General features: G+C 37.0%; 3 protein-coding genes across 5 annotated transcripts; 2 read left to right on the top strand and 1 right to left on the bottom strand.

Moving 5' to 3' along the window:
• The first annotated feature begins 31,676 nt into the window (after positions 1 to 31,676).
• On the top strand, positions 31,677 to 39,251 carry si:ch211-142k18.1. Of its 2 annotated transcripts, none has more exons than XM_044106357.1 (3): positions 31,677 to 31,889; positions 36,543 to 37,069; positions 37,951 to 39,251. In XM_044106357.1, the coding sequence occupies exons 2-3, from the start codon at positions 36,549 to 36,551 to the stop codon at positions 38,084 to 38,086; spliced, it is 657 nt and encodes a 218-aa protein (XP_043962292.1). In that variant the 5' UTR covers positions 31,677 to 31,889; positions 36,543 to 36,548; the 3' UTR covers positions 38,087 to 39,251. The 2 variants fall into 2 exon arrangements, with proteins under 2 accessions (XP_043962292.1, XP_043962294.1); XM_044106359.1 differs by having other exon boundaries at positions 31,702 to 31,893.
• A 410-nt stretch (positions 39,252 to 39,661) lies between these two features.
• chrna2b (cholinergic receptor, nicotinic, alpha 2b (neuronal)) lies at positions 39,662 to 47,427 on the top strand. Its single transcript, XM_044106356.1, has 6 exons — positions 39,662 to 40,107; positions 42,898 to 43,049; positions 43,610 to 43,654; positions 43,800 to 43,909; positions 44,613 to 45,765; positions 46,539 to 47,427. The coding sequence occupies exons 1-6, from the start codon at positions 40,041 to 40,043 to the stop codon at positions 46,662 to 46,664; spliced, it is 1,653 nt and encodes a 550-aa protein (XP_043962291.1). The 5' UTR covers positions 39,662 to 40,040; the 3' UTR covers positions 46,665 to 47,427.
• A 122-nt stretch (positions 47,428 to 47,549) lies between these two features.
• On the bottom strand, positions 47,550 to 65,247 carry ptk2bb (protein tyrosine kinase 2 beta, b). Of its 2 annotated transcripts, XM_044106355.1 has the most exons (31): positions 65,117 to 65,247; positions 58,176 to 58,411; positions 57,739 to 57,917; positions 57,541 to 57,628; positions 57,034 to 57,113; positions 56,779 to 56,841; positions 55,830 to 55,884; positions 55,572 to 55,712; positions 55,404 to 55,478; positions 55,075 to 55,176; positions 54,830 to 54,947; positions 54,695 to 54,737; positions 54,574 to 54,605; positions 54,414 to 54,458; positions 54,223 to 54,320; positions 54,069 to 54,150; positions 53,881 to 53,981; positions 53,645 to 53,760; positions 51,931 to 52,031; positions 51,718 to 51,807; positions 51,363 to 51,567; positions 50,405 to 50,513; positions 50,131 to 50,190; positions 49,928 to 50,050; positions 49,689 to 49,841; positions 49,413 to 49,448; positions 48,830 to 48,854; positions 48,714 to 48,748; positions 48,476 to 48,610; positions 48,259 to 48,339; positions 47,550 to 48,118 (listed from the first exon to the last, which is right to left on the bottom strand). In XM_044106355.1, the coding sequence occupies exons 2-31, from the start codon at positions 58,374 to 58,376 to the stop codon at positions 47,900 to 47,902; spliced, it is 2,991 nt and encodes a 996-aa protein (XP_043962290.1). In that variant the 5' UTR covers positions 58,377 to 58,411; positions 65,117 to 65,247; the 3' UTR covers positions 47,550 to 47,899. The 2 variants fall into 2 exon arrangements, with proteins under 2 accessions (XP_043962290.1, XP_043962289.1); XM_044106354.1 differs by having other exon boundaries at positions 49,413 to 49,841.
• Positions 65,248 to 72,089: the final 6,842 nt, after the last annotated feature.

Below are 72,089 nucleotides of genomic sequence, written 5' to 3'. Positions count from 1 at the left end.
TTTGGGGTCAGCTAAATATAGCAGATTATGCAGCATCCTCCTGATGTTTGTCCTTTGCAAGGAAAAATCTTGGCAGAGATTTGGGGTATATCTACAAACATAGATGGATCACTGATGGAAATGGATCTATTTGGTCAACAGTTGTGTTGGAGAAATGGTTAAAGATACTTGAGCATCCTTTTTCACTTCAGGAAAACATCTAGAGTTGATGTCACACTCATATCATTCTCTGTATGCTAGAATCGAAAAACCTTTTTGAGTGGTTCTGTATTAATGACACATATGTGAAGTACATGACATCATTTTGTTGTCCAAGTGTCATGACATTTGACATTTTCAGAAAATTGGCTAAAATTAATGTCAGTTTAAGGGTCATATTTCATTGGAAGCATAAACTAATAATGCTTGAACATTATTCACTCAGGACAGTGCATGTATATACACCATTAATGTGCAAACAAATGTATAGCAGTGTGCAACACAGATTTAAATATAATGGGTGTCCCATGCAAGTTTCTTCAAATCACAGAACAGTTCTACTTCTAGAGGCCCATGTTACATTATTCAATATAGTGAAAATTAACAATTTTACATTAACTGAATATTCTTCATTGAACTACAAAAAATAGTCCCTTTTCCTCCTAATATTATTTGCCAACAAAGTAAGAGAGAATTTTTAAAAAATGTAAAAGAATACAAAATAAACAAAGTAAGATAATGTTATGTATGTGGTTTAATTTCACACTTAAAAGTAATGTGGCTTTTTATTTTCATATTTTCATTTTATATAGTCACAGTAGTACATAATTTAAAAGGTAAAGAAATGTCTTATTTTTATGCACCACCAGCAGCCTCCTTTTGAAGCTTCTCCATTTTGCTACAGAGGACAATTTTCACACTCTCAGCTATGATTTACTCCAAAAAAACTGGCTCATTTTCAACACTGAAGCAAATAAATTGCATTATATTTGTTTTTACAGCTCTGCTGGAGCTAATAAAAAATCTCCCCCTCTTTCCCCCTGCAATTTAATTAAAGTATGTTCTGGACTTGTCAAGACTAATACTTCATGTCTCTCATGGTGGCCTTAGTAATATTTAATCGCTGCTGTCTTTTCAAAACAAACACTTGAGATAAGACAGCCAGAGGTTCAGTAGGTTAAATGCTAATCACTTTAAACTGCAACAGACTATGAATGGAAGATATCTCACAAGAGATTCAGCTTCTGTCATCTAGTAAATGTTACTCACTGGATAAAAGCACTGTATTGTTTCATCAGATCCATTATTAGAAGCAATATCTTGCTCTGGCAGAAGTGGACGGCACTTTCAAACTGCGTAATAATCAGAAGTGGTGCGAGTGAGCTTCGGTTTCTGAAGCACCTTCCATAATCAGTCATCGTCTCCTGAAAGGAGAAAGGTGTGACCTCTTACTATCCTCAACTTCAAACTCTTTGTTTGATCACAAAAGGAGCGTGCTACAACAATCAGTGTCTGACATGCCCACCTATTCCATCTTGGATTTATTTATATCCCCCCTCATGACAACGATTATGCATGGCCTAAAGGTAGACACGCTCTTATGATGAAAGTTGATGAGGTTTATCATTTCACTTTGTGATGTGAAGCTTCCTGCCTGCAGGACCCGATCAAAGCCAAGGCCTGTAAGACCAATTAGAGTATCTTGTGAAAACACTGAGCGGAGATCAAAGAGGGAGCTTCCTTACACGACAGCCAAAGGGATAAAAAAAATAAAATAAAATAACAGGATCCCATTAAGAGTATGCGCACATCCACTAAGAGATCCATTATTAGTATTGCTAGATGCTCCTGGTTAGGAGCAGGACTGCATTTTGCTTTTGTATTTTTTTTTCTGCAGAAATGTAAAAAGGCTTTTTTCTGTTAATATTTCTATATAATACATGGTAGCACAGGGATAGGAGCAACACATCCATCGCTGACAGCACTCTCTTTAAAAGATCCAGCAGATCCAGCCAAACGACTGTGCTATTGTTATTACACCACATTTAGTCCAGGCACACATCAATTGATGGATAGAGAAAGGTTGTACTGTGGGAGAGGACAATGGCGGATGAGACCAAAACACACAAAAAAAGGAGCAAAATGAATTAGGGAGAGATGTTCTGCCTTGAAGCAAACAAACACAGCAGTCAATTACATCAGGTGGGAACAAAAGATAAATGGAAAAATGATCATATGGGACTCATTTTGTTCAGACCTCTTTGGCTTCTTTTTTCCCCTATTTGTATGGAGTATAGAAGTGATGATACAGCACAGCAATTCAAATTTGGAAAGGATTCTCTTTAGCTGACAGGTAAGACCCAAATTATTCAGACCTCTGGCAGAATTAGATCAACCAAGTTGTTTTCTGATTTAAAATGGTACAAGCATATCCAAAAACACAAGATAAGGTGCAAGTGATAAATAAATAACTTGTCCAATTCTTTTGTACATTTTAATAAAAATTCAATGTCCAAAACTATTCATCCCTTCTCAACAATCAGTGGACAAAGTTGTCATCGGTTATTATACTAACCAAATTGTTCTGAAAAATGTTGATAAGCTTTTCACAAGTCTTCACTGTTATCATTGGTCATCCACCAAACAGGAAGGCCTTCGTTTAGCACACACTCTAAAGGATTCATGCTATGTGTGAGATTCTGAAAAACGCTCCCAGTTATTATGTTCCCACCACCATGATTGACTGGTGATGTTCTTGAAGTGTTCTGAAAAGCTACATTATGATCTGACCACAAAATAACAAAAATCAGAAGTCTTCTTCATTGCCCAAACAAAAATCTTTCAAGGGTAGGGGGGATTTGGTATGCATAATATGAGTGGTTTCTTCTTTGGTCTGTATGGAGTCCAGCAGTCTGCAGTGGGACATTCTGCCTTGAGATGTTACCACAGGCATGACCTACATTTTTCAGGAAAGCCTTATCAGTGATGCTTGGATTCTCTTTTACCTGTTGGCCCCAAGCAACATCGACAGTACCAGTGTTACTTCCTACCAGGTCCTGTGAGGTTTTATGCGGGGTGGAAAGTCTTCAATTTTTAATAACACTTTGTACAGTAGCCACCGGAACTTAAAGACATTTAAATATGTTTTGTAGGCATTTTTTGGATGTGAGCTGCTACAACATTTTGTTTTCACTGTGACCTGCCACAAACCAGCCAAGAGTTGCCCATTTACACCTGTTGAGTTCATCAAAACAGTTGTCCTCAAATAATATGGATAACAATACGTTCAAACATGATGTGGAAAAAAAAAAGTTTGTTGACATGTATAGCGACTTCCAGTTATTTCAGTCTTGTTTGGTATGGCATGGTATGGAAAAAAATAAATAAATAACCATGGCAGTTAGAAAATAAGCAGATAAACAGATGGTAATTACTATAATAGCTGTGTCTCTCTCTGATGCAGCTCAGTGATGCTTTAAAACTAACATCTGCCGCCGTCATTAAGATGTACACATGAGTGACAGAAAGAAAAAATAAGACAGCCGAGTCAGAGTATTTACAGAAATTGAGTATGGGTCAAAATCTACAATAAAAAAAAAAAAAAAAGTCCAAGTACAGAATTGACCAACGTCAGCAGAAGGCGTGTATTCAGCACACAATTTATAAAACATTGTGTGCTACAAAAGAATTGACACAGCTAGAAGATTTTGCCTATGGGAGACTCAAGAAGGAAATTTTAATTTATCTGGCCTGAACTGATGAACTCTTTCACTATAAGATGTTGTTTTAGAAATCTGGATTTTTGACTTTTGGACATACGTACACTTTTAGTGTAGATCCAATGTTTCCTAAATGAGATCCCTGGTGTGTAATGTAGGAGGATACAGGGACTGCTGCAGAAACACAAGCATTGGACAAACAGATAAATTTGTTGAGGTGAAAACGTTTTGTTGTTAAGTAGCCAAAATTAAAATGCACATTGCAATTTAGGTATCCCTGGTACAGTTCTGTTTATTCTGAAAAAAAGTTAATATGAGTGAACTGTTATGTTGACATAACAATTGTATTTTTATGGTGATTTTCATGGCTCTCAGGCAAAATACAACAATAATGCCTTTTGAAATCCAAACTCCTGCTGGAAAAGTTGAAACCACCCCGACCAACCTTTCCTTAACAGTAAGCAATTAAAAAAAGTTAAAGTGAAAAGACACCAATAGTGCCAGGAGAAGCTACATCTGGTGTGAAAGTCATATGCTAAACAATATTGCCACTGCATTTATTCTTTCAAAACCCATAGCTTAAGTCTTTTGTAGAAAAACATTGAGGTGCATTAGAGGGTAAGAGTAAGACCAGATTCTTGGGATCTTGTCTATTCTGCTATTCGCTCAATCACAAAGTCTGTCTGATGTAAGGTTTGTCATCTATACGCACCCAGTCCTCTGAGAATATAAGGGGATGTCTGCTTTCAACCCAGATTGCTGCACATTATCACCCCCTAAATGGGTGTACTGAAATTGGTTAGTCTCTGAGTGTGATGGGGTTATCTGGCTGAGCCATAACGTAACAATAAGGGAACTGTTTGTCTGTGAGGTCTGAGCTCTAACAATCACTGACACGAAGAGGCATGCCAGAGAAGGTGCAAGCTGCATACTTTTCTTTCTTTGGAACAAAATGACAACATCATGAAGATTTATTTCTTTTTAGGAGGCTTTCTGTTCTAAAATTATGAATATTTCAATTGCTTATGCAGAGAGGATTGAAGGTTTGGTTGCTTAAGAAGGCTAAAATAATCATCTCTGCAACATCTCTGTTTTATTGGGGAGTAGCTACTTAAGACAAAATGGGAAACAATTTCACTAATCTTCAAATTGCAGCTAAAGGTTTAAAGTAAACCCTTTATATATAATCTACGCTCATGTAGATTATATAGTCACAGCTCTGAGGGATAATTTGTAATTTTTTGTATACGGCGCACAAACCAGATCCCTTTTTATTCAAACCACTAATTAACTGAGCCAAATTATGGAGAATCACATTTTTCTTTTTTTTTTACTGATGAGCGCTTTGGTACTGAGCAGATTAATTACTTCAGTGCCCTATATATATTCAGTGCTACATTTTTAGAGTATGTGCACTGTGACTCAACTTGTCTTCTATATAATGCCTTTATTACAATGCTTCCTCATTCCATTGTTTCAAAATTAAACCCAAGACAGAAATATTTAGCAGCTCCAGTGAAACCAAAAATAGGCTCTGTGTATGTGAGATCAAACAGTGAGTGAGAGTCTGCTTCAAATAATGACCACTCAGTGTGAAGAGCTCTGGCAGAGCCCTTGACACGTCCAGACTGCTAGCACATCAACTGGCATGAAACGCGTCCGCCACACTTAACTCACTGCAGCCGCCACAGTCAGACCACTGCCAATCAGCCTGAGAGGTCAGAGAAGCCCATGAAATGTGAACCTGCTCAAGTTTCACCCATAGACAGTAATTAATAATGAGATCCCAGAGGAAATGCATTCCTCCATCAGTTTATGATGGACTTGTCGTCAAATGGCTGTGACCAATCATCCAAGGAGCCTAATTACCATCGAGGGAAAACAACCACTTGTTTTGCTCTGTACAGCGCAGAAGCTCCTGAAATTCAAAAGAGGAGCCGTTAGATCTGAAGTTTACGCATTATTTTGTGTCACATAATCTGAGAGGAGTCAGATTGTTTAAAGGTGGGGAGATAGATTAGGCCTTGAGATAGCATTGACAATAGTCTTTTATGTAGCTTTTGGAAGACAGCAACCCTAACTTAATGTTTTGCACATATGCAGCTCTGGAAAGAATTATGAGACCACTTCACTGAACCCTATTGAAAACCTCATGGATATTCCACCAAATATTGATTTTTGAACTCTTTCTTTATAAAAAAAAAATATTTCTAAATGAATATGAACTTGTTTTCTTTGCATTATTATTTGCATTAAAAGACGCAATGAAAGCATTGCGTCTTTTTCATTATTTTGACCATTTCTTATTTTCTCCAGATAAATATTACATTTTTGCTTGTAATTCAGAGACATGTTGACAGTGGTTCACTGAACAAAAGAACAATGTTCATTTTAAGCAACCATATACCTATAATGAGTAACATAAGATAACTGATAATCTTACAGTGGTCTCTCAGTTTTTCCAGAGCTGTATATGTTTTGTTTGGCATTTCTCTCTTTTTTTTCCTACACACTGTCCATTTCTTGTTCGCTTTGGATATCCCATTGGTTGTTTTTTTTTTTTTGGGGTTGTGTAGAACTGGGTCTTTAAGTATTTATGTCTTGCTATAATTTCAATAAAAAAAACAAAAAACCGTTTTAATAATAAATCATTGCTTTTCATGGCTCTGTAAATTAAATGGAACAAATTATTCTGAATGAAAACGATCCACCCAAGAAAATGTTTATGCAGCACTGCACTCAGCAAAATAATTTAACTTTATCCCCTGTAACCCTTGCTTTCATAAACCAGGCGAATTCCAACACTTTTTCCACACTTTGATAATCTCAGAGGACAGGTGCCTCAGCTGTGCAATGGAAGTACTAAATTTAGGTAATCTATTCCTTATTCCACTTGTATCAAGGCGTCCATAAAACAGTCACCTCCTATAAACACCTCGTCTATCAATGAGAGTGAGCGGAAGTCAAGTTTTTCACTCTCCGTATATCACTTTTTTTTACAACCGTATCTTAAAACATTACGTTAACAATGAAAAAAGATCAGCTGTATTGTTTGTTAAACATGCTGCCCTCCCTGCAACAAAACATTGCGTTTGCTAGAATAATCTAAGATGATTAAGCTAAATTTGTGAGGATTTATCACCAAGAAAACAATGTTAAAATGAACAAACTGGGAAGCAAATTACAAAAAATGAGGAAGCAATATATCTGCAATCATCATAAGAGATACAGAAGTAATATACAATATATCTTCAAAGACAGAATCTGGAAATGACATATTGCATAGGGCCTCATCAGTTTTCGTAAATACAAATTTCAAAGAGTGTTGTGTTTTTTATATGTTTGGTCTGAGTAAACTCTTGCTTACATGCATATTGAGCAACCTGATCAGATTACTGTTGTTTTCTCCACCAGCAGGATGTTGGGTACCGTCATTATTTATGGATTATAAAAATTTGACTTCCTGTACCTATTCCACACTAGTAACGACTTTCCTCTGGGTTGCAATATATTTCACTTTAGGTAAATAGAGTGATTACCTACTTCAGGATGTACTCTGTATCAAATTATTTATTGGGGAGAATATTAACAAGTCTCAAGTGCCTTTGAGACACGACTAACTTCCTCCTTTCTCAACAAACAATAAAGACAAACCTTAGAGCTAATAATGAGGGGGAAGTAGTACCTTTGTCCCAGTGGATCTACATGGACTGAATTTTATTTTTATATGTAGACATTTTGAAAAGAATCTGTTTGCCAAATCTTTATTTGTGTTTGCAGAACATGGTCTCTTGTTTTCTACAACCTCGTTGTAATTTAGATCAAAGAGAAAAACGATAACAGACATTACAACAAGGGAATTTCACTTTGGGAATTTTGCTACTCTTTTTGTTTTGTTATACTTCAAGGCATCTTCTGTGCTTGCTCAGTAAAGCTTCATTAAATCCTTGTCTAAACCTTTCATTTTATTTCTTGCTACAAAAGATACAGTTCATAAAGCTGTGGTCCCAATTGTTTATTCATTGAGCAAAAATGGCAAATATTTGCTCCATTCATATTTTACCATATGAATCCGAAATCTTTTTACTGTATATAATTTGTGCATTAAGGCGTCATTCAGTCATGTATGAAAATGATTGTATTCAGTATCAACAAATGAATGGACTCCATTAAGGCATATTAAATATTAAAAAGTTCCAAGGTGATAATATATGTTAATTTAAACCGTCCTACAGCTTTAAATATTTGTTAGAGTCAGCCACTGCATTAAGACTTTTGTCCTGTATTTTATTTCCTCTAAAGCCAGAGCATCAAACTCATCTTCATTTCAGGCCACATCAAAATCATGAATGTCTTCAAAGAGTCGATTGCACTGGATTTCATTAAAGATATCTGCAAAACTTCAAAAGGTATGAATTCTTTTGCTAGTCATCATAACTTTTTTTTTTTTAACAACAAGCAATTTAAATCTCTGAATATGTGTGTGTTTGTTTAAATTATTCTGCGTGGGACTTGACTTCCCTCCATCCTTACAATAAGAAAAGAGCTGGACAGAAAACTAATACAAGGACAAAGCAAGGAGAGTAGTGTAACCTCAGTTTGCCATTAAATTGGAATGTGAAGCAACGATGACAGAGCAAAAATGGGGAATTTAAACTATACGTCTCAGCTCTGCCTGTCATCCAATCAAGGACCTTGGTTGCTTGAGAGGCAGCCTCATTTGGCGATCCCCTTTTCAATTCAAGCACAGCCTATGCTTTCAGATGCAGCCAACTGGGTTGTCACTTTGAATATGTTTATTTATTGTCATCTCTAGAAGAGTGCAGGAACAGGAAGACAGCTGGTTTAAATTGATTGTGTGATACAAATACATTCAGAAACAGAGCAGGAACAAGGCATTGTTGAAGAGTAGCAACTCCATGTTCTGGTGCGTGTGTATATGATTTATGTTTTGATTCATTTTGATGCTTATAAATTGCATTTTAAATTGCAGTCTCAACCCCAACAGTATGAAACATGGCCTCTGTGTTCAAATAATATAATATTATTTTGGTACTGAATTAAAATATTTAGTTTTTTGTATTTAATTCAAGATTCACATGAATGAGTTCATTCATGAACACATGAATGGCAAATCTAATATTCTGCACTTCAGCTGTCTTTGCATTCAATGAATGCTTCTTGAAATTAAATAATGTTGAACATCCTTTCACAATTAAGTAATTGGGCTGCATACAGATATAAACAGATCAGATTTGACTGATAAAATTACATTTAAGCATACAACTTTTATCTTGAAAGTTCTATTTGTGTGACCTTAATTATTGAAGACTGTTAAGCCGGTTGTATCACAAAAGATTAATCTAAAATTGAACTTTTCTATATATAAAAAGCTGTTGATCAAAATGTGAAACTGAACTGTGAAACTCGTGATTGATTGTACACAGAAGACTTTGCTTATTTCACAGTGTCACCTCAGCCCACTTAATAAACTTCAGGAACAATTGCCATGACAAATGACTCAGCATGGTGTCTCCCGCTTGGGTGTGTGTGTAGGCGTGTGGGCGTGTTTGTGTGTGTGTTTCTAGTGTAGTGAAATGCATAAAGAAATCGGGACGAAGGAAGTACATATTGATGACTTGCTTTAATATGTGTGCAACTAGAGCAACATTTGCTATAGTTGCACACATTTGCTCTCATCTGCATGAGAGCAAGTGTTGCTCTCATGCAACTAGAGCAAATGCTGCTCTAGTTGCACACAGCCTGCTAAGTTAGCGTAGCTGGAGGCTGTTATTGATCACCTCCTGTAGTTACTGACTGGAAATGACAAGTCCAGAGCTGTCAGTGTGTTGAGACAAACTCAGAGAAACCACAGCAATGAATAACATGAGGTACATTAAACATTTTTACACCCCTACTTCCTCTCAATAAAATGCTAATACTCACCTTATTTCCATTTTTAAATCTTTGAACAAAAATCCCACAAGATGAACGAATGGATTAGCTAAATTTCTGACTACGTCTTTCAATTTCTGCTTTAAGCATTAACATTAAGTTTTAATGCTTAGTGTTAGCTTTTACACTAAACATTAAATTTCCCGTTTTTACTCGCCTCCTTTTAATACCAGTTTTGTTTGAACTGATTTAAACAAATAATATTAATAGCTTGGAAAGAGAATGGCAATTAGAAAGCAATTGTAATTGGTGATTTATTAGATAAACATACAAAATCCAAGTTCATCTTTAGTGTTTTATGACACTTAACAATCTGAAAAGCATAAAAGGAACCATAAATTGTAATGTTTTGATTCTGTTAATATGTGATCCAGAAACATTCTAAGGTGAAAATCTACTTTCTTCAACAAAATTCAAGCTGTGAGGTAATAAAATGATCAGAAAATGTATTCTAGAAGGCGTAATTTTTTCTTATAATTATGTTTTAATGCAATTTACAGAACACAGAGCTTTCATCTCCCTATCTATCCATCATCAAAGCGTTCAAGGGAAAGAGTACAAAGACTGTGGTTACTCAGCTGAAGACAGCTTGACTCTGAAGTTCTTGTAGACCTGCTACAGTGGGTGGTTTTTGATATGAGTCACATGGGCAGTTGCCCAGGGTGGGATTAGAAGCAGGAAGTGGGATGGGATCACCACTATGAAGTAAATTGACATGACTTTCTTTTATGCTCAGACCAAAGTTTCCTTTGGTTTTATGTATGTACAAGCACCAGCATTGTACATATATGGTGTATGTGCAATGTAAATGCACCATGTATGTATCCTCTGCCGTAGGTATCCTCTGCTGGCTGTGAGGTATAGAAGGTTCAGGCTCTGTTTTCTATTAATCTCACTTTGCTGACATCTGTCTGTCTGTTTACATTGCATATGCCTCTAGTTTTTACTCACGTATTGGCAGTATTTTTCAGAACCACAGATTTTCATTTTTACTTACTGTTATTCATTTTTTTAATGTTGCTGAAATGCTAACATCAAAGCAAAACAGCTAACATAATATACCTAAGCTTCAAATAACTGTTCATCCATCTTCATTGTACTTCTTTTTCAATTAAGAGTGATATGTTTTCAACAGACTTTTAGAGAAAGATTTTGTGATCTGTAGTGTTGAGAAGAAATAATGTTCGCACCAACAGATGATGACTGGCTCATGTGAGGGTTAGAAGGTTGTTCATTTATCTTTGATGTTGCCACCCTTCCAGGTCAAAGGTCATCAACATGTTAACTGTGATCTTTCAAATACCGGCACGTCTTTGCACAACAACGAAAGACAGAGAACATATGTCTGCATTGTTTTCTCCACATTATAGAGATGATCTCTATTGCTTCAACATGCCTACTAATTATCCCTGTTCCAAAAATTCACAAAAAAGTAGCATTAGCAAAATATATCAATGATTATTATTCCAAATGCAACAAAGACGTGGTCAGCAGGACTGTAGTCTGGACTTTTTCTTGAATTTTATAGTGAAATAAAATGCGATGACAGCCTGGTCTTAACCCACAGCCCTGGGCTGTAGAGTCATAAGCAACACCTGGGTTGACTGCTGAAGAGACGAAAGGCTGAAGCCTGACCTTGGGGCTCCACAGACTCTTCGGTTCATGTGACCCTGGCTTTACTGATGTGACAGATTATTTGTGTGCAGACCGCGATGTTCCCAGGACAACCCATGACACCCGTGATGGTTGATGTTTGCAAAGCAATGACCTTTGCATCTCACAATGCTACTCCTGTGTAATAAAATATCTCCCTTAAAACATGAAACGATCACTTTAAAGTGTTCTAAAGGAAATGTTCAGAGAGTAATAAATTGACCTCTGCCATTTTTTTTCCGTCTTTTTGTGGCTGTATCACAGCACAGTCATTGATTGTCCTGTAATATACAACTCTTCTGGTTAAGCCATTGATTACTGTCTCAGCAGAAATGTGGGTGCAGGATAAAAAATGGTGTCATCAACATATTAATTACTTCATCCTAAATGACCCTTTTCTTGTTGGGAGCATTTAGTCACATCATAGTTACTCCTCACTCACACTGCTGACACTAACGGCAAACAGCAGCTGGTCTTGAATTAATTATTGTTTTGTCTTTTATAAGATTACACTAACAGGTTTGAGGAAGATGAGGATTATCCGTCACATTCATCCTTGTTGAAAATTTTTACATTTAGCCAAATAACAGCCAAAAACATCAATGTATTTATAGTTTTATGTGAGAAATCAACACTTTCAGTTCCCCTGACAGCATTACAAACAAAAAGACAGCAAAGCATCTCTTGCTTGTAAGAAATGCAAAGGGCTGCAGCATTTTGCACAGCTATTTAATCTGAGGCATTTTTGATGTGTTGTAATTAACTCACAGACTGACCGTATGTGAAGGGAAAAAAAACAAAACAGCTGACCAACATAAAACCTGTCTGGCATCTGTGATGATTAAGAAGAACTGTAATTATTTTCTGGTTGACCTCCACTTGACTGAAGCTGTCTGCATGTCTGATAGAGGTTGTTCTGAAACATAACAGATTCCTCTAGTCTATATGACAGTAATAAACATAACAAGGAGGTTGGCTGAATTATTTAGCAGTACTTCTGCACCAAGTGATGAGGAAGGGCAGACTGTACATCAATCGTGTCTGTGCCTGAATCTGAAAATGTGCTTTGGTCCAACATCAAGATGTCCGACAGATAAAAGTTGGGAGCATTCACATCAGGAATGGCCATGTATATAAATAATTTGGAAGTGTGAGAAATAATTGACATGTCAGTGATGAGCTAGTGCCTCATCCTCTTCCACTCCTCTGAAGTTAGGAGATTTATGACGCAGTGAGACGGACGTTTACAGATTTGCCCTACTGCACATATTATACAGGGGATGGCAGCTCTCTAGATGCAAAGAAATTTGGTAAATATCCACTACAATGACGAGGAAAATTAAAATATGCTTCAGAAAAATATAATTTGAATTTATATCTGGTTTTCTGTTTTAAAAATGTTGCCTGTTGGCACACTTTAGATTTTAAATCTCACTTTTTTTACAGGTTGTGTGGAACCAGTGGCCAGTATTTATTAGTGGCAGGACAGGAAAAAGGGTAGGGAGAGGAAGGTATGACAAACAGTCAATGGCCCTGGGCCAGGAATCAAACGTGGGACAAGTGCATTGAGGAATGTAGGTTCTGCAAATAGTGCTCCTGTTTTACCAATAAGCCATGTGCCCCCCCAAAGCTTGATTCTTTGACCTCTTCACCAATAAAGCTAGCAGATGTTTTAATTATATGAGTATAAAGTGTCCTTTTTACTTCTGAGTAGATGAGTACTTTTTGGCAGAGAAAAATGTGTCGACTCTCTGTCCTTGTTTAAAAGACAAAACAAATTAGCTGTAAACTAACAATGTCAGACAAATGCATTTACCCTGCCAGTTTGTACTCTGTCAAAAGTTTTTAACCTTGAAGTTCAGCAAAACACAACAGTACATAAACTAATGCTTTAACTCTTGACTATGTGGCACACACTGCTATGAGCTTAATTTTTTCATCTGTGTAACTTTCTGAGGACAGAGTTGTAAATCGGTATCTGTGATCATTGCATCGGTCTGTTGCATTTATGGAAGATAAATTAAAATATGAATATTTGAACATGGTGTGGTTTGTGGAAGAAGGAGGAGAAATCAAGTGAGAAGACAAATAATAAAAGGGAAGGGAAAAAGAAAACAACCAAGAAATACTTGCAAGAGTCAAGGTATAAAAGGACAGAGAGAACGAAAAAGAACAAAAAGCAAGACAAGGAAGAAAAGGCAGCACAGTTTTTTAACACAAGCATTCAGCGCTCTTGAAACTTTTCCCTTTCCACTTCTGATTCATGTCGGTCAGACCCAATCAACTGAAAGTCACTGATGTGACCCGATGAAATGTCACTCAGCCATATGTCTCCGTGTAGAAAAGTCCCATCTATTCTTGACCAAAGCTGTTAGCTTGTCCCGTTTATTGTTCAGCACTCTAATGTCGTCAGAAAAATTAAGCTTTTTTCTCCTCTTCCCTGTCACACTTTGTTGTGTGGACCAAGTTCCTCCTTTTCTGATTTCTTTGCTTTCCCTCAGCTGATTTCTGTGGGGATACTCGCTAAAGTGAGCGTCCTCAGAATGCCGACTTTTTCAGCATGTCGACATGAGTCTGAAAAAACTGCTGGGTTGTTAAAAATTTAAAGAACTTTAAAAAGGACTCAAACTTGAATCTTTAATTAGCAAATGAAAATTTACTTTGAGTACAACGTTTTGTTTATCTAATTAAAGAAATCATATTTTGAGATACAGCAAGATTCTGCTTTTGGTGAATTGACAATATATTCACTAAGATATTTATTTGCTTGGATTCCTTCTAAACTGCATGTCTCTGAATTTACAAGCTGTACTTGTTGATTATATATTTTTTCCAGGGTTTTGTTATCAACATGAGAGACATAATAGATCCACATCATTTTCAGTCTCATGATCTATAACAAAGATGTCTGAAAGTGTATTTCTTACCTCCCAATTAAACCTTATTTGCCTTGCAATTAAACAAGCAATGAGATTCAATAGTAGTTTTTTTTTTTTTTTTTTTTTTTTTTTTTCCAGATTAGGATTTCTTAATTGATCAAGAAAAATTAGATCTCGATTAAGGATGAAAAGAAAACCTACCACTAACAACATAATAAACATAATCAAAAATTAATTGTAGCATTAATTTCACTAATATCTAGCTTCTAATGATTCAATTAGGTAACAATAAGCACAGTAACAATATTCTGCTTTCTTAACTACTTACAACAGCTAACAGGAAAGTTTTTTGTTTGCTATAATCTAAACTGATTAATCTGTAAATTTTAATTCTTATAATTTTGAGTACCAACAACTAATGTTAAATTTAGAGAAATAATTTTTGAAGAGAAAGGAGGAAGTAAAAAATTGTTTTATCACCTGACTTTATCCATCATTTTATTGCATCAGAACCATCAGTAGAAGAGAAAAAGATCAGAACTTGTGGATCAGATTCAGTGTTTTTCCTTCCTTAGACTCACATTTGTCTTTGCTCCGGAGTTTGATCACCTAAAGCCCTCTCTTGTCTGGAGGGATAATCCACTTTTACTACAACAGTGCTTTTGTCTGTCTGGACGATTATTCCAAGCTCGGATTACTGTCGGTGCTGGTTCAGTTCTTTGGAAATTTCAAGTGCTTACTTACATGGGATTGAGGAAACTTGGGAGATAAGGAAGATGCCAGCAACTTTGGAGAGAAAAAGTCAGTCATGTCAAACCGAACCATCTATGAGAAAAATGGATTCTACTATTATTATGTCTGGATTTATGGCATGTTCTATAACAATCAGTCCTTGTATATAAGCCATTTTATGCCTGAGGCTTCTTTCACATTAAAACTTTCCAACATGCAGTCATTGTATCAAATAAAGACACATTTCTACATAAAAAAATTCCAACAATAACCCATATTTAAATTTATATTAAGTTCCACTTATAATCAATCTGGGTTGATTGATTATATCATGATGGGTTTTAGAATTTATCAAATCTAACCCGGCAGTCCAAGAAGGAGTAAGCAACATTTCCTGAATAGCAGAATTTCCTACAATAAGTCACAAATGTCCTAAACTAATTGACTGAATTATAGATATCAAGAGCAGCCATGTGCAAAGTGATGGGAAAACTCAAATTGTGAATCATGCCAGCTGAGAAAAATGTATTCATGTCAAACTTAAAGATGGTGGAGATAGCTTTTTTTTTTTTTTTTTTTTTTTTACTTTGCACTGTTTATGACTTAGCAGTAAATGAAATAGGTGGTGGCTGGAGTAATTGACATGTCACATATGAGATAGGACCTCATCCTGTTTCTCTCTCTCTCCAAGCTAAGAAATTTATAGTGCAGTCATGCAGGAATATTTGAGAGGTCTGCTGTTGTCTGCCATCCGGTGTTGGCTCTACTCTGACCAAAGATAATATGCTCCAAAGAGAATGTCCCATAGAGAATGTAATACAACCACAATGTTGTCAGTTTAATGTGAGCAAATTGAAATTTTATTTAAAAAGCTTCTCTGAAGATGTTGGTTTAAAAGCAACCAATCATGCCACCATTGCAGTATCTTTAAGCCTTTCAGTTGCTGTAGGTTTCCAGAAGTGTCTGTCCTCTTTAATTACAGTCATTTTAATTAGATGGGCACATTTCTGGTGAGCAGGTATCTGCTGACATAATGTCCTTGTTTGAAATGCAAAACAAATTCATTAACACTATAGCAGGATGGATGTGAGTGAGCAAGAATTCTGCACTCTGTAAAGTAAAAAGTCAATGTGATGAAAGCTTTTTTAACCTTCAGATCTGACAAACATGGCATTAAGAATTATCAGAAAACTCCTCAGTCTCCACAGCAGCCATAAAGTCAAATGTGGTAATGTCATCTAGCCGTACGACTGGAAAATACGGCCCTTTTTTAACTATCCTGAAATTTATACTGCAATAAATGCATCCTAATGATACATAAAAAAGAAGACCATCATAAGGAGTTAATGTCAAAGAAAACCAAATTACTTGAAAGTTTTTAATACTAGATGTGTCATTAACAGAATATAAATTATACACAACAGCCTTGATTTCAGCAACAGCAGCACAGCTTCTATGCAAAACAAAAAAACTTACTGTATAAGTCATTTGATGAACATAGGCAGGTGGGACCACCTTTTGGCAGCCTGGTAGGCTGAAAGTGAGTGTCAGGGTGGAAAGAGATAAGCAATGAACATAGACAAATAACTGTTGCTGTTCAACTAACTGAAATGTCTGAGGCTATTTTCAAACTATTTAAAGTCCTTAACTGTGCCGGGAGAAATGTTAAGTGGAATTCATTTCAAACCATTCATAATAGAGTGAATTTTGTAGCAAATCTACCTCAAAGTGCACTTCTCTTAGAACTTAACTAACCACAAGACCTCTGGAGAAATATGCTTGGCAAAGATGAGACTAAGTAGAGATCTTGTCAGTGATGACCATCACTATGTGTGGCAAAAACCGAAGGCAGAAAATGACCCTAGTTTATGGAGCAATTCAGCTTTTCCTCTTTATAGTGGGCCTAAAGCACCACTGCTGTTCCCATGTATCACAGAGCATCTTAATGTTTCAATGGAATATGCAATATTACCTCTGTGTGCAACAAACAAACCTCTATGTATATTCCAACACTCTGATGAGCAGTAATCATGTCCATGAGGCATTTTTATGAGTGTGCATGAATCATGTTTACATTGTTCAAATAGTGTTTAAACAACTATATCTTAGTGTGATAAATTGTAGTTGTCATTTAGGGTTAGCCATCCAGGCATTTATTTCTACTTTTGTCTTAATATATTACATTTCTCTTCCTGGGGCCTAAATATAGGGATATGAACCTTTGGTCTCAAAACACAGTTTGCAATATGCCAAAATGAGATACTGTTCAAAAATGGCACATTTTCAATTTGGCTCCATTTAATAATATCATTTAACTTCTTATTTTTCTCCTGAGTGGTCATTATTTACATGGAAACTGTGTTAGTAATGGAAAAGACACCCTGCTAATAGGAAACAGTTCTTGCCATTTTCCAGCACACTGCTGGAGGTCAGTTTAGACTGGCTAGGTTTATAACAATCATCAACTACATAATTTCTTGGGTATTTCTAATTCGCACTGACATTACTAAAAACGTATTGTTTTCACACTTCATATGACCTGACCAATAGTCTATAACTTATTTAAAGTTCTGTCCAACTTTTCTGCCTCAGGCATTTTGTTGATTGGTTATTTCACTGTTTTGCAGCCACACAATTAACTTAGTTTTACACCTATAAGATATGAAGTTACAGATGAATAAAAAGCTAGTCCATAGAATGTTTAATTTTATTGTAGCATCATTCATACTTTCTACAAACTTGTGCTGACAAAGCAAAGCTTGTATTGATGTTTGAATAAAACAAGCTACATAAATAATACATATTTCAGAATTGAAATTGGATTCCTGTTCATGGTTAGATGATTAACCTTGAGCTTCGTTTTGTATTTCACCTGATTGCAACAGTGACTTCTTTATGTACAAACAGGAAAATACAAGTATTCTGGATAATGGTGCCATATGCATTAGAGAAGGCATAGCTTTTTTGTGCTTGCATGTCTGATATTATGTGCTTCATAAATGTTTGCCAGCTTTCATTTATGGAGAAAGCTGGCAAACATATTTTTCTAAAATGTGCCACTATACTGCTGGTTTTCTGCTGTTAAAAGTGAGAATGTGTAGACCCTAGAGAGTGTAACATATATAAAATTGTAGCACATGCTCCTGATCAAGATTTTAAGACTTTGGAAACATTTAGACGCATTCATGTTTCTGGTGGCTCATGATCATGTTTTAAGAAAAGCTTCAAACTGCAAAAATAGTAATGAGAAGCTAAACAAAAAAGTTGGCAAATTATGTGAAAAAACTGAGGCAAAGACAAAATGTGACAAATCAGTACATAGATTTACCTTTGGCAACATTTACTTAAATAGTGTGGGTAAAGGTAGAGTAGGTTGGAGTATTTCCATAAACATTCAATCTGATTAACACTTTTTAGAAACTTTTATCCTAAATTTTCTGCCTGAAACTTTAAGTGTACAATTTCCTCTGGTTTTGGATGCTGTGCAACTGAAATAAAATTGTTTTATTTTCTTTAACTCAGAGCATCTAATTAACATCTCAAAAGTTGAAGCATTGCCTCAAATACGTCTTTAAATCCAAGATGAATTGGGAAGGAGGTGTCACAGATCCAGAGCAGAAACATTTTCAAACCATTTCCTCCATCATGATGGGAAATGTGAGATATTTGGAAAGAAATTGGGTGAACTCCAAGCCCTAACAAGGACCTATCCAGAGTATCGAGAATGCAGCATTGTGTTTCACTGAGACATGACAGCAGGATCATATTCTTGACTCATATGTCTGTGAAAATGCTTTCAGATTTGTACTTGCTGCTCTTTGAGTTTGGTGAGCTGCACAGCTTCCCTGCATGGAAAGTTTCAGTGTAAGAATTATGCTTGTTCCTCCAAAACAGAACAAAACAAAACATGTTTAAAACACAACAATTTCAGAGGACATTATTAAGTTGTGGATCCGATTGACACAAATATTCCCCAAAACAAATATAGATGTTTTCCAGTACAGCAAAGATGAGGAGATATTTTTGATGAAATACAAACCCTAAAAAATTGTTAAAACTGAGTTTTTTACACTTGAATGTTTAATTCAGTTTTTATAGCATGTTGAGACAGATTATGAAGAATTTCTTATTGTTTACAAGATCTGTGGGACCTGCATCACAATGCCTATAATTCCCCTTCCAAAGCTTAGAGAGTTGTGACAGTAGTGCCAAACACTAAAACATTTCTGATAAAAAAGGAGTTTTATCTTTTGGGTTGTCGCTTCAAACAATCGTGGCGTGCTGCTGCCGATGTTGTGACCTTGTGTTAAACTTTCCAACACTTCTGCTCCAGTGTACGCCTGCACTGCCCAGTGGTCTGAGTTTATCTCTCGTTTGCAGCAGTACACACACAAAGCAGCGGTGAAGCCTCCAGTCTGGCTATTGTGCAATGACCCCAGTTAGACTCAGTGCGCTGAGCAATCAAATCAATACGGCTTAGATCGCTTCACATTTTTCCAAATGCCCGTGTTCTTCCCACTGAGATTTCCGTGTGAGGGTACATGCAGGTGTGGTCACATTTGATGTGTTCATGTTCAGCAGAAGAAGTTCTGATAGTGTCTGTACCTTCTTTTTTTTTTCCAATCTTGGGAATGCTTTTGGTTGTAATTTTTTTAGGGAGTAGACTGCTAAGTAAAGTATTTCCTGGAAGTTGCAGTCTGTCAGTTGTAAAAGTTAAAAAGTGAAAAGAGGTTTCTGTGGGGGATTTCAGCTCCTCGTCTAATCAACACCGGCTCATTTCAGCCAGACTGACAGCTGAACAGACCTTGCCAATGTGCTGTTTCACTACAGATAGATAACGCAAAGTGGCATCCTCGGCTCACAGGGCACAGGAGAAATGTGAAATTACCCACACCACCTGCCCATGGTCTTTGCCACGCTTGCTTTCAAGATAATGAATTCCTGCAGGCGGACTGAAGGAAGCACCACTTCACTACGCCGCACAGCTGCAGCACTCCAGCAGCAGACGGATTTCTGAACAGGCTCATTTGGCATTAGTAGAGGGGAAAAAGGGAATCGTTTTGCCACAGTTCTTAAAAGCAACCTTATCAAAAGAAATAAAAAATTAGAAGGAAAAACATTAAAGAAATTATTTCGGAAAATGTTGTGTGAAGGCACTGAATCTTCTTTTATTGTGACAATCCACACTAATCTTTCTTTGCCAGAGTAAACTAAGAGGCACAAAAGTTTTTTTAGTTTTTTTTTTAAACAAATTTTATGAAGAGTAGGCCACAAGAATCCCAAACATAGCTACCCAATGACTTTAAATTTAACCACAAAATCAGGAAAAACATTTCAATAGTGTATTTCTTTGAATTGATTTAACCTTTAAAACATAGTTTTGTCCTTTACATTGTATTGCCATAAAAGTAAACCTTCCTTTATCTGGGCAGGTATATTTCCAACTCATCTCAATTTATGTGTCTGTCTGCCCTTCAACTGTACACCATCTGGCGATCAATAAACATCACCTCAATGTAAATAACCATCAAGTAACCAACACAATTAAACTTTTACCACACTCAGGCTCCCTTGGATCCATGCCTCCACAGATTTGTAACCGCTCCTCCTGCAACAAACAATCTTTCTCTTTTCCCCCTTCTTTTTATCTCTGTACCTCTTCTCTCCTTCAGACCAAGTCCCAAACAACAAACTGAGCATATGGTTCTGACAGCTGTATCTGTTTAATATTCAAACCTTTTCAATAAAATGTAGTTTGCTTCAACAACCTGGTTCCTGTTTGGTTCACCCACCGGAGTCTATATTCAAACATCCAAACATGTTAGATTACATGATTTCCGTTTCCCATTGGTTTGGTGCAAGCAGCCCGCTGACATACCACTCAGTAGGAGTGTCTCAGCGTCTCTGGATTTCACTTCTTGTACTCTGTGAAAATTGATTACATGCTGAGCCCAAAGAGAACTGCATTAAAATGTCCAGCAGTGCCTCAGTTTCTTACTCTGTCTTAAGCCCTTTAAAGCATGTAAAACAAAGACTATGCAGCCTTTGAAACAGCCTTGAAACTTTTGTTGTGGAAAATGCCTGCATGTGTGTACAACCTTTGGGATCATCAGGAATAATCTGTATTAATGACAAACAGTGAAGATATTAACGCCGTCATTCACAAGCAAGAGTTCTGGGCTGGAGCCACTGTTATTTGAGCTCTGCGGTTCTAAACAAAAGAAAACATTTATCACTACTGCAATGTTTTTACCAGGCTAGTAGCTGGTTAAGAATTTTTTAAGACAGACTAACTAATCAGTTTCAATGTTATACATTTGTCATAAATGTGTGTGAGCCAGTTCAGTTCTAACTTGATAAATCTGTGACAATGAAATATTTCACACATGCCGCTGAAAACAGTCTTGCTTGTTTCCTCTTAAATGACTGTCACATCTGTCATAATATTACCAAAATATGCTACAAGCTGATCAATGAGCCAGTTCTGATAAATAGCTTAATAATTAACTAACACAGACAGAGGAGAAACCAGCGACTCTCACATTGATACTTGGGGCTAATTTCAAATCAACGGTTAGCCTATCTCACCTTTGCACTGTGGCTCTGTAGTGTCACTCCACTGAGTGGGACCTGCAGCAGCCAGATAAAGCACACACAGACATAGAGAAACTAGACAAAGTCCAAACAGAAAAAATCACAGTCAATGTGTAGGCGGGAATCCAGGAGGCTTTATTATTGAGTTTAAAAATGCTTGACATTTCTTTTTCCTCAAAATATTTATCAAGCAGTTATTGAGCTGCAAGACTTCTGAATGTGTTGAATATTCAGAAAAATATCTGGTTTGTGCTGTTTGTCTAGTTCAGTGATTGTATTTCAACTTCTATAAAAATCATTACTAAATTCAAGAATAGGTGTATGGACAAAACGTAGCATGGAATCAGAGTAAAAAGTTACTCCATCTACTTACTTAAATTATATTTAAGATGAGTTAATGTAGCAAATTACATTTTGTAGGTTAAAGTTTTTTAGTACTCTTTGTTACTGTAATTACTTTAATAGCAAGGAGGGTCTCAGGCACTGAGTGTCCATCTGGAGCCATTAGTGGCTGTAATTTACCACTGGGGGGAAATGTAAAGAGAAAGCTCTTAACAATTATCAAAACGTTACTTGTGAAGTCTTAGCAGACCAATAAATACAACATGAGAGAGAACAGAAACTGAAAGATTGATTTCCTGTTTATTTTCAATTACCTCTGAGATTTGAGTGATGTAGACTTATTGAATCATTCTGCCATTAAAACTGAGACAGGAAGCAGAAAGCATTGATCCAAAGCTAAAATCACAGCCAGCAAATGGGATGAAATTTTGGCAAAGGGATTCGTTCTGTCCACCAGCTGTCCACCAGCACTGACTCATTGTGGGAGCAAAATCATAGGTGCTTGCAGTCAACATGAAATTTGAGATGCAGAGACGGACAGCTGTGTTTGACCCTGACTAAAGCCGTGGCATCAGCTCGTTTTGTAACGAAGCACAGTAATGTGAGAGGAACAAGACAGCATTGTCCTAAGCATGGCCCTTGGCTTTGGTCCGTCACAAAACAGTAATGAATAAGAGCAAAGGGGAAAAATGTTTTGGACCACGGTATAATTATTATTTTTATTTAATTCCTTTCACATAGCTTTTTTTTTCTATGAAAAGAAAAATGTAAATAGAAACATACAGATCAGAAAAAAAAAAAATAGACTCTGTAACCAAAACTTTTTTGTCCACTTTTGATAGAGATTGAAAAATGTAGAAAAAAAGAAACTATCCTTGAATAGGGCGACCTGTAAAATCTGCACAGTTAAGTCAGTGACAGGGTTTACTGAGATCTCATGTGGTGATAGGTATTACAGTATGTCACATGATAAATATTAAAATTTAAATTTACCATAAGACAAGTTAAGTCTTTAAAGTTGGTTTTGCAAAGAGTTATTTTCTGGCAAAGAAAGCTCAAATAGGAGAGTACAAATGATTATTTGTGATCGTAGATCATTAATGCTTCACCTCTGGTTATTCATGTTTTGTCAATGACATTTTGCTGTTGGTCCTCAGAAATGATCACAGCCTCCAGTGGATAGTGTAGCTGCATCAAGTCACGACACTGAAATTAGATTAAATATCTCTGCTTGAGGCACAACTGGATTGCAATTTTCACAAAGTCACACACAAAGGTTTTAGTTCCCATTTCTAAATCTCCACATTAAAATGAAAAAAATGACAGTTATAATCTTTACAGTGGTAGTTTTAAGATTTTGTATTTGTTTGTTTTAATGTTTGAGAGAATAGATATGCCTGGGTGAAACAACGCAATGGCTAAAGGCTTACACTATCTTCACTGCTGTCAGGGAACCAGTTGAGTGCTACACCAGTGCTGGAACCAGTTGTTCATATAAAATTGGTTTACAGGCAGAGGAAGTCAAATTGTAGCAGAAACAGTGGAGCAATCTGTGGGAAGAGGGGAAATGAATGTGTCACCTTATGTTAAGTAACTCCCCAATTCATATAACTTTTCACAAACACACAAAGCTAATTTGACTTTTCAGTTGAATAAAAATAAGATTGCACTGTGTTAAATGAGACTGTTAAGCTTTAATATTAGGGTTGCTGTTCTACACACCACTCTCATGAAGAGATTTCATAGTTGGAATCAATTTGACTGAATCAAATCGATACAAAATGCAGCCTGTACAAAATTTGCACACTTGTTTTTCTTTTCATCATTGGCTCGATGGAAAAATAATCTTCTGGCATTTTTGGATTGAATTGTCTTTTTCAGAAGAAAAAAATTAAATCAAGTAAATAAATCAAATCTTTGCAAAAACATTCGCACCTCTTGAACTTATTCACATTCACATTGGTGGGTTTTGACAGAATAGAGATGATTTACCGTTTGAAATACGAATAATCTTTTCTTGTTTAATTCAGATTTTAAAAAACAAACAGAGCTAAACACCTATGGAGATCTGGCGTCTCAATTAAATACATCACATAAATTGTATGCAATGTTGCAGAACATGGCCTGAGTCCATGTGCTAATCCGGTCACAGTGCAAATCCAACTGACTGGTTTTATAAAATCTGTATCAGTAATGATTGCGAGGTTGTCAGTGTGCACATGGATAAAGGTAAAAGAACAGGGCAGCCAAAGGAAATAAGGAGAAGGAACCCAAAACATAGGAAATTCCAGACCCAGCATGCACTTGCATATTAGCACTATAAGAGTTCAACAGCAGGCCATTTACAGCAAGCAGTTTACAGTTCTAGTGAGACCACGCTTCACGTCTTAGCTGGACTCGGATGGTGTATGAGTGTGTGGGAAATCCAGCTTCCTGTGAGCAACACGATTTCCTGACCACTACACACAGCAAAGCCAGCTTTTCGTCAGCCAATTCTAACATTTTAAATTCAATTTTGGACCCGCTCGCACCTTATACAGGAAATATTATTCTTCCACATTAGTCCCCTGCGAGTTTGAATGCGATGGGTGAAAATCCCATTATTAAGGTAGATTTGACGAGAGCCTGAAGGACAGCCTGATTTCTTTAGAGGGCTGTCTTGAATACATTTAGTTGGTGTGATCCGAATGCCAATGGCACATGCAGTTGAGAAAGGCCCCTCTTTGAAAATACATGAAAAAAAAAAAAAAACTGATGTCGGAAAACTTGAATTTTGAGTGATTTTTTTTTCTTCTTTTCTCCTTTTTATCTGCCAAACTGTACTTTGAATGTTACTTTTGAAGTTTAAAGGAAAGAAATGTCTTTTTTTCTTCTTGCAAACATCGAGTCAAAATATACTGAACTAGAAGAGCAAAAGAAATACCTTTTGATTTTGTCAGAATCCACAGAAGCCCCCCGACACGCCTGGAGTCTCAGTGTTCAATTTCACACCTCGGACCGACTGGATGTATGTGACCCTGGCCATCGTCATTTTCAACAAGACTTTTTTGGGGCTGTTTGGTATTGATTAAGAGTTTCTCCCAGAATGAGGGCACAGCTGGTGTCTTGATTCTCACCCTCTCCTTCCCTATTACATATGATGGCATAGAGACACATTTAAGATGACTTCTCACAGTGGTTTCTAAAACACTTGCTTCTAAAGAAGAAGCATATAGCCTGAATTGTCCCTGCAGGCTTTTTATCTTTTATAAGTCATCTGCTTTTTAAAATGACTCCAAAACAAGAAATCACATAGTAAAGATTATGCTTATATCGACTAATTACAGAAGCGGTCCTCTTAAACAAACCACCCTGACCAAAAGCGTATTACGAAATGCTATAAAATATTGTCTTTGATGCTAACATTTCCTTTCAGCATCATCATCATCATGAAAAACAACTTCACATACAAAGTGCAAACATCATGCCTAATTTTGGAATCCTTGTTTTAATTAAATGTGATGTCAAGTCAAGTAAAAGTTTATTTATAAAGCACATTTAAAAGAACCTCAGCTGACCAAAGTGATTCACAGCAATCACAACATTCCAGGTAAATACATGATAAAACAGATAATAAAAATAAGTTTGGGAAAAACAATAAGACAATTAGAAAATTGGCAGAAAGTACCAAAAACTAATAAAAAGGTGGCATGATATAGTAAGTCATAATTGATAGGATGTGGTGACAAAAACAACATTTTTCTGACTTTAAAAAGAGAAAGCGCTTACAAGTCTTCTTTCAGTACAACCATAAAATATTTTTTATATGCATCATTAAATTCTGGGGTCACTTCATTTAACCGTCTTTCTGATGGGTGGCAGCGTAGCGTCAAGAGGATGGCATCGAGCAGTGGCTTCCATTATCTAGTCATCTCCTCTGTCCTCATGGTCTCCAGGAAGCATACAAACTGACTAATTATGTTTGCCTGATTAAATTTTGGCCCGCCTTCTTGCCACTTATCTTCTATTTATCCTGGGATAGTTAATTACATTACACATGAGTAAAGTGAGCTGGGATGTTTAGGAACATTGCCTTTGATGCAGAGTGTGCAGACACTCAGATGTCAATTGGTCCAAATCAGTGTCAGTCTGATTGATCAGTGTTCTCTGTATCCGTAGGCTCGCTCATTTCCTGCTCTTTGACTTGTTTAGCGAGGCCTGGAGGGAGGTCTGGGCTTCCTTTTACAGGGATGGCATTTATTGTGAAACACATATCAAAGGCAGTCTGGTTGGAGTGTTTTTTTTTTTTCCCCCACTCAGCTGAACTGCAGAACCTCTGCAACAAAAAGGATATCAGTTCCCACTTAATCGGCTTTAAGTTGTCAGAATCTTTAAAAGTCAATAGTACTGTCGGACACTTTCACCTTTATTGATTTTCCTCATAAATATAAAATTAAAATTTGTGTTTATGGGGTAATGACATATAACAGTTGCATGCAAAGGTAGTGAATGACATTGTGATTTTTATTGGAACTGATAAAACGCAAATCTGCGTAAAATACAACCCATCCTGTCCGCTTGTGTGGTTATTTGAGAACACTCTGGCGACGTAATCCCATTCTGAAAATGTGTCACACTAACTCTGATCTTTCGGGTCTGTTAATAAAAATATTCCTTCACAAAACTGTCAAAAAGCAGTGACAAGAGGATATGAAAACATAGGTGGAATGCATTACACAATATGATCTAACACACCAGCATAAATGTTGTATTAGAAGAAATCCATGGAGACAAAACATTTGGAACGATGTGGAGTGTGAGTACAACAGGCATTACATTTGTTGGAAATGAGTGCATAGGTAGAATGCACGTGTATTAAAATTAGTCACCAGAAATGCTTTTTAGACAGCTAAACATCAACATGAACAAAGGCAATGATGCCTCACCTCTGCCAAGTTCACATTATAAATCTGTTAATAATAGCAGCTTTGAGCAAATATTTCTGAGGCTTGGTCAAAATGACCAAGCCTCAGAAATATTATTAGGAAAATAATAGTCAAATAGTTCTGTTCTCTGTAAATACCTGCCTGATAAGATTTATAGTTTAAAATAACAATAGATAAAAGTCTTCCCCATGGTTGTGTAGCCTACTGCCCCAGAATGAGAGACGGTTTGTAGTTTCAGGGAACTTTTACAGGTGTTTTGAGTTAATGTGATGATTAGGGTGTGACAATGTGAGTCACACCCTAATGTGACTCATGGTTATACCCTAATGCACAGGTGTCAAACACTGGAGTGAAGTGGCTGAATTACCTCCTCCTTGTGTAGATCAGTTCTCCAGAGCCTTGCTAATGACCTAATTATTCTATTCAGGTGTGGTGCAGCAGAGGCACATCTAAACTTTGCAGGACACTGGCCCTTGAGGACTGGAGTTTGAGACCCCTTAATGGAACTGAGTCTCAAAAAATTAGAATTTTTGAAATGGAATTTTCTATAAGCATTTTTCATCAAAATTCCAAGAAAAAAAGGCCTGGAATATATAACTGTGTGTGATAACATATGAGTTTCACTTTCTGAGATGATTAGTAAGAAATAGCGCACTTTTATGCAGCATTCACATTTTTTGCGACCTACAACTAATTTTCATTTTGTTTCAAAAAGCATTTTACTTTCATTATTTAAAATGTTAATTTTGAATGCAGTTTAGTCATCAAAATAAATTTATCACAGCTATATTTTTTAGCATATGCATGACCAAATAAGGAAAATTCAGGCATGTCATTCAAGTATGTGCATGTGATTTATGCTGTTGTTTAAATGACATTTCACCAGCAGCTCTTTATAGGTGCTAGTTATTTAAGGTCACCTTGAGCCACAGTGATTTACAAGCCACTCTTAAAATTTCACATGACACCTCCAGTGGAAGATTTATTAATTACAACACAGACTTTGACATGTTATAAATTTTAGAGCTCAATATTATCACAATTTCCTGCCTGTTAGTCACAAAGCTGAGCAATCTGTGCAGTTGAAGGAAAACATGGGACAAATGGGCAAAGCAGCCTGGTTCTGGGCACTGAGAAAAGCCTAAACTGTGTTTGGGTCCCAGAGCGGATTTGTAGAGTTTATCAGCCCCAGCACAGTGCAGCATTCATTGCTCGCGCACACTGCTGTGGATAAGAAGGTTGGAAGATGACGGAGTCCTTGCCTTGGTTAAGAGCAGCCCTGAGGGTGCACAAGGTGCTCGTCAATTAGAAAAAAGCTCTCATGTTCTCTTGGTTGATATATTCACAGTCACTGTTTTTGTAATGTATATAAATGACTGTGATGTCATTTCCCTACAAATATAATCAAAGCTCTTCATTTCACTGCCAATACGTATCACTTATCAGAAGTTGAAATGATTTTTGAGTCACTTAAAAAATACATGTTGCAGTGAAGACAAATACTCCATCTCCTCCATGCGTTGCCCTCATTATGTCTTGAGTAAAATATCTTGGACCTGGTACATGGAGGTCTACAGACGGCTGAGGACATTTAATAGTCTGATGTTTGACAAAGAACATCTGGTCTCCTGCAGAGTGAGGATTAGGTGGTGGGTTAGGATTTATTTTTGATGTTTCGTAAACAATAACCAAGTGTATGTGTAGTTCAACAGAAAGAAAGGCATGTCAGTGTAATGTTTAGTTTATGTCTGGTGAAGCTGAGTTTATGTCACATGCTGTATTTACTTTTTTTTTTTATATATATCTGACCTGAGACATATGGCCAGTTTGTATTATCAAAGTTATTTCTATTTGCTTAATCTCTAAAGAAGGAGAGAGGCTATCATTTCCAACTATCTCTAAATTGTACAATTTTTATTGGTAGAATTTTAAATAATTGACTTAGGTCAAGCATTTTGAGGATCCTTCCCCAAGCTTCTCGCTGGAATTCTCCCAAAACCCTGGCTGATGTCTAGAGATGCCATTTCCCTGTGACACCATCTGTTTTGTGAAGTGCAACACTCCCTCCTGCATAAAAATACCCACACAACCCTCAACTTTACCGTTAGGATAGTGTTACCAGGCTTGCTAGTCTCCTTCTTTGTCCTCCAAATGTAATATTGTCAGATAACATTCTCCAAACATCAAGGTCTTTGTCCATGAGCTTATTTGTTAACTGGAATCTGACTTTTAATGTTGCTTTGGAAATAATGGCTTCTTACTCACTGAGTGGCCCTTCAGCCCAAATCTGTACAATAATATTAGGCAGCATCTTCACTATGGCTTCTGATGCATACATTTCATACATTACAAATGCAAAGAGTATGATATCTAGACATGCAGTTTATATTTGCATAATTATCGTTATTTGACCAGATCAGCTCAGCATGTTCATTTGACTTTATGAAAAAGATTACATTTCTCTTAACCTTTTTCATAAAGTTACACAAGGACACAGCCATAATATTCCAAAAGCTTAGGAAGCCATGACACTAAAATGTATAGGCTTTCCCGAATTATTTAAAGGTATATTAACCTCAATGTAAGTCATTTCTTTCAAAATTCTCCAAAAGAAGAGACTATAAAATCTGACATTAATCCATTTAATTTCTTATTTGAAAAAATTAATCAGTGGAAAATCATAAGTTAAAACTCCTTTCCTTCACATGGACATAACTTCATGTTTTTTATTTAACAGAAGGTTGCAAAATGGTCTAGTTTTGAAGTGCAAGGTGGAAATCTCCCACAAAAAAACACAAGGCCCCCTAATCATAAAACAAAAAATAAGATATTTTTATAAGCTGCCAACAAAAAACGTTCTACGTACCTGCCTCTGTTTCAGCTGCATGGCTGCTTTGTGTGGATGCCTGGTATCTGTCAACCTGCGTCTGCGACAGAAGCAGCTGAGCGGCGCAGGGTTTCTACTCTCCTCTCCACTAAAACAGTTTTGCAACTCCAGGTGATAAACTAACAAACACTCGCACAAATGCATACACGCATACATATGAACACATACATGTTCACACTTGAGCATCCATATATAATCCAAAAGGCTGAAGATCATGAAAACATGTGTTCATATTTCATTAACGCAACCTTTTTGCAGAGCAAATGTGTCCTGGTAAATGTGCAAATTAAAAACAGGAATCTGCCTCTCAAGTCATCCTCACCTTAAATTTGTAATACATGCTGGCATATTTACCATAAAACTGCTACAGAAATTCAAGTATTGAATGCTGGTTTAATGGGATGATTGATTCTGCACATCGATCTTCATGTATTTCAGAGGCACAGCAGCAAATCTTCCCTATGCTGTTAAAAGTAGCTGCTACATTTTGTGTTATTTCAATGAAATGACAAGTGAATAGCTGCACATATGGAAATTCACCAAAAGGCCATCTACCTATGTGATAGAATCAATTTAGAAAAGAGAAACAAAGATGGAAAAAAGTTAATGGAACCATTTTATTACCGAGGAGCAAACTAACATAAAACATTTTCTAAACTGATAAGCTTTCCTGCCTTTCTTGTAGGATGAGCTTATAGCCACTCTTCTGAGATTAATTATGGTTTTACTCCAAATCCCATTCCTTTTGGTCACTTCCCAGAGCTCACTATCAAAGCTGAAATTAGACTTTTACTGTTTGAAACAGACACGACTCCAGTATTCTTCCTGCTTTATACCAGTTGTGATTCAGATTCAAGATACTTTAATTCTTTAACAGAACTAAACCCTGAATTCATCTCTTTCTATCTCACAAACAGCACCCCACACTCGTGTTGATGCCCCAAGTAAAGTAGGTGTATGAAAAGCTTTAAAATAATTTGAGATCTTCCTTTATTTGCTTTATTTGGTGCATTTATTTTCAAATAAAAATAAATCTAACTGCTGCTTCAGGCTAGTCTATAGAGATGAATGCACCAAGTAAAAAAAATAAAGATCTTGAGCTACCAGTCCAGCCTTTAGATATTGATCATAATTGAAAGGACAAGGCTCTAGACACAAACAGTTCAGATCAATTTCTTCCTTGGAATGGTTGGACAACCTTAGAGGTAAGATGAGGAGCTCATCTGGGTGGAGTTTAATGTACTTGCTGCTCCTCCAAGGTGTCAGATGAAATGGTTCATGTTGAATCAGGAAGCCCCCAGAGAGCCTCACTTTAGTGGTTTTCTGCCCACGTCCCACTGGTGGGTAACCCTGAGGCAGACCCAGCACTTTAGCTGGAGGGACTATGTAGTTCTTCTAACCTGTGAATGCCTTGGGATTCCCAATAAATTAAGATTTCTGGGTTTCGTTTATGGAACTAATCCTTACAATCCAGTCGCAGATAGGCAGAAGAAGATGGATGTTTTAGGGAATTTCTAAGTCGACAATACCAATCAAATTGATATTGTTTTATATTTCTTTTATAAAGTCTGTCATTCCAACCCTAACATAGCTTTGTAATCTTTTCTGCCCTGATGGCACTTAGATTTTTATGCTACGTCATATGAAAGAGCCACAAAAGCTTTTTTTTTTCTGTTAACATGAACAGAAAAGTTTTTGGACTGGAGTTATGAAGAGATATAATTTGCAAGAGAAAGTAAGACTTTTGAATATGCCACAAGAAACTCAGACCTGCACATAATTAGCATGGGTTTAAGGAAAAACACGATGAAAATTTATTATGCAGATCTCTAGAAGTTTCCATTGTGCTATCAAGCCCACATGCCTACTTTCCATAATCCCCATATGTGAAGTAAATTAAGCCCATTCTTTCCCCTCCCTACTTCCAGTCTCTGTACCCATCGCAGAGAAAAAGAAATAACTCAGTTTTAGCCTTTTTTGAAAACATTCCCCTTCCTTATAAAACTCCTCCCAGCAGACATGCAGAGGCACACAGTCGACCAGACTCTCCAGACTTACTCTAATTGCGTTTGCGTGTGTCTGCATTTTTCTTTCTCTGACATGAAGGGAAGAGCTGTGTTACTTCTTCTTTCTGCTTGTAAATGGTACTCTTGAAGTTCTGAGTGGATCCAGTGGACTAAAAGAGCAGAAGTGGAAGAATCCAGAGGTGCAAAAATTACTGGAGGTAGGTAAGTCTGATGTATGGACTGAATGATACTTTATGAGTACACTCAGGTTTTTCCCTCACACATTCTTCAGCTAAGTTTAAGAGGCTTACATCATTTACACAAACTTATAAGATGTTAAAGTAAATGCATTTTCTGGAGACACATGTTGATGTTTATTAATAAATAACCGGGAGAAATAAGGTACCATATCACTAACATACAATTTGGATCGCAATAAGCTTTAATTTCCAATTTTAAGTACCGGTAATAATGTATTTCTGGTTTATTTGTCCTAGAACAAGTTTGATGGGGTTAGAAAACATCAGTGTTTTCAAACTTAAGACAACCAAAAAAATTATGAGGAAATGCAACTCCAGATGAGAGCTGAACTAAGAAAAAGGTCTTTAGGACAGCAATTAATCTTACACAAATACATTAGCTATTCCCTAATGTAGTTGCTGTAGAGACAAGCAAAGAACCTAATCCAACTTTAGGCATTTTTTATCAGATATAAAGAAAATTCATATCTTTCCTTTAAGAATTTTGTCCTCGTATTCTAAAGGAGAAATTAAAAAATATTTTTACTGAAAACAGAGAAATATGTATGCATGACTTGACCAGACCATGAAGATGTTAAACATATTATATGTTTACAAGTTTATGTAACATTGGTCTTTCTTTTGCTATTTAACATTTAAACCCATTCACTCCTATTTGTGTTAAGCAGAAAAAACTATCAACTTCTTTTTGGCACCGCCTTGCTACCAGAGCCTTTCTTGTCATGGTGCCGCTGACGTAAGTGTATTTTGACAGCTGTAAAACACACCTGGTCAAGCTTTGACAGGGGGGCCCATGAAGCTGAATGGCGTCCACCCAACAAACGCTCAGATTTGCTCCTAAACCTGGACTGAAAGAGAAGGATATGTGCAGCCAAGAGCATCCACATCTACATTTCAGGGATTAATAAAAGGAGACTCACCAAAAGCATTTCTGCAAATTACAGAATCATTTCATATTGATGCCTTGTTTTCAGAAAAGAGATATGTCTATTTCGCTGCATTCAGGGTTTTAAACCAGATTTTCACACACAGTATTTGAAACTAACCCTACAAAACGTGTACCAGTGCTTGGTGGACCAGGTAAGAGAGTCCCATTGTCCACAGTGAATCAAGACCTGTACAGAACCATGCCGAAGAGCTTCTCTGCAAGAGAAAAAAAAATCCTCAAAAATCAAGATAAAAAGCAGAAAAAAAAGTTGAAAAATGAACAGAGGCCTTAATTTTTGAAGATATGTCCTGCGGTCTGTTAAAGCTAAAATTCAAGAGTTTGGCCATAACAACCAAACTGATTTGTATGAAGAAAATCAGTTTTTTTTTTGTATGAAAAAAAAAATTAAGATGCTTACAAACCTGAAAAAATCATCCTAACTTTAAAGGTAACCAACAAACCTCATTCAGTTACAAAAGCGCAATGTGGGAAGCTTGTGAAAGGGTCACTAAAGGGAACCTCTTAACTTCAAAATACTTGAAAAAACAGCTAAAATGTCTCAAGTTGAATTGATTCCTGGCTAAGGGAGCTAACTCTGACACTAAAAGTTGGTGAGAAGAAAAAGATTTGCATCTTTTTTATACAACTTGAACAATGTTTACATTTTTTAGAACAAACTTTTCTATTTCTAGTTCTATTATGGGATTTAAACACTTAATCAGACTTGCTCAGTGTTGTATATAAAGATTTAGGTGAAGCATTAAAGGGTTTGGCAAACTCATTGCTTTCCCTTTGTTGAAACGCTTTAAGCCAAGAGAAAAGTCAGCCCATAAAAGTCACTTCCCTGTGACGAATCCTTTGCAGTGAAGCCAAGAAAAATGTGACTACATACTGCAGTCCAACACAAGCACAGTTTGTACCTAACCGTCTGCATCTTAACTTTCAAGGCATTTTTCAATGAGAAAGACCACTGTTGCTGCAAGTCTGTGATACACTGAGGAATGTGCAGGGCGTTAGCAAAACAAATTCACGTCTTTTCTAAACAGACAAATTACATTTTTTATCTTATTACTTTCAGTCATAAGACCAGTGTTATCACGGTGGACCAACAGGGATTTGTTTTAGTGGTGCTGAAACAAGCGTGGTCAAAGTTGGTAGCAATAAAAAGTTTTTGCATCACCATAGTTAGGGGACATAAAGTGCTCCCACTTTGTGACAGGTTTCCCATTTAATTTATAAATAAATGTGCCATTTTTCGGTCTGTAGTCGGCTAATTGGTTTTAATGCTCAAAATAACAAAGTATATGCAGACTGAATGAAGCAAATGAAGCAGCAGATGTAACACATGCTGTGATCGACTTGGAACACATCTGGAAAACTCATTAAATCTGCCTTTATTTTACATGTCAGGTCATCCCAACTGTAACCATATACATACGCAAAAAAGCATAACTCTGATACCAGGATATATACCTCATTGTCCCAAAGTAATCCTATTTGAGCATATTTCTACAAAAACCACTGCAACTTAATTGAAGTTGCCATTTAAACGCAGACTGAACCCTCGGTTGTTTTATGGGTGACTGGGTGTCTTTCCACACCACAAGTTGTCTTAAAATAAGCCCTCAATTTTATTATGTTTGTTTCAGCAGATTTCAGAACAAGTACTGATAGATAATAACTAACCAGACTTTCCTCTCAGCTTTGAGAAGTTTAACAAGTTTTGAGCCAAATCCGAATGCGATCTGACAGCAGAAAGATCCCTGTTATGCAGTTTATGGGGGATGCCTTTAAATATTTTCCATTTCCAGATGCTGAAGTGAGAAACCTAGATAGCCACATAAGTTAATCAAAAACTATAGTTTGAAAAAAAAAAACAAAAAAAACCGGATTGTTTCTTTTTGTACCCAGAAATACAAAAAAGGACTTCCTGAATTCACATTCACAAGAAAGATCCTTAGAAAACCACTGGAAATAACAGAAACTCTACTGTAAGGAGAAGTTTCAGCTTTCACAGCCTTGGCGTGACACAAGTCACCACATAGTCTAGCCACAGAATGTGAAAAGCTTATTACTACTCCACAGCTCAGGCGGCACAGTTTTGTGCAATAGCGTTTTATATAACAATCCTATAAATCCACTGAAAGACTAAATTTAGCCTATTTTACTTCTCACAACAGAAATAGAGAGACACAATAACTGCTGTCGCATCCATTTACAGTAAAATTGTAATATTCTGAGGTTTCCAAAATGCATTTGAGATTTCATGCACATATTTTGAAGGGGCTGCATGGTGGCCCAGTTGTTAAAACTGCTGCCTTGCAGAAAAAAGAAACTTGTCTTCATTCCAGATCTTTCTCAATGGAGTTTGCATTTTCTGGCCATGCATGCGGCAGTTCTCTATGGGTACTCTGGCTTGTTCCCATAGTCCAAATATATAGGTCAAATGCGCTTAGCAACAAGTGTGTGTTTGTGGTTGTTTGTCCTGTGCCTTTGGGGTACCATGCGATGGACTGACTGCATGTCCAGGTTGTATCCATGCCTCTAAGGCAGAGACTATTGTAGATAGGCACATGTGACCATGTAGGTATAGGCGAGTATAGACAATGAGACTTTATATTATTGATTAAAATAGTGTGCAGTTGTAGAGAGAGAGGAAAATTGTTGCATTTGTTGTATTTAGTTCAAATCGACCCTGTAGCTTAACCCTCTGCTGCAGTGAAAGCCGGAAGGATTTTGTGATATTCCTCTACCAGCTCTGCACATTTAGAGATCTCAAACAAAAAGAAAGAAAATTTGTTTGTGCAGATAAAATTACTTGTATAGTAAACTGAATTTAATTGGTAGATGGATAGATTCACTTACCCGTAGTAAAAGTCTCTACAGTAAAGCAAGTCTTTCTATTAAATAGAAGTCACTCAGATAGCAGCAACCTGTATGTAGCAAAATAAGACACACTGTGTATATATTATTTTATAATCTGCATGTGGCATTTAACAAAAGTTCAACCGAAAACAGGTTGCCTGATAAATTTTACATAGAAAAATATGATTGCTGCTAAAATATGCAGTGTGACATTCAGAGAGTCAGATTTATGAACCTTGTCAGTATTAGAGAGGAGTCACAGCCACATGTAATTCTCAGCTGATTTGTGGAAAAGAATATAAATAAGACGAACATTTCTGGAAATATTTCAGTATCATAACGTCTTGAGAAAGTGATTTTGAACAAACAATATTGCCATTTGCACAGAGCTGAAGATACAAAAAGTTGAACTGAAAACATGTAAATTGGAGTACGAGCTCTGCTGATGGAACACATGTAAAGTGTAGAGCGCTTAAAAGTGACAGCTGAAAAAAACAACCAAAACATCAGAGCCAGTGATTGTGAACAAGTACTCTACTTTATATTTTCAAGTTGCTTCCAGCCATAAATTCATCTTATTTACAGAGCTTTTCAAAAGTCCCATTACCTACTTGAAATGAACAAACGTCACACTTGCGTCTCCTCCGCATGCTGGATGTTCGTGCAGTTTAGATGGTCGTCCATCTGAAAGTTGCAAAATTAAGCTTTAACAGCATACCTTGAACCCAAACCATATCCTCTAATTAGTATCTTGAAAAAGCTTAGAAATCTTCACATCTTTTCATGAAATTCACAATCACTCACCTTTCTCTGCTCAGGCTACCATGTGGCAGTTTTGGATGAAGCTCATCTTGGCCTGGATGTCCTTGGCAACCCTGATATTTGGCCAAAGCGGAGATGGCGACTGGGGTTCAGGCTTTGACATCTTTCCTGGCTTAATGGCCACCAATGATACATTGGAGGCTGTTGGTGACGAGCCTGCGAGTGTGAAAAACAACCATCTCTTAACCCCGTCATCAGCGCCCCCCTCGCTCCAATTTGAACCCCAACCAGATAAGTGCTCTGTCCACTTCAGCACTACAGCCACTGCTTCAGCTCAAAAGCAGAAGGCCCGGCGACAGGAGCTGGACTACCTGCGGACGATTCAACACGCCAACAAGGCGGTGGTGGAGAACTTGAAACAGTTTGTGGGGGCAGAGCTGGGAGATCAGAAATATGAAGATATAATTAAAGAAAACATCATCAGTATCCAGGAAGACCATAAAGGCTGTAATGAGGAATTAGAGAAAGCTGAAGAAGGTTTGAGAAAACAGCTGGAGGGAGATGGCTTCGCTGGGATGGAGAAGTGAGTATTGGTTAAAGTTACAGACTAACGATAAAAAGAGGAGACTTAGCATGTCATCAAACATTATTTATTATTTTTACCATAAACATGTATTTGTGTCAAAGTTTTGACTATCTTGTTTAGGATAAACCAAGCAAAGCATATCAGTGCAAAAAATGTGTATCAGTGGAGGTATTGTGCTTTGGGCTAATGTAGAAACCCACTGGACAGATGAATCTTGCTGCTGTAGACAGACATTTTTAAGCATTGGAGAGACCGTCTGTCTGACAGACAACACTTTTCCCAAACTTAGTTAATTATTGAGTTAAAAATTAAAAATATTCAAAGTGTTTGTAAATGGCCTAATTAAAGTTCAGTGCTTAATCAAAAAGAGATGCTGTGGTGGAACTATGAGAGTGCTGATCAAAAGCAGTTGTCTATAAACCTCGATATGCTTAATCAAGATGAATGTGCAAGAAATTTCTCCCCAAAAATTTGGTTAAAAATTTAACTGATAGGTAAAAAAAAAAAAACATTAAATATGTCAGGCCTCACAATTTACTCCTACAATTAAAAGAATCATTTGGTGAGCTTAATTTATCCCACACAGATAATGATATGTCATAGAATATGACTGACTGTTGTTTGTGTACCTAATGTTAGATTTGGATCATTTTTAAAGCCTCCAGAGGTATCATAAAATGTAAAACAAGTTGCACTTTGTTTCAGCACAGCTATCATTTTCTGAGTCTGTCTTTTCCATTATGAAAACATCAATCATAATTTACCCCCAGGGAAATGAACAGTAGGTCAATAGGCATTCCTTCATTTGCCTCTTCTGTTCTTATCTTTCCTCCTGAAACCTGTTTTCTATTCTTTTCTTTTTTCAAATTCTGCCGCAGAGTAAGAGAAGAGTCTGTGGTCTTTGAAGAGATGCTTCGTGTTGCAGCGGACATTGCCAGCAGGTTGGAGAGGTCATCCCAAGCCCTTCATGTTTCATTTACACGGCAGCTGAAAGACATTGCCAGAATCCACTAATAGAAAATTGATGAACAAAGTTTCGAAAGTGTTCAAATGTCAGTTTCCAGTTGCATAATAATAAATATGTGAATAAAGGTTGGCAAACTGTTATGTGCAAACACCTACAGACCTAGATATTTTGTGTGTTTTTATTACTGCGATGCAACAATGTCTATTGTTAGCAGGAAAAGAAATGCTAAAGAAATTGCTACAAGTTGGGAAATGATGGTTTAAACAAATCACCCCTCATAGGGTAAGTCATAAAAGCTAGTCTTGTTAAATATTATCTTTAATTCAGGAATTGTTTATGAAATAAATGGCAACAATCTGTGGAGCAAATTTAACATTTGTAAAGCAAACTAGAAGAATCTTTAGGAAAGCCAGCATAATGACTTAATAAACATTTAGAAGGAGAAGACTGTTCATAAAATATGTTTTCAACATTTAAAAAGTAAACTACGCTCACTTGATAGTTTATTGGGTCCAATTTTCCAAGACCAAATTGGACCCAAACCAGTTGAGGAGATTTGTGACAGATTGTATTTTCCTGCTGGAAAATCCTGTGATGGTCTGCCGACCTTTCTACAAATACTTCGACTTCTCGCCCTGCCTACAACTACAGAAACAAAAACCACAAAACTTTTGTGGAAGTTTATAATAAATCAAGAAATATATAACTTGTTTCCTTTTGTTTTACAAGTATGAATCTAGAAAATGTTGCATACATTTGTTGAAGAAGGTGCTCTGGTCAGATGAAACCAAAATCAAGCTATTTGACTCTACAAAATGCTATTAGATCACCCAAGTTTTCTTGGTGAAACTTAGAGGAGCCATGGGTCATTTGTGCGTTTCTTCAGTAGAAGAGGCAAACTAAAGAGCTGATGGGAATAAGTACAGGGCAAATTGGAAAGAAAATCTGTTAGAGACTGCAAAATAGGGATGAATGACTATCTTCAGGATTAATCATGTAATGATTTTTAATCATGTAATGTAATGATTTTTAGGTCAAAGCGTATTAGTATTTTTTAAATGGTGTAACTCAAATTTACCTCTGATTAATCTTTCAAATTGTTTCGCCCCGGAAGAACCAATTGTGAAACTGTTTCTCCTGATTCTCAGAAAGAGTATGTTATTCATTTAACAATGCATGCTTGTTCCAATAAAATATTTTTTCATTATTCAATGGTATTACGCAGCTTCTGTGTTCATCCTCACGTTGGGAAAACTTAAACATATCCAAGTATATTTATTCACTTAGTCTGCCCTCTAGCTGCTCTCCACAGAAATATCCCAGTTGAGTTGACCTGAGTGAGCTGATTCTTTAAGTGAAAAACGCTTGAAAGAATTGTGCAAATATTTGACATAAAACTACAATTTAACACTTTCTAATGTGCTTAGATTTAAATGTGGTGTTTCAGTTGCCTTTACATCTAAGGTTTGTGGCAATCATATTGAGAAAGAGAAAGAGGAAGAGAGAGAAAAGAGAGGCAGATGAGAAGGAAGAGAAATAGGAGGAGGGACTACCGGAGGTGTTCTACCAGATAAAGGCGCATGTTCCGTAATGGTTAGATCCACTCTCCAGATTAAAATCATTCGAAATAGCAAAAGGATAACAGCTTGGGAACGTGCGTAAAAATGCGCAATGGTTTGGATGTGGCACCTACGCAAGCCTGGACAACATTTTCCTATACTTAAGTTGTTAAATTAGCAGATTTAAACCACAACAGAAGCACATTTCAGTGGTGACCAAAGAGACATTTACCAATGCTGAACAGCGGTACAGTAGTTGGTCGGAGCACTTTTCCCACTCTCGTCTCCCTCTGATGTAGAAGCAGTTGTGCAGTTTTTCTGATATGCCTCCCAGCTGCGAAGATGACACATGCTCTTCTCACGGAGAAGACTCTGACGGATCGTCCCTGCTGCGCTTTCCTCTCTGATCAAGTTGGACTTATTTTTTCTAACAGAGCACAAAATGATTCACAACCACCTGTTCCTGAAAGGGACGATCGTCGTCTGGACGCTACTTCTGGGTCAGACAGGTAAGCAGTTTTTTTTGTTTGTTTTTTTTTTTTCCTGTACTGTATCAACTGAGTAGGAATTTAATACACTGACCAGCTGGAAAAAAAATATTTAGGAACCGAAACCTGTGAATTGCAATTCCCACATTATTTTCGAATAAAAGCCCTTCAATTATTCTTACGTCCACCTCTAGACTCAGTAAAAACCAATGCAATAACTGCGTTCTCTTTTAAAATGTTTTTTCCTTAAGTATACAAACCTTGTTTGAATTGTTGAACACGTTTTTACTTCTTAAAACGTAGTATTTTTTTTTTTTTTTTACAGAACTCGTATGTGTGTCTTATGTTCTTTTATCTCAATCACATCAGGGTTTTCTTTTCTACCGCTAAATCCAAATTGAACTAGCCAGCATCGGATTATTTCCTTGCAAGTGTATACAGTAGTAGCTACAAACTAGGGATATCCTGATAGCACTTTCCTCCTGAAAAAAAAAAACATTTAAAGTCCGCATCTTCCTGCCCCATTTTTTCCTTTTTCACGTCTGCAATAAAAAAAAAAAGTAGATACACATTCTAGGGATGGTTCATTGGCCGCCAAGTCAAAGATCAGCTCTTTGACTTCTTGTCCAGAAAATGTTCCACGTTGTTCCCCTACAAACTCTTTACTAAAAGCAATTGACAGCCCAATTTCACCAAGAGTGCCTCTGGGCAAGGAAGCTGCTGACTCGATCCTCCAAACGGGTCAGTGTTTTATAGACCTGGCCAAGGGGCCTGGCTGGCCTCCAGTCATCTAAGCCCAGTTTGCTGGATTTTGAAGGTGTCATCTCATTTCAAGATTCCACTGCCAGGAGGTTCTTTGATGTATGATACCCAGGGATGTCAAGAGACCAGACAGGAAGCCTCAGCTGCAACCTTATTGGTCAGGTTAGAATAAACAAATGGAGGCAGGAGATGACCCTGGCTATTCATTTTAAAAACCCATTACGTGGCAAAAAATAATGTCTGAAAAAACAATGCTGAAAATAATATTTTAAAACATTAACTACTTACTGCATTGTGATGTTTAAAGCCCATTCAAGATGTCAGCTCTAGCAGTAAATCTCTGCATCAGATTTACATGTAGCCACAGGTCTTTACAGCATTGACCCTGCAGAGGGTTGACTTACAATAACAGTTGGTAAAAATGTCCTTAATGGATAATGGAACCAAAAACTCACCATCAAGTAGCTGCAGAATGTGCAGCTACTTGATGATCCGTAATGGCGACACGCTCCACTGAGTTGCAAAATCCTATGCACTATGATAGAAAACTGCAAACATAGCAGAACCTTCAATGTCACCATAACAGATTATATGTGGATCTGCCTGATTTTAGTAAGATTCTGACCAAAAGATTTTGAAAGAACAAAAGAAAGAAAAGTACTTCTTACTATCCAATATTTTCCTTCATGCCAAATCTTACCCGAATCAAGAACACAAGAAGAGCAAGGCACATAAAGGACACATCACCATTTTGGGAAGTGAAATATAATGAGTTATGGTGCATGACCCATTGTAAAATGTCACACTGTCAATTTAAGGCTTTTGTTTTAGAGCTAATAAAATAAATGATGAATTTAATAGTCTTCAGTTGGTAGCTTTTGACATTTTTTGCAAATTAAGGGCTGCTGTTACCCCTCCTAAAGTAATCAGCTAGAATAAAAATAAAAGGATAGTACCAGGTCTTAGGCACACTAATGGTCATTGCAATATCCCCAGAATTTCATATTTTAATCCCTTTCAATATAGTGAACAAGAGATACATCAATGCCCTTTTTTATGCACATGTTGTGATACCAATTAAAATTCATTCCAGTTGAATAAGTCAATATTATCATGTTTTTAAAAGTAAGACTGGTAAATTTAGGTTGACAGAGACGTTTTTGATGATCTTAGTGAAAATGTCAATGAAAAAAGCTAGTGGAACTTCTACTCCACGTACAACATTTGCAAATAGGCCAAAACGTTATAGTTGGTTTCATCTGACCCAAGCCCCTTTATTCTCATTTGTCTCTTTTATGGTTGTTTCAAAACTGCAAGTGGAGCTTCTTCTCACTTTATTTCTAGAAAGTGTTGATTTTTACCACTGTTTTAGGATCCAGATGTGTGATGTCCATTAAGAGTAGTTGTTATGTCAACAGATACTGTCACCTGACATGTGGCTCTGTCCAGCTTCTTCAGATTTTTCTTCTCTTGTCTGCTGCTATGCATAATGCTCTCATAGCCTGTACTTCCAGTTAGTTTGAAATTGTTCGGTAATCTCTTTCAACTTTTAGATTATTCTCCGAAAGGTGCTTAAAGCCTGGGATTTTATGTTATAACCTAATTTTGAGTAAAATGTCCTTAAAACTTTATCCCGATCTGTCTTTTGTGTTCTTTGGCTCTCTTGATGCTGATAGTCCGTAATGTTCTCTAACAATGTCTTGACGGCTTCCCAAGACATCTGGATTTAAACTGAGATTAAATCTCACACAGGTGAACTCTAGCCAGGCTTCTGTGATGAAAGACCTCCATGTTTCCAGCTTCCGCTCTTTCTCTCACAAGCCACAATATGATGCCAGCCAGATAGATAACTGAAGGCAATGAAGACAAAAGCATTTAATATGTTTGCATAAATTAAAAATTATTAAATAAACAGTGTAAATGATCATATTTTCTTAAAAACACTCAAGAGCATGAAATCAGAGATCAAACATAATCATCTAAATGATCTCTATGTGTTTGTAAAATTCTAATAAAGATTGTTCTGGACAAATATCTTATTTTACACAGTTCTTGGTCATGTCAAGACCCATTCACATGCTGAAGATGAACTCTTCAAGACGCTGTTCTCTGGTTACAACAAGTGGTCACGACCTGTCCCAAACATCTCTGATGTGGTTATAGTCAAGTTTGGACTGTCCATAGCCCAGCTCATTGATGTGGTGAGTTGTATGAATGGATTGTAATTTTGGTTGTAAAAGGACTCAAGCAAAATTGTTGATTTAATGCAAAATATTTTTGTTTGAAAATGCTGGATCAATAGTCAATATTTCTGAATCTAGCAAAGGAGTTGAAGTATTTTGGTGCCATTTTCATCAGTGATTACAGGATCTGAGAAGGAAAGAACTGATGTGTTTTCAGTAATGATTGTGCTACTTGGTCATTTAATGATAAAGAACTGGTCTAAAGGTGAAACTAGTATCAGAAACTGGTTGTAAGAATGTTTAGAACAGTTTAACATGAACAAATCTAACATGAACATCAAATGGAAGAATGAATGTGAAAAAATTCATGTCAAAAACGCTGGATATGTACAAAAAAGAGGATGTTCTTTCTTTCTGGCCCTGACAATTTGTTCCATCACTTATAGTCATAATATCCAACCAAATGGACCGGAACTCATGTGTCTCTCAATTAGATTTCAAAAGTTTTACTTTACACATACATCTTTAAGTACTTTCAATTTGTTTGTTCTTTGTTCTTTAATGTTTCTCCCATTTAGGATGAGAAAAACCAAATGATGACAACTAATGTGTGGTTAAAGCAGGTTAGAAAACTTGTTTCTATAGTCAATAAAGAATTCTTTTAAAAAAAAATCTTTAAAAACAATTCTTTTTTTTTAAAGAATTGTTTCTACTTTAAATGAGGGATAAAAACTCAAGGATCACATTGATCTCTGTCTGACTCTCCAGGAGTGGAATGACTACAAACTTCGCTGGAGACCGTCTGACTATGACAACGTAACGTCCATTAGAGTCCCATCGGAGCTTATATGGGTCCCAGATATAGTTCTCTATAACAAGTGAGTTAAAAGTTATTGTTTTTTTACATATTGTAGAGATTTTTTATTTCTGTGATAGTTGTTTTGATCAAATATTGTTGTTTACAAATAGCATCTAGTTATAATGTATATTGTTAAAAAGTAAAAAGTGTGGAGATCATTAAGGTGGCTATTCAAACTGCTTGCTTTAAAAATGTAAATACTTTTATTGCATTTTGAATGACTCAATGACAAATTTATAGGTTTATGACATGTGTATAGTGCCATCTAGTGGTATAATAAATTGATTACTGTTTACATGTTTACCTCTATTTGATTAACTTCTTTTTTTAGCATGTTGGTGAAGCTTATTCATTTTAAAATGAAAGCAGCCTTCATGAATGCACAATCTCCATGGGAAATCAGATGTAAAATCCAGCATTCAGACTCAAGTCCCAGCACCTAAAGTCACCTCACTCAGATTAAAATCAAGCAGGTTGATGATGGAGTTCTGCTCCGATGAGTCTGTTTAATCACAGTCTGTCAGTGAAATTAAACTGATGAAATGATAGCGGCTCTTTGACAGAAGCTATTATAATGGTTAAAATAATGAATGGGGTTTAAAATTAGTATAAATTTTTCACCATGTGATTTTTGTATGTGCTGCAGCCCTTTTGCCTAAACTTTGCTTCCCTCTAAGCCACAGAAATGCTGAGTTTGCTTTGCAATTTATTTTCTATTCCAGTGCTGATGGCGAGTTTGCTGTGACCCACATGACCAAAGCTCACCTGTTCCACACTGGTAAAGTGCGTTGGGTCCCGCCTGCCATCTACAAAAGCTCCTGCAGCATCGACGTCACTTTCTTCCCCTTCGATCAGCAGAACTGTAAAATGAAATTTGGCTCCTGGACCTATGACAAAGCCAAGATCGACCTGGAGCGAATAGAAAACACTGTGGATCTCAACAACTACTGGGAGAGCGGGGAATGGGCCATCATCAACGCTGTGGGAACATACAACACAAAGAAATACGACTGTTGCCATGAGATTTACCCAGACATCACATACTTTTTCATCATCCGAAGGCTTCCTTTATTTTACACAATCAACCTCATCATTCCCTGCTTGTTGATCTCATGCCTCACCGTCTTAGTTTTCTACCTGCCCTCAGACTGCGGTGAGAAGATCACTCTTTGTATCTCAGTCCTTTTGTCCCTCACTGTGTTCCTCCTGCTCATAACGGAGATCATACCCTCCACGTCTCTCGTCATTCCTCTCATCGGCGAGTACCTCCTCTTCACTATGATCTTCGTCACCCTGTCCATTGTCATCACAGTATTTGTGCTAAATGTGCACCATCGCTCACCCAGCACTCACAAGATGCCCCGCTGGGTCCACTCCGTGTTCCTGGACCTGATCCCACGTTGGCTGTTCATGCGCAGGCCGGCGCCTGACGGCCGGCGCCGCAGGCTGCTGCTACTCCAGCAGCAAATAGCAGCAGAGAAGCGGCAAATGCAAATAGACTCAAGCCACTGCATCAGTACCTCCTATACCTGGATGAGAGATGGGAGCACTCTGGAAAACCCAGAGAGAAGCTGCTATGAGGATTTGGAGCTTGGAACGCTGACGTCATATTTCTCCTTCCGGCCCCCATCTCCGAAACCTCCAGGGTTGACTCCTCCACCACAACAGAAAAAAACCCAGAGCAGCCAAAACTTGCAAGATGGGGCTTCAGGATTAAACAGACAGCCCTCTGGAGCTAGGTTTAACTCCCCACCGCCTAAAGAGGACAGTTCAGCGCTAGAGTCACCTTTCATACTTTCGCCAAGTGTATTACGGGCATTACAAGGGGTTCACTACATTGCCGACCATCTGAGAGCTGAAGATGCTGATTTCAGTGTGAGTATTGCTTATCGTAACCACCGCAATTCTACTATTTTCCTAACAAAAGACATAAAAATCGGATATGATTTACCACCCAATGAGAAAGTTAAAAGTAACCAATGATGAGATATGGGGCCTGTCAATGAGAATTTAAAGAGTCTGTTAGGAAAGTAGTTAAATGTTTGTGAAAGGGCAGATTTGACGCATTCTCTGCTCTACAATTCTGGGAATTAAGATTAGTTTGGGGGGTTAAAATAATCTCAAAGATTACACTGAGGATTCATAAAAAATATCAAGGAATTTATTTGATAACTAACAAATGGATGAAAGTCAGATCCATAATACAGCTAGAAAAATAGTCAATTGAAGAACAGTAAACCTAAAACAAGAATTACTTCTAAGGTAAATAGATGATTTTTTGGCTAAATGTCACTTCAGAGACATTTATTATTAGCTTCTTGAGCTAGTAGTCTGCTTTTAATGTACCTAAAGTCGTGTTAAAACTCCAGAGAAGAATCAATATCAGGAGTTCCAGAGAAAAGGTTCTTGTGAGATGATTGACACTGACAATTTTCAGTAAATCACTTTGCTGGAAGGGAATAGAGCAGGACAGTCTCTAAACTGACAGCATAGTCCTCCAGAATATATTGCAGTGCTAGTGTCCTAAAGAAGTAGATTGAACATCTAGTTCATAAACAAAATACATTTATCTCATAAGATTGCTGTCTTCGGGTAGGCATGCTTTTTTATTTTATAAAATTTTCTCTCCTTCATTGTTTTTTCCACAGGTGAAGGAGGATTGGAAGTATGTTGCCATGGTCATTGATCGGATCTTCCTGTGGATGTTCATTATTGTGTGCCTGCTTGGCACAATAGGCCTCTTCCTACCCCCGTGGTTGGCTGGCATGATTTAGGTTTTATGAGGAAAGGTAAAAAAAATATATATATAAAAAATCTGTAGTTGGACTCTCATTTATTGTTGATGTTATTTTGTTTTAATAGTGCAACTTCTGTGGGCTCAGAAGTCACCTATTAAAAAAACAATGACATTGACTTTATATTTATTTTAACGGACTTCAGTAATACTGCATCAGGGTCGACAGCAGAATGCTAACATTTACAAGTATGTTCAGAAATAAATATGAATGCCTACATTAAATTAGTGGTGAGATTTATTAATTTGCTATTGAGGTGAAATTCTACAACAAAAGTAAGCCTGAACACTTTTGTATGTGAGCCACAAATTTCCGTGACGGACCAGAATCCATGACTCAATTTCTATTGGAACCTCAGTTACTCAAATTATCAATGTGTCACCATTGCAATTATAAGGTATTGGACTCTGTTTTCATTTTAACCATTTAGTTCCTGTCATGTTGTCATTTCCCTAATTCTTCTCTGGTTGACATCCTTCCCCTCAGTTTACTTTTTTGTTTGTTTTCTCTTAGCCATCATTTCTTTCAGCTCCTCTGTGAGCAACAGGTACACAAGCATGATTGACATTGATAAGACATTCTTCCTTGATTTGACCAGTTGTTTCTGAAGTGGGAGTGGTGTATTTCAGCAGAAGTAAGAGGAGCTCGTTTTTTCCCCCTGCAGATTATACTTTCTTTTTTTATTTTACTCTTTTGTTCTGTGTCCTCATAAATAAAAAAAAGCACTGGCCACACCCAAAATAAAATGTTTGAGACAACAGGTTACACTATTCTCTGGTCTTCTAGTAGGACTATGTTTTCTTTAGAAAAGTAAAACTTTTACTTTTGTGGCTATCAAGTGTTAAAGAAAGGACACATTCTGTATTTACAAAGATTTTTAATTTCCAACTTAACATAAATGTCTCATCATAACTTAGATTTCATGATGGACTCATCAGAATGACCCAGTTCAGTGTGAGAGCAGCCACTGATAAATTAGATCATTACATTTAAGTCTATTTTATGCAATTTTTAAAAAATATCATTTGGATTTTTTGTGACAGTGTCACTTAACACATCACTCATTTACACACTGATGGTTCCCCAAAGAACCAGAGGCTGCCTTTGGCTCATATTTATCAAAACCAAACAGTCCGATGAGGTCCAAATGTTATTTTAGAGAGACGAGAAAAAAAAAGTCAGTGAAAAAAAATGAAGAAAAGAAACAAAGAAGTTCACTCTGGTGCAGCTGGTTTGGCTATATTAGCTCTGACTCTTGCTTGGTCCACAGCATCCAACATGTTCTTGCTGTCCATGGCCAGAGTGTGCGCAGCAGCCAGCATCTGTTTTTTGCACTCCTCCTTTAAAGATGTGATGGAGTTCTGCTGGGCCAGGCGCATTTTGCTGATCAGCTCGGCCATGTCGTTGTTGAGCAGCTTCTGGGTACCTTCAATCTGAAAAAGAAGAAATGGATCTGATCAAATAAAAGCTGGCCTCATTTTAATTCGGTGTTTATTTACAGAATCCTGCCCCTGTGCATTCGAGGTAAGGATATTAGTAGTGTGTTTGAATCCTGTGTACAATAAAGCAATACCTCAGTCCTGATCGACTCATGTAAACTCGGCAGCACATCATCCACACTGCGGATCAGATCTCGTAAGGCCATCCCAACAGACTGTGAGGATAGATCAATAAAGAAAATGAATCAGCTCTGTGACTCAGGAGGTTTTCCTCTGCATTTTAAACTGGCCAATAAAACAACAACGACCTACAAAGCGGAGGTGGAGAGCAGGTAATTTGTCTCAGTATACCTTGACAATGGAGATGTATTGTTCTGGTTGCAGCTCAGTGATGTCATTCTTGAGTTGGACAACAACTTTGACCAAGTCCATAACGTACTGGTATACTTTATCATCAGAACGGTCGATCTCTGCTGTGGGAGCAGCCTAAAGTGGAATATGAATTGTTAAAATATTCATTCAGGAAAAGCTTATTAATCTGTTTGAATGACCATATAAAAAACTTAACAAGGTGTAACTGTCTTCTTACCTGTGCTTTGAGTCGTGGGGGTTTCTCAGGTGGCACTGTGTGGGAAGACAGATTTGTTACAAGACAACAAAACGAAAACCATTGAATGTAAAACAGTCATTTGTCTTAGTCTTTACCATTCTCACTCTCATCTTTAGTTGGCTGCAAAGAGAAAAACAAACATGAAGATAATCAGAGAAGTAAAGAAAATAAACGCGAATAAAAAACATGTCAACTTAAGCAGTTCCTAATGTGTGCGTCCGACAAGAGGAAAAGTTGTTAATTTTGTAATTTTACTGGCAGGATCTTTGGTTCCAGTTATTCATAAAAAATGTCAGTATACCTAAAGAATGTAACCTATCTTTGTTATACAGAACTTTGCAAAAGTATTACACCTCTAGAGGTTTTTTCAGATCTTGTCAAGTTATAATCATCTTTGGGTTTTGTAAACCTACAAAAAGTGGATAAGTGTAAAAGTTTTCATCCAAAACGGAAGAGCATGGCACAACTTCAACCTAAGACTTGCAGCTGTAATTTTGGAGAAAAGTGATTTATCTTCACAATTGTGCACTTTTGTGTTCTAACAAAACTAACATGCTTTCTCACTTAGCTGCATATTCATTTAGCAAGTATGTGGTAATTGGTAAACAGTCTGAAGTTACTACCTGCTGTCTTCATTTAATCTCACTGGGATTTTATTTTGTACACATGGACACTTACCTCTGAAATGGCAACGTCATCTTGTCCCATGGGGTCCTGCAAAAGAACAGGCAGGTTCATTTTACAGAATAAAGACATGAGGCCTTTCTTTTGCACTGTTATCAGGGGAACATTCGGTTTAACGCTAGTGGGGCGTCGAGGTTGGACAAAAGTTTTTATTCTATTTAAAGATGCCTTGTCCCACTCAGGTTCCAGGGTAACAATGAATTGGTGAAAATAGGGACACAGGGACACAGAGAGGGGGTTGACTAAAGCTAATGATGCTCTGTTTCCCACCAGGAGTCTCTCCTCCTTCTCCAGCCACTTCTTATCCTCCATCATCTGCTCTTTCTGGAGCCGCAGAGTCTCCTGCACGTGTTGCCGTTCTCTCTGCCACAGCCGCTGGGCATCCTCCCTAATGTTTGGCTCCGCTCGAATAAACTCACTCTCCTAATGCAGAGATGATAGTTTATTTTAACTTTAAATGGATGGCATTTATTGCATGTCAGAAGTAAGCCTTGCTATTGTGATCTTACCCCCATACTGCGGCGACGGGGAGACTGAACCGGCAGAGTGAGCGTGTTTCTGGAGTCAATCGGCGACTGGTATTCACATGGGCTGGCCAGGTCTGGTGAGCTGGCACAAAGAGCTTCATTCAGCTGCACAGACACACAAACAGATCAGTCAGACTGTAAAATTCCTGTAAATATTCTAGGGTTATTTGCCTGAATTTACACACCTGAATATGTAGACCGATACTGAGGGTGTTCCCAAATCGACTTGGCTTCATCCTTGAGGGCTTCAGTAAAGGGTGAAAAAGGTAAGTGAATGCATTAACCAGACATTATATATATTTATATATATTTATATATATGTATATATATATATATATATATATATATATATATATATACATATATATATATATATATATATATATATATATATATATATATATATATATATATATATATATATATATAAAACAAAATAAAATGAACAAGTTTTTATACCTTGGGGGGAGCATCTGCAAAGCTGACTTTTGGTTCCAGAAATTTGGTGGCACGTGCTCTGTCTCTTTCTCTCTCTACGTCCAGCTCTTTCTCCATCTTGTGGACGTCACTGAAAGACAAGTCGGGATTACGACCTTGTATACTGAAGTGAACCTTTGAAGTTCCAACTGGAAACGTTTTTGAAACATGGTCAGATTACATACAATTGTACAACTATTGAAAATTTAATAAAAGAGATTCAAAGTAAATGGATGAGTGAGTAATATTACCTCAGGGGAAGAAATGTCAATAGCTGCATGACCTATTTTATTTCTTAAACATTTAGACACAAAACTTTTTCAGCTAGCTTTATGTTTATGTACTTAAATAAGGTACCGATCTTTAGTTTCCATTTGTAATTATAAATTAGACAAAGTTAGTTGTTTTACTTGAGTTCCACAGGGGTTTGTTTTTGGTCTTCGGTTTATTGTATAGTATATTTGAGAAATGTGGCAATTTTAAGTGGTTTACATGATGAAAAATTTAAACAACAGACAGCAAGTAACCTCTCATGGACATTGCAAATGTTTGTAACGTGTAGTCGGTCTCTTAAATAGTCAAAACAAGTATCAGCTTCAGTTGAAACTATGTTACAACACTATGTAGTAAAATAATTATACATTATCAGTACAATACATTTATTTTTGATATCTGTCATTTCATGTCAGAGTTTATAATTTGCTTTTATATTTCTTTTACATGTGAATTTTATGTTTCTATAAATTATTGTTTAATGTTTTTTTATCATTGTTTATAAAATAAAAATATTTCAATTGAACAGAAAATTGTTCTGTTTTCCTTAACAGAAAAAAAACTATTCTCTTCATTTTTACAAACAATCACAAATCATAAAGAAGGAGATCATGAAAGGAAAGTGTTTCTCTTTGGGCGTCTTTTGTTCATTTTTTAAAATAAATACCTGATCTTGATAACAAGCTCAGTGAAGCTGGGTCTCTCTCCGGGATCGTAGGACCAGCAGCGAGTCATGAGTGAGTAAAGAGCTGGAGGGCAGTTCTCTGGTTTGGGCAATCTGATGCCCTGCTCCAGCTGGTTGATGACGTCCCTGTTCTCCAGCCAGAAAAATGGCTGCTGTCCTTGGCTCATGATCTCCCACATACACACAGCTGCAGAGACATGCACACAAGACACCGGAATACAATATCAGACATTTCCACTCTGTAATCCATGAGAAAGGACGACAAAGAGAAGCATTAGGCATTACAGATATGAATCAGAGGATTATAAAGGAAATCTGAAAATGTGTCTGAGCTCACCAAACATCCAGACATCGCTAGCTGAGCTGAAACGTCTAAAGTTTATGGATTCTGGGGCCATCCACTTGATTGGTAATCGAGTAACAGAAGCTGTGAAGAAATCACCATCAGATCATGCTGAGCCACATTGTGCAACAGGTCAAAGGCATTAAAGGCATTAGATTAACCACACAGATCTTCTGACAGGAATCTTTGAATCATCTTCTCTGTTACCTTTATAGTATTCTTCATCCTCAATGTATCTCGACAGACCAAAGTCTCCAAGCTTCACACAGTCTGGGCTTGCAACTAACACGTTCCGAACAGCTATATCTCTGAACGCAAAAGAAAGACAAAAGATGAAAATGCAACTTGAGTAGGTCCCGGCAGGAGGACCAAGGAGGAATATCATTAAACAAATATTTGGATCAATGAGAAGCTTGTCCTTGAGGAAGAAAAATATCACCTTCAGATTGACTGGATCAAAACAGGAAGAAAGGAATGTTTCAATTTTTTAGGCATGTGAACATTTCTTTTTGTCAATGTTTTCTCTTCACAGAAGCTTGGAGCCGTGAAAGGCTGCCTGGCCTCTACTGATAACATTTAGCTTTTTTTACTTCCAAGCATGACTGACTCAATTGTTCTGCCTCACGGTTCAGCATTTTAACTTCAAGGAAAAAATGTTTACAATTCCTATTACATCGTCATGGTAATTATTTCATTAATATTTTTAACTGATGTTCTGCAATCCCTGACAAAAGCAGCATTATTGTAGTTTGGTACATTTTGTATTTTGTATGTTTGCTAAGTTCCATCAGTATCTGGTTTATGATGGATAGACTGATCCGGGCCGTGTCTGCAGCAATGTGGGCACTGATTCGGCATGTTGTGTTAGACGTTGAGATAACAAAAAAACCAAAGCTCTTCATTTACAGACTCCTCTAGGCTCTGATTTTCCTATATGGTCATGAGATAAGAATAATGATCACTGCAACATCCTGGATAAAAGTTGATGAAATATTAGTGGCTACTTGTGGCAACTATTCAAAAATCACATGAGATTTTTTTATTTTTTGCCTATATATTTTCACCTATGCAGAAAAATAAAGCACAGTATAGAGAGCACAAGTTTATCATTTCATGTTCCATACAAACCCTGCATATTAACGGAAAAAAACACACGATAGTTCATTTTAAAAATCCTTTTTTCATTCTATTTTTGGTTTTGTGCTTCACACAAGATGAAATTATAAACAAAAGTTTTGATTTCTGATTTACCTATAGTAGCTACTTGTTCTATTTGTGAAGTTAGTTCAAGAACTACAAGGACTGTAAATCCTGTAAATCTAAAATTTATTAGAAGTGTTGACCTGAAGGGGTTGCAAACTGGAATGATGCCAAACACACATTTTTTGACTTAACATGGTTATATGCAACAATTCTTACATATAAATATTAAAAACCTATTTAAAAAATAATGACCATAAAAAGTTGATCACAGTATCTAAGGTTAAGTCACAGTGCCATCTAGCTTTTTCGTTGTGTAAATTTGTGAGGTTTTATGCTATACTTTATTGATTTTATTATCTTTTTGCCTTAATTTAGTTTTCTGATATTCTGAGTAACTCACATGCAAAACTGACACATACTGTCACAAAAAGTTTAAATATACAGTAACACTTTATTTGATGGGTTGTGAATAAGACTGTCATGATACCGTCATAAAAATGACATAACAACCTAAATCTACATAAATATTTATGACTGTTGTCATAAAGTGTCATTTGGTAAATCATGACACTTTTAATACAAAGTTTTCCTTATTCAAAATATATTTGTTATGACAACTTGACATTAACCAAGAAATCATGATCTGACAAGACACACCATTTGAACTTGTAAAGAAGAAGAACATGTATTTATGTTAATCTTTTAATCCTTTTCTCACCTGTGCACCATGTTGCACCCCCCGAGATAGACGAGGGCTTTGCAGATCTGCAGGCTGAACAACACCAGGGTTGTGTTTGTCAGTTTGTTTTGGTTCTGAGTCAGGTATCTACCGAGCTGTAAAAATGTAGATAATTTAATCACTCAGGTACCTTTTCCCTATACAGCATCAGGCAAAACTGAGCAGAATCAAAGTACATGGACAGTTTAAGAAAGAAGCAGTGACTGGGGACAAACCTCTCCGTACTGGTAAAGCTCCATTACGATCCACACAGGATTGTCCTCTATGATGCCAATCAGCTTGACGATGTTAGGATGATCGAGGTTCTTCATAATAACTGCCAAGCAAAATTTGTACATATTAAATGTTGCTCTCATCCGCGTTGCTTCTTCTATTGTTTTACAGCCAAGGCAGGCCCTCGTACCTGCTTCACTCATGAATTTCTCCATCACCTCAGATGAGCAGTCCTTGCAGGTCTTGACTGCCACATTAACTCTTTCGCCGTTCTGTCCAAAAAAACAACAAACACATCATATTTGTTTTACAGATGTGTCTGTAAAGTCTAAATAGTAACTTACAGCTCTTTTGTACACTCCATCATAGACTTCTCCAAAGAAGCCCTCGCCAAGGATTCGCCCAAGAATGATGTCACTTCTATCAATCCCATATTTCACAGCTACGGACCAATACAAGGTAGTTTTAATGATCGAAGACGAGTTTCAATTACTATTATTTTAAGCAGAGATAAGTGTAACAGCTTCAGACAAACCTGATTTTGGCCTCTCATCAAGAATCTCACAGTAAATATCAGAACCTGAAAATCCAAATGGAGAGGCACTTTGAATCAATAAAGACATCATGTATTTATTTCTAAAAGAATTACACAGAAGAAATATAAGGTTGAGAAAATCTGAAGTTTTTTGGCTCACCCATGCTGTGTCTAGCTGAGCTGAAGTCAGTGCTTTTTGATAGAACAAACAAAACAAGATTATTCAGAATTTGCATTCATGGCTTCTTCTGTCAAGTGAGTAATCCAGTAAAACATCTCACCCTGTGGGGATGTCAGGTAGGGACACCTGTGCAGACTTGGCATCTAGATTGAAATGGTTTTAAGAACATTTGTTTACTATTTAGAGAATTTGTAATACCGCTGTCCATTGAGAGGCGATTGTACGATAAGCACACCTTTGTTTGGTCGGTAAATAACACTGTCGTCTGTGTCATTTTCCAGGCGACAGTATCCATCAATGAGATCCATCATGTTTTCTGCCATAGGAACCGAAGCCACACTGATAGACAGGTTCTGTTAAAGAAGATAACATGCAAATATAAACAAGATTCTTTGATTATTTTTTTTTCTCCACTGGTTGTATTTACATTAAGCACTAATTTAAGGAAGTTTTAGAAATAGCTTTTTTTGCTGCACTTACTTGTTTGGCACCTTCGACGCTGATGTTAAGGAGAGCCTTATCATTGGTCTGTGGCAAGCATTGGATTTTCTTTATCTGTTTGAAGTCAGTAAGGAACAAAGCCTGTGGCACAAAACGACAGGTAACCAAGTGGTGACCAGTGGAACAGAAGACACTAAAATCTGTTAAGCACCAGTAGAAATTAGGAATGTTAATTGTTAAACAGCTGATGCAGCAACTAAGCACCAAAACAGAACATTACAATGCTGAAAATGGCCTGTAAATAGAAACAAAATCTATATTTATGGTATGAAACAAGCTAGGAAATGTAAAAACAGCTTTTCTCTTACTGCTGAATCCTTCTGAGAACGTTGGCGAATGCCCCTTCCTCCAATGACCAGCTCTACAGACAAACTCCAACCTTGCTGGTGATGAACACGAAGGTTTGTGATGAAAACATTAGCAAAGTGTGTCTGGAGTGTCATAGATCTTATGAGAAGTTATTTACCGCAACTCACCACAAGTTCACATGGAAAAACCTCTTCATCAAAGTTGGTAAATGTCTTGAGGGTCTCAAAAAACTTGATCATGCAGTCATCCTCCTTTAGGGTTGCATACTGTTGAAATGTTTGCTGGATCATCTTCCGTAGCTGCTTAGGCTGGACCACAATCACAAACAGACATCAAAAGTATAACTTTCAGGAAAAAGATAAAAAAAAAAAACTTCTCCGACGGTGCCTGTAAATAAAAGACAAGTATTTGGGATAGAGGTTTACCTTCATGCTGTTCATCAGTTGCTGAGGGAAAAAAAGGTCCAGGCCAACTTCTTTTCTAAAAGGATACATACAGATAGCCTGAATTTAAAACATTAACTAAGTACCTGGCTTAGCTAAAACATTTTTAACAAGATGTTTTTGTAAATCTGGGTGAGTCAGTCTGTCAAGGATGTACACAGCCTAGCAAAAGTATCGATGCTGCTTAAACTTTTTCACATTTTGCCACGTTACTGCCATATACTTTAATCTACATTGGAGCAATTTTATATAGGAGACCAACACAAAGTAGGGCATGGTCACAAAGTAAAGGAAAGTTCTGAATGGTTTTTAACTTGTTTTAATATCTAGAAATCTAAAATGTTTGGAATGCATGAAAAGTATGAAAATTACAGTGTTCCTTTCAATAAAGTCCGTAAGGTCAATTTCTTAAGTGAAAAACTGAGAAGCTCGAGGAATACAAATACTTTTGCAAGGCGCCATAGCTCTTTGACTTAGAAATCCTTTTTTAATCCTTCTTGACTATAGATTTTCCCTGATCATGTTTTTGTATCATAAGTGAAGCAAGATCATTTTGTATGTTAGAGTTTGTCTTCTATTCCTTCTATTTATTTTTCATTTTTAAAATAATTGTAAAAATATATGCACTCCTTATTTGTTGCTTTTTTTTCTTTGTGTTTCAGTCCATTCCCGGGATTTGAGCAGTTTGTGTATAGGTTGCACATTTCTTACAGTCTCCTCTGTTGTTGCTGTTGGCAGCTTTTTGCTTGCTATATTTTGTCTTGGTTGAAAAAAAAAACTGTTATGCATCTGACTCACCTAACAAAGAACACTGTTTTGTAACATTCGCACAGATTTCATCGACCTGAAACTTTGCTTTGGACACTCTGAGAGCCATTTCTTAAAAAGAAAAAATGCTTCAGAACAGATACAACAGAGGGTAAAAACTCACTCCAGCAGCTCAAAGTTAGATTTCTTTTCAAGACCTTTTGCATTCATGTCTTTGTAGAATCTCCTGCAAACACAGTAACATGTTAGTATCTGCTGGATACAAATAGACAAATCCCTGTTATTTCAACAGCAGTTTTATGTTATGCAATACATGTACAACATCAAGGTAAACAAATCATCTGGTGTTAAGCCCATAAGAAATGCAACCAGAATTCAAATAACTCATTGACTTGAGCTGAGGAATGCAGTGACTCACCTGATCTCCAAACAGCCAACCTGCAGGGCCATCCCATCGCTGACCTTGTTGGCATGACACTGCATGTAGTCACTACGCACCTGCAATGAAACGTTACCTGCTGTCACTCAGAAAAATAGAAATGTGAGCCATAACTTAACAGTTAAATAAAAATCTATTTTTGCCATGTATTATAATTTTCTTCTTTTTTTAAGGTTTTGTTGGCTCTAGTGGCCTTGAATTAAAAGTATTAGCTCAACAGCAAATAGGGTAATCATGCGGCAAATGTCACCAGGCCAGGAATCAAACCTGCGATTACTGCTACAAGGACTAAGACCTCCGTGCTTGGGTCGTGTTTTGCCCCTGCGCCACCACAGAACTCCCTTCACCATTCATTATTAAATAGTTACTGAAAACCTTATTTATTACAGCCTTTATTTCCTTTTCTTTTATCAATGTTAGACATAGTTCCGTTATTTTACTTCTGAGTGCTACATCAAAGATAGAGAGAGAGGAGGGGTTCAGTACCTGCTGATAAAAATAAAGAAACGTGGATCTGTCATTTTTAAACTTCTCCAGGAAATTGACTGGAATGTACCTGATCCTAAGGTCGTATCTGCGAACAAGAGGAGAAGAAACATATTCTAACTAGACATGCTTTATTTCTGAATTTCATATCACGGAAAATATTTGTTGCGACAATAAGCCCTGAAAACCTATCTGGACCTCCACTCGGCCTCCACGTGATGACTCTCGTAGCGTTGTTCAACCTCACCCACAGTCAGATCTGGGTGGAGCCAGTGAAATTCTTCGGACTTTAAGTGCGTCAGCATAAGACCGTAACATTTTGAGAGTTCAACGTTGGGTCCCAATCGACCGCTGATCAAAATTGAGCGAATGATAGCCTGGGGGAAAATTAAAGACAACTGTCATTTTTTTTTCCTTACAGATTTTCTTTTTTTAAATCCTTTGAATCAATTATAATTATATGAAGAGCAGCAAATTATGAGGTGTCATTGACAAAAAAAACTAATAATAATGTCTTACGACTTATGCAGAATCCCTGATATCAAATCTTTACCACTTTGTACCAAAAACTATTATCAAAACAAGCATCTTCAACTCCACCTTCTGGCATTTCTATGTCTCCAAAACACTCTCACCTGAATCTTCCAGGAGCTGTCACACTTCACCAGCTTAAAGTTCTTTCCTAGGTTGTTGTTGGTGCAGAAGCACACTTTGAGGATTTTTACTGGCCCTCCCTCCCCAGTAATCCCGTTTTCAGGGCTGGGGTCTCTGCTGCTTTGTCTTGGACTGGCTCCTTTCCAGGCCAGGGTGTCACCAGACATCACCTCGTACATCATTAGAGCCAGGTTGGCGTCGTCACGCCCGCATCATTCTTTCAACCAAATAAAGAAAAAAGAAGGAAAACTGAAGACATTCAACAAAACTAGTTAGGTTTTAAAGACTGACAATAATGAAAAATTAAAACAAACTTCCAATGACAATACCACCAAAGGACACTGTGTTCTCTGACTCAGTTTGTCATGCAAATACAGTCATGTTTTATATCCTTCATATCGTATTCACCCAGTCATCTTGTGGCTTGTGGGTGCAATGATTCATAACTTTTGTTTTTAAGATCTAAGGATTGCATTCTTTCCATCAAGTGTGGACCTGCAAAATTTGACAACTGAAACAGCGTTGGACCAGCAATAAAGGAATTCAGCAAGGAAGTCAAGTTTTCATTTGCAACTAATCTTTCACCACTGTTGGAATTGCAATATGGAAGTGGCCGTCTTTTCTCAAAATAACTCTGCATACGCTACAAAAACAATACAATAAACCACCAGCTGCAGTGATGTTACCATTATCTCTAGTATTAATGAGTGGGTCTCAGTGGGAAGAGTAGTTCACAGGCAAAATGAAGGTTGTGGGATTGATTCTATGTTCCTCCAGCTATTTTCACATGTTCCACTGGCCAAGGCACTTAAAGAGTAACTAAACTCCAAATCAAAGTCCTTTGCAGATTAACTGTAAAAATTGGTTATTAAAGCTGCATAAGCAGTGTATTTTGTTCTACATATTTGTGAAAGCTGTCACTATGACAGTATAACATGAAACAGATAATCTGTGAAAAAAAAAAAAAAGTCAAGCTCCTCCCTTGGCTCCTATTGCCATTTGCAAAAATACAACAGTCCCGGTCAGAAAAAACAATCGAGAGCAAGGATGAGTGCTAAGACCATTAATAACAATACCAATCACCTGCATGTATGTGCCGCTCACACATATATGCATTATGGAAGGTCTTTGCTACGCTATGGCTAGTTCTCCACACTGGAATCTGTGTGCATGGTCACCGATCACGGCAGGTAAACAGCTTCCCTAGAACATTAGGTTGTTTCTCTGCCATTATTGCATTGAGCAGCTGAACTTGATTGACCACACTAAGACCCTCCTATTGGCTCTGATTAGTTCTGAGCTTTGAGCATTTTTCAGCTTGGCACATCAGTGACTCATTTGCGATATGAACACTGCATGTGAAATGAAACTCTGCTCTGCTTTGCTGCAGGACCATGTATGAGCAAATAAAGCTATTTATTTAAACTGGATCACCTATGCTCTTTCTTCAGTGTAGCTAACTGTAGCTACACTGCAGCTATGACAGGTTCTCAGAAGCAAATGCTTAGTTTTGACTTTTTCTGTTAGTATTTTTTTTTAATCAATCTGTTTTATTTGTGGCTTTTGAAATTTCAGAAAAAGTGTAAACTACTTGGACATGAAAAATCTGTTAAATTAGGTAGCTCAAACTTCGTCCATGATTTCTTATAATATACAAGTGTGCACAGAAATGTGAGGACAGCACATTTCTGAGAGGAATGTTCAAGATATAATGATAGGAAGTGATTCATAAAGATAAAAATATAAGGCCCCGCACTATTTGCAAGTAAAGGCCTATCCACATATAATTTCAATTCAATTTAAGGATGGAAACTAATTACAGCACATCAATAACAGCATTAAAGATGTTCTGGAGAAGTAACTAAATTATTCTCTAGTTTACATGAGTACATTTGTGAAGTTACAATACTAAGTTTGCACCACTTTTATTTCTTCTCTGCTGGTTTATACAAATTTCACCACATGGAATAAATCAAAGTTTTTCTTAATGTTGTTTATTCCTAGCGTAGAATCACAACAAGCCTTCTGTCCCTAAGCATCTGTTAACAGCCTCTATGGATTTCTGAAACTCTATTCCCCAGATGCAAATTACCCTCTGACCACCTGGTTTAAAACCAACATGGCTAGAGTCAGTGATTGTAAAAAATGATCATAAATCTTTATCATACTGCTACACAAACACATATATTGAAACCGTCACCTCGAATTGTATTCCTCAGTCTAAAAATACACTTCCAGTGAATGCAAAAGAAACATGCTATTAAAAATGCACTTACTTTAAGAGTCTCTCTGCCTGAAAACTTCCTGCGACTCTTTGAGCCAGCACATTGAGGAACAATCTTGCAAAGACATGTAAGCTCACCACGAAATTTCTGCCAATACCCACTTAGCAACCCCGCTGGTGAGGAAAGAGCCTTTTAAATGTCATAACTGAGAAGCTCCACGCTGTTAGGCCGCTGTGAGTGGCCCGAGTTGTGTTAGTTTCTCTTGGGCTCTTCCACCACTGTTAGGTTGTGTTTTGTTAGCCTGGGGCCACAAATTCCCCTGCAGGATCATGTAGGCGTGTTTGCGTGCGCGAGTGTGTGCAACACGGAAGACAGAAGAGAGACAAGCGGAGAGGATGAGAGCAAAGAATGTTGCACCATCATCTGAGTATGAGTAGCCCAACATGGGTTTCGGCAACTTGTTTTATGTTTTTTTAACTGTCCTGCAGATTAATACACGAAGAAGGCGGGATGAATAAACACGGTCTTGACAAAAACAATGAGTAAACACTCAGATCCAGTGTTGGTAGCATCGCCAAAACTGTTCTGCCAAAATATTCTGCAGAACAGAATATTTTTCTCCAAGAAAAAGAAAGACATTGTTTACACAAAGCAGAGCAGAAAATGTGGATGCAAGAACAAAAAAGTGTAATTTATTATGTCAATATCTGGCTCGTTTGCAAAAGTACATATGGTGTACAGCTGATGGGTTTTTGTCCCTCCTGCCTTACAACTAAGGATGTACTGTTGGGGTCTTTCTGCGTGTAGTTTGCATGTGCTCCATGTGTAGGTTCTCTCCAGACACCCCCACTTTTTCCCACTGTCCAAAAACATGATTTCACATTATTTGACTACTCTAAAATTGTCCTTAGTGTGAATGGTTGGGAGTGTCTTTGTTTCCCTGTGTTGGACTGGCAAGAATTAAACTCTACAACAAAGGGCATCGAAAGACGGGTTGTAAATTAAAATTGTAAATTGTATGAATGGAAGGCGATAAGAAAAACAAACACAAAAAATCAGCTTGATGGACCTCAGAATAGAGAGTAAAACTGGTAAAACATTTTTAAAGGTGTTCATTGCAGAGCATGGTATAAAACTACCATAGTAGATATCCTTCTATTTTAAATGTAGTGGCAGTTTAGCATGGTGGCTGTTATGGCTGCAGTGGGTCTCTGCCCTTTTTCCTTGTAGGGTTTTGGAGGCAGGCCTTCTGCAGGTGTTGTGTTTTGCCCTCATTGGTGCTCTGCTGCTTTAAAAGCTGCCATGCATGCAGCAGACAGGAGGCTTTTCCCTTTCCCTCCTCAGAACCCCATTCAGTTTGGTTTGTAACTTATGGCTGGGTTTTGTTAGGTTTGTTTTGCATTTGCTTATTTCTGGTTGTTTATGGGATTTGCATTTATCTATTTTGGTTTCTCATTTCAGGTATTCCCTTTTCAGGTTTTATTTCTTTATTATAATTTAATAAATGCACTTTTCATTTAATCAGAAAATCCTTGTGTGGTCTCCTTTAATGTTACCCCACCAAACAAGCCTGGTGGACGTAACAGTGGCTCTTATGTAATGACCCTCCAATGTGGCGGAATTAAAATAATTTGTCATTTGTAATAGGGCAAATACTTCAGTGGGCTACCAGCTACACTTGTTAACAGCCTAAAGCAAGGCGCTAAAATTTCAATGTTGCTCCAAATATATCTTTGCCGTTTTCTTTTAGTTTACACATTTAGGCCATCAAGAAAGTTGCATTATGGACAATACTAAATGTACAATAGTAGGATTATAAGTGCTTAATAACAGCCTTATTCTCATCATTATAGAAATCTATGGGCTTTTGCAATCACAGCTTGGAAAAAGAACATGAGAATATTTCTACAACAATAATATCAATGTCTGCTGCTATTTTCTCCCAGCATTGTCAGAAATGTTTTTTATGGTAATATTAACTAATCAGATATCTATGACTACTGATATGAAGCAGATTTAAATTTTCTTTGAAAAAAATCGAACATGCATCATAAACATCTTATGAGTGTTTTTACACTCTATATTTTATATTGGTTGAAATGTCAGAAGAGAGAGACATTAACATTGAAAATGTCTGCCTGACAACATATAAAGTAAATATATATTATTTTCTTTTAAGAATATCTTGAACTAAATAAGTGATTAATGGTCCACTAAATATAAGCCAGAGATCTGAACTCAGTACATACTGTGCAGCAAGTTATACTTCTGTGTAGTCGATTAGGGTTTTCTACCTAGATTACACTTGTTATGTTCACACATGTTATGTTCTCCCAGAAGAGAGATCTGAGATCTGACTAGACAAATGAATCAGTTCTCTATATAAACTGTTTAATGCCCTTCACACACAGACTGGGTGTCATTGCTGATATTCTAAAAAAGCTTATCAGATTAATACACATAGTGAGAAAAATGCAACCTTTAGTTAAAAACCAGTTTCAGGCAGAATATTCCGTGCCTAATAATAATCACTCATCCGTTGGGTCTGGTCTGTCACTCCGGAGATGACAATTATTTACTTATCGCACTGGAGCAAACTTGTGAAGGCTAGAAGAGAAACAATGACTCTGAAAGTCTGGGTAACATATAATAAAATGATTAAACATTGTAAGATTAACATTAAATAAACTTCTAATAAAAGTAAACATACTGTGAATAATTATTTTATTCCACAATCTATTCATATCTGAAAAGTACACCACAATTTTTCTGTTAATTTTGATACACAAAAATACCCCAGTTAATCAAAAAAACTGACAAGTTTTTCAATGTCTGTACTGTTATTGTATATTAAAAATACATTTGACGTTTTTTTCAAAGTTTTTTTTTCCAAAGATGTGGAAAAACTGACCTACTGGCTTTAGAGTTAGCACATGCTGTCTTTATTTATTATTCTCTAGCCGATACTTGTTATGGTAACAAATGTTTACCAGTAAGGTTTTTTTTTCTTCTTACGAGACCAAAGTGGTGTGAAGTAACTCTTTCAACATCTCTCTACTACAGAGACGTCAGAAGGACAATGAGTGGGGATACTCATCAACCAGACATTTTGTATAGATAATACTTGCCCAAGTACTCTGTGTCCTTGTTGTGAACAGTCATGTTGTACTGAAACATGAAGTATCTTCATGAGGGAACAGTGACAGAAGAGAGTGAAATTCCTCAGCAGCCGACAGAGAAGGAGGAACATTAAACAAGACTTGAGGAAAGAGGAAGCTCATGTATACAATGTGGAGCGCCGCATGTGATGGACCAGCTTCTTGCAACACACACAAACAGTCTAGCCATGCCGCTGGAGCGCAGGCTGTAGCTTCTAGGTTATGTGAGACACTGCAGATTGAGCAACAGTTTGATAACTTACTGCTGCTTTTAACTTCTCCACAATTTTATCACTGATCTGCCTGCAGTTTGGGGCATAAGTGTAAAAGGGGTTAAATACAAATACATACCACATTTTATTAGGTTTCTGAGTATACAAAAAAAGATTTGAAAACCACTAACTTTTTGTGTTCCCTTTTAATTACAGGAAAACACATTAAAGTTTCAGGTTACAAAGAAAATGATAAAGTTTTTTAAATCAGTAAAATATTTAAAAGTGGTCCTACTTAAATTGAAAGGGATTTTCAGCCTAGGAAAACAAACAAACAAACAAAAAAACAATCCAACATGACCATTTCTGAGAAATAACACGTTGCTTAGTGCATATTAACACTATTAGCGTTTTTGTTTGTTTTAGAAACTGCAACGTGAAGACGATTCTTAATGTTTTTAAAATTCCTAACTGCGTCAGCATAAAAACGCCATTTGTTTAACAGAGTAGAGCCTTTCTGGGAAAGCTCTATCTCTCAGTATAGGTTCCTTATTCCCAGGTACTGCTCCGTGTTGCAAAGAAAAACACAAAAAATATCTGTTAAGACATGCACCCTGGGCTGTGCAAGCATCTGTTCCACCCTAACAGAGAATCAGATGGCACTTCTTGGTACTTACAGTGCTGTTCTCTGTATGTTAGACCTTCTTATCACTTTTTAGGATTTCTTTCTTTGGTGCTTCTAGAAATCAGTGATACTTCAGAGATAACCAATGTTACAACACATGTCAGGATCTTCAGCTTTCCTTTCTAGGATAAATTCCTAATCCTTAATATAGAACTGTTATTCTGGAGCCGCATATCCAAACCCAGACAACTCACTTAGCCTTGCCTCTGCTCTGAACAGATAGCAGGGGGTCTACATATCGCAACGTTATGACCCCAGGGCCTGGAATGCGCCTGGCTGCCTCCTCACCTGCACAGACATGCTTTGCTCATGAACATAGTTCTTCCTCTGTGGTTATTAAAAGCGCCTCGAGTTTCACATTGCGCCGTTACAATCACCATAAGTAATACTTACCAATACTAACACACAACAGAAGTTGTGCGATATACGCAGTTTGCTTTTTTTTTCTTTAGAAAGCCAACATTTAAAAAAAAAAAAAAAAAAAAAGTTAGACAGAAACAGAGCACGAAACCAAAACATCTCGACTTTCATTCCTTTTTCTTTTCCTGGACGTCCATAAACTTTGCCCTTTTTGTAAACAACTTTAAGAGGAGATTTTTTCGTTGGTGAAAAGCAGAGGCATAGACTAATTTCGACTCTTACCTGATTCTACTGAACTTCTCCCAGGACAACAGCTTGATAAAAGGGGGAAAAAAGTATATAAATCCCTCCAGCAGCGATCAAGTCGAACAGAATGTCAGAAAGTGGAGCAGAAGGTGTCAGGTGGCCACTCCCTCACCTCTAGAGTCCTCAAATAAGGTGGCTTCACTTCCTTATTTCAGGGATCTCAGCTTCCTAACTGAACACAGCGGAATCTGGCTTCATTTATACCGCAAAAGCACCCAAATCCAAATGTTTCATCTTCGTCTTTCTTTTTTTTTCCTCCAAAAGATGCATTTCTAATAAGTATGAAACATTTTGTGACGTAACCGTAATTGACGCAACATATGTTTTACAAAATTAAATACAGGCGTTAATTTAAAAAGGTTTATTATATATATAAAAAATGAAGATTGAAAATGAAGTCTTAACTGTTCCATTCAATTATGTTAATTTCCTTGTGCATTAGTCCTTACCGCTTTCCGTCTTTTATTTTTCAAGCCCTGAATTGCGATACACATCTTGCCCAGCAGGTGGTGCTGTGTGCTTAAGAATTGTTCCAGTTTTTGTTTCATTCAGTTACAATGCTGAAAATGTGACACACAATAAATGACAATCAATGATAACTCATGATGTTAGAAAATCATGGGACAACTTCTTCTATTCAAATTGTGTCTGAGAACAGCAGTTCAAAAAGTTGATGAAGAGGAGATGATGAGTCTCTGACAACACCCAGTTTCTTGTCCCTGCAGTGACTCTCAAGCAGGTTTCTGCACACAGGGTAGAGACATCCCAACATCCCTTTCAGCACAAACAAGAGAGTTGAGACAGGATTTTTTTTTTTTTTTTTTTTTTTGTAGTGTCAGGCTAATTAATTTCCTGTGTTATGTTAACTAGAATTACCCAGATTATTTCTATTCCCTTTCTCATGTTCATAAGCCTACATACATTTCGATTGTGTTCAGTACAGCCAAGTTATACGATGCAAGTACATCGTATAACTTGGGTTAAACAATTTTCTTACCCAGTCACAAGCTTCTAACAACAGTTTGTGTAAATGTATTCCCGTTCCTGCTGACAGAACTGATGTAACTGAGTGAATCAGGTTTTCGGGACCATCTTGATTCCAAACAACTTCTCACCTCTGACCACAATTATTTTATGGGGCTGAGATCGGGGCTTTGTGATGGGGACTCCCAAACATTGAATTTGTTATCCTTTGTCATCATTTCCAAACTGTAATGTGATCTCTATGTTTCTTTTTTCTTGTAATAAAGGCTTCCTTCTTTGTGAGAGGCATTTCAGTCCACGTCTGTACAGGATTGTATGACTGAGGATATGACACCTTCTCACTGGCTTCGTCATCTTCACAAGGTTTTTAGCTTTTCTTGCCCTGCTGAACATGTTGAACTCTGGGACAAACATCATACAATTTGAGGTCCACGTTTCACAATTCTCACAGTGTAAAAATAAAACATTAAGTCAAATTATTTCAGTTCTGCTTCTTGTTGTCCAAATGCTTTTCATTCTAAAATTACATCTTCACAATTCCAGAAGGAGTAGTAGCAGTGACTCATATTATTTGCTCATTTACATGCTGCCATAACATATATGATACTTTTGTACTCCTCCCTTGGGAATCTGAGGTACGCAGGGGAAAAGTAACGCCACATGCCAAAAAGCCATCTGTGCAGCCCAAGTTTATGTTTCTGAATGCTGGCACAGCTTCATGCATGAAGGCGACACCCACCGAGGCATAAATGAGAGAGGAGGAGGAGGAGGAGGAGGAGAAAGAGGAGGAGGAGGAGGAGGAGGAGGAGGAGGAGGAGAGGGAGGAAAATGTGACGATGACAGCTTAGGGGGGATTCAGGGTAGGAGAGTTCCTAAAAAGTCGGTGTTAATGATCACATAGAGCCTATTGAATAGCCAAACTATTGTAACCGCCAAAGTGCCCACGCCTGCTACTGTGTGAACGAATTTAAGTCAGAGATTAATAAGCACCTGTTGGAAGATTCCTGGCCTTGATGCTGCTCTAATCTGATGGGCAACGGAGGGTGTGGTTCGGACTTGTTCTGCCCCAGACTTGAACTCTTCTTACAGCTGTCACTGTTGGACACAGTTATTTCAAAAGCCCTCTGGCTCAAAATAGAAAGCAGTAGATGCTGCAGTGAGGGAACGGGGAGGGCTGAGGGAAGAAGAGGAGCTGCCACGGGCAAGTCTTCAGATCTCTGTGTTGTGTGTCAGCGAAGAGGACCCTTATTACCAGCAGGAACAATTAAGCTGCTGTTTGTACCTCTATTTGTCTTCTTAGCTTCTATTCACATGTTGTAACCAAACTTTAGTCATAAAAAAGCCATGAAATTTTACAGAAAGAGATCAAAATAAAGCTTGAGTTAAAGGACAAATGAGGTCTTGTAAACAGTTGGGTTTACTGAACAAAATAATTGTGGAGGGCAGTTTTGCGTTGTGTTTTGGCTTTATGGTAATAAAGTGGAACTAGATGAGACATCAAGGCTGAGGGGAGGGATCAGTGCTGGAGTTAAAATGTCTTCCTTAGCCCTTGGCCCCTTTGATTTTCATGTTAAGTAAAGGCACGAGAAACATGATGTTTCCCAAACCAAACCCACACAACACAATGTTTGAATTTTAGGATGTTTTTAGAACTTGCATTATATAAACATAAGAATATATAAGCTTTATTAATTTAACTTGCTTTCTTACTGGATTTGTATTGCTATAATGTTGGAGTTTTTTCTCTTTTTTTGTATTTGTTTGCCATAACTCCTTGAAGGAGTTATGGCAAACAGACTGGAAGGATCCTGTCTGGATCCTTCCACCAAATCTTAGATGATTTTTTTTTTCAAAAAAACTCTAGCCACTAACAAAACTGATCTTGTCTTCTTAGGTTATGTCAGTAAATGTGCAATAATTTCTCAACTCATTGTTTGTCTTTGAACTAATAGTTTGTCATCTTGTTGAGTTAAACTACTTTGTGATCCTTTGTGTTTTTAAACTCATCTAAATCAAAGGCAAAGAGAAGCCAACAAAGGTTATCCAAAGCCAGCCATGGTGACTCACCTAACTCTAGCATCACGCTGAGGGGGAAGCCTGTTATCGCTTAATTAACACATAATTATGGTCTGCCACAAGCTACTCACTGAAGACGTGAAGGATGACATTTTGCTGGTCTAAAATTAAAGAAAGTGCACCAGTACAATCTCATTATCTTAGCTTAAGTGCAAGGGTAGTCAGCAAGTGGACATTTTTGTCTGTACGATGTAGGAACAATCCATTTATGAATTGTTCTAAAATCCTCTGATATTTTATTTATAAATGTAATTTTAGAGAAGGGGTTTGACAAACAGAAGGCCAGGAGCCCCATTGTGGAACATGGAACAACAGACAACTGGTCTTGAGATTAATTAAAATTTCAAATGGCTTTAAATCACATAATTTTTGCTATAGTTGTTGAGAGAAAGATAAAATAGTGAATATCTGTTCATAATTGTGTCCATGATTGAATTACCTTAGAAATATAAATATCTATAAGTTATAGTATATAGTATATGTGACAACAAGCATCTTCCCCTTTGATATTTTTGGTCAGCTGCTGAAAAACTTAGAACCAGCAACGATTTATAGTGAGTTCCTCATGTTTTGTTGAAGCTGGCCATTATTTGCTTTGTATAAAGTACTAGCATAATGTCATAAAAGCATGTTTCCTCTTAGAGTTCTTCTACTTGGTAGAATGATTTGCATGAAGTCTTTTTTAAATAACCATTGTAAAGCTGGTTATTTACAATAACCAGGGATCAAAAGATTCCCAGTAATTCCTTACAAACACATCTGGAGCAGAACGCTTTGGTCTGTTTCAACAATCTGAAGATTTCTGTGCTGGAAACAAAAAAATTTAAAGTGATAATTAAGGCTAGCAAATATAGAGCTGGAAAGACGAACCCACCAACTGGATTGATAAGCAAAAACAATCTGTGGTCAGATTGAAAAATATTTCAAATAGGCTGCCCTAAATTCAGCATGGCAGTGGAGGTTTAAAAAAATAAGAATTTACTAACATTTAAACTCAGCATGTGAATTAAAAGAAATAACCTTTCAGTTTTAATAAAATCAACAATCATTTTGTATTTATGAATAGTGTGATTATACAAAAGCAATCTGAGCTGGAATATATTAAAAGTAAGAGATGACATTGTGATCTCACTTCAGACCTTTATCTAAGACATGCCTTGATTTGAAAAGAGAAACACTAATGTCAAACAGACTTTTAATAAATATATTCCTTTTATACAACACAATAAAAGCTTCTCCTCTCCCTCCTTAGGTTTTACATCTTTATAAGTCAGCATCATTTCATGTTTTCTTGACCAAATATTTCTTTGTCCACAGGGGGATTCCTAGCACACTTTTTCTGATGATGCGTTAAATATGTGCCATGCTATCATTATTCATTCCACTACTTCTTCCCAGAACATCTGGTGGTTCACACAGCAAATATTGGGTTTTGTTTTAACTAAGGTGGGCCTGCCCTCTCTATTTTTAGAGCCTGCTCCTTTATGAGGGATCATCTGTTCTAAGTGGTTTAATGACGCCAACTCCTGCCCAAGCATCCCACTAAAGTCCACACCCTGAGTCCGAGCTGTGCCGGTGGATATTGAGGAATGCTTTGATCCTCCAGGTCCGCTCCCCACCGGCACCTGACTTCATGGAGCAACGCACCGTCTGTGTCTTTAATAATGTCAGAAATATTTATCTTTCCTCCTGTTGGTCTTATTGGACAGAGACTGAGGTCAAATGGCTGTTGACATCAGCTCAGTGAGTAACGGTCCACCACAACTCGTCCGGGCTCCTCTGTTTGCTTACCTTTTGACTTGTAGATGGGACACCTGCGAGACAAAGAGATCGGCCAGCAGAACGGCCGAGCGGTGAAGGGGGAGTTGTTTGGTTTGGGGAGCAGGTGTGTAGCTCTCTGGAGTGCATGTGTGTCAGTATGTGTGTTCAGTAAGAAGCGGTCATTGACTCCCATCCAGACTCAGTGGGGGTCCGCAGTGTTCACTGAGGTGTGAAGTGGCCTGGGCCCTGACTGGATTATAACCCCTTCCTGCATTACAATGAAGGTGAGAAGCAGCAGGGGCAGCGGTGTTGCAGATTTAGCAAACAAGTTAAAAATGCACAAGAATGTCACATGTGCCCTTAAAGAAGTTTACTGAATAGAGAGCCGCTGTTTAAAATGATACACAATTAAGCCCCCTGGAGAAAAGCATTAAGGTCACAGTAATGGTTAAATGGCTCTCACAGTAAAAACATTAACGAACAGCAGGCCATTAAAAACAGGTTAAACTGGAAAAAACACAAAAGGAAAAGGTTATAACATTACAAAAGATTCTCAAATGTAAAAGGAAATTAGTTGGACTACATCAATCCATTCAGGGTTTGGAAGGCAAGTAAATCCATTTTAAATGTTAGAGAAATAGAAAATAAATATTTTCAGTGTGATAAAACTTGAGATATAGAGACGAGAATATATAAAATGAAGGTCTGATAGTTAATTGTTGTTATATTTCAAGCTGAGAATTATTGACTTTAGTCAAACTTTTCAAACCCATTCATCAGATAAAACAAAAAAAAACCAAACTGAATGGACAATTAGATGGCTGAAATATCTACAGCTGAGCCAGAACTTCAAATATTAAACAAATTCATTTATGTAGTGTTGAGTTTTGAAGACCTTTTTGTCATCAACCTGATGTTTAGCTCCTCAATTTTCCTGTTAGATTCAAACCAGGACTCTGAATCGGCCACCCTTGTTTGTTGCTATTATTTCCAGAAAGAAGAAACTTTATAGAAACTAAAGGGAAATAATAGTTGCACATGGCTTTTATTTTAAGCATTGTGTAGTTAAAATAAAATAAATATAATAAATAACAGTGAAAATAGTATTTAGATATTCTGTCCTGTATAATTTCGCCAAAAAATGTGTTTTCTGTTTCAATTCACCTAATGATCCATTTATGGAAGCTAGACTCTTACATGGATTAAGATAATAATTTAATTTAATTTTTTTCCAATAGGTTTCTAGCATTTCCAAATCCGCAGTCTTCTTTGACAGAAATAGGTTAAAATTTCAAAAGAATAAAACAGAGAAACTTTTCTATCTCTCATTGTCCGGATGAACCTCAGACCTGCTTTAACATGTCTTTAGATGTCATAGAAAATAATTTCTTACTTTTCATTCCATCCTTTTATTGTATACTTTCAAAAATCTTGGGAATTCTGGGAATAGCAAAAATTCTAGTTTATGATAAGAATTTTCTCATCATGAAAATCATACAACTCCAAACAACAGACTTAATATGTATATATTAAGAATTAAACAGATGGACTGGGGCAGTTTTAGATTGAAACACGTGAGAAAGCAATGACAATGTCCCACCATTGTGACTATATTCACTTAATGGTGAACCACATTACCTATGCTCAGTTGTAGTATGCCCAAGAAGTAATCACCATTTCAAGACATTTATTAAGCAGAATAACAAAGACAAGTTTTTAGACATACAGACTTTGCTGTTTTTTTTTTTTTTTTGCTGTTTTGTTGCCTTTTTTAAAATGTCCACACATTTTAACGGAAATGTGTGGGCTGAATACTAAAAAAAAAAAAAAAAAAAAAAAAAAATCAGTCTTAACAAAAAAAACTTTTACACTTTATCACCCAGTGAAGTTGAGGAGACTCAACGCTTGAACAATTACACATTTAGCAGACATGGATAAATTTTAGCATTCAGTTGTCATGTTTCTGTCCCTCTGACCAACACTGGTAATCCAACACATTCTCACTCCCGACTTGTCATATATTGACGAGTTGGGACGCCTTCTGAAAATTAACATGCTCTCACTATTCTACACCCGTGATGTTTTTGATCTCTGCACCTGTTATGTGAAGTGCAAAAACCTTCTTTTT

The sequence above is a fragment of the Gambusia affinis genome, linkage group LG22 (assembly GCF_019740435.1).
Source record: "Gambusia affinis linkage group LG22, SWU_Gaff_1.0, whole genome shotgun sequence".
NCBI classification, from domain to species: domain Eukaryota; kingdom Metazoa; phylum Chordata; class Actinopteri; order Cyprinodontiformes; family Poeciliidae; genus Gambusia; species Gambusia affinis.
Note: the sequence above shows the minus strand (reverse complement) of the source record. Positions and strands in the feature narration are given on the sequence as shown.

Excerpts from the sequence above, each read along its gene's own strand:
- si:ch211-142k18.1 (XM_044106357.1), top strand. The coding sequence starts at position 36,549 with ATGTGGCAGTTTTGGATGAAGCTCATCTTGGCCTGGATGTCCTTGGCA. Across the intron at positions 37,070-37,950 it reads GGCTTCGCTGGGATGGAGAA|AGTAAGAGAAGAGTCTGTGG; the intron begins GTGAGTATTGGT and ends ATTCTGCCGCAG.
- chrna2b (XM_044106356.1), top strand. The coding sequence starts at position 40,041 with ATGATTCACAACCACCTGTTCCTGAAAGGGACGATCGTCGTCTGGACG. Across the intron at positions 43,655-43,799 it reads CTAATGTGTGGTTAAAGCAG|GAGTGGAATGACTACAAACT; the intron begins GTTAGAAAACTT and ends CTGACTCTCCAG. Across the intron at positions 43,910-44,612 it reads GATATAGTTCTCTATAACAA|TGCTGATGGCGAGTTTGCTG; the intron begins GTGAGTTAAAAG and ends TTTCTATTCCAG.
- ptk2bb (XM_044106354.1), bottom strand. The coding sequence starts at position 58,376 with ATGATGTACGAGGTGATGTCTGGTGACACCCTGGCCTGGAAAGGAGCC. Across the intron at positions 53,761-53,880 it reads AGCTTTACCAGTACGGAGAG|CTCGGTAGATACCTGACTCA; the intron begins GTTTGTCCCCAG and ends ACATTTTTACAG. Across the intron at positions 51,808-51,930 it reads GGATGAAGAATACTATAAAG|CTTCTGTTACTCGATTACCA; the intron begins GTAACAGAGAAG and ends ATTTCTTCACAG.